Source organism: Lathyrus oleraceus, chromosome 1 (assembly GCF_024323335.1).
Source record: "Lathyrus oleraceus cultivar Zhongwan6 chromosome 1, CAAS_Psat_ZW6_1.0, whole genome shotgun sequence".
Taxonomy (NCBI): Eukaryota; Viridiplantae; Streptophyta; class Magnoliopsida; order Fabales; family Fabaceae; genus Lathyrus; species Lathyrus oleraceus.
In genome coordinates, this window is record NC_066579.1 from 223920351 (window position 1) to 223992439 (window position 72089).

Genomic DNA, 72089 nt, shown 5'->3' on the forward strand with positions numbered 1-72089 from the left:
GGGGACTAAATCTTTTCCCTTACTAGAATTCTTAATCGATAGTTTTACCATTATTTTCACAACAAACTCAATCAAGCAAGTGCATCCTCCCTTTTACAATTATGTCGTTTGTCACCCAATAGCAAGTATATCACTTCCGTCTTGCACAATCTCTAAATCAATAATATTTACTCACCACTTTGTGAATTTTTGTAGGCATCATTTATTACAATTGATTTTACGTTTATTGCATAAATTCATATATTCATATTTATTTCCATTTTAAATATAAGCAATTGTAAAAGCAGACAAACATTATGCAATTGAGTGAATTGCATATAAAGTTGAAATCACCGTCCAAAAATCATAAACTGCAGTAGCAACAAATAAAAACATCTCCTGTAATGCAAAGCCAAACTCATGATATCATGATACTCAATTTCATTTGTATATAATGCTACTTCAAGTATTGAATATAATATGTTGCTTCAATTTTTTTTCTCCAAAACATATTTCTAAGGTGAGGTTACCACATAGAATTTTGAGATGATGTAACTCAACCTTAAAAAAATTTCTTATAAGATGAAGGGTATCATTCATTATAAAAAAATAGATTATATCTTTAATCAATATTGGACTTTGAATGTTCTCAATAGCTTTATCTCTTAGTTAAATATTTGCACAGACATTGTCTCTGTATTATTGGTTGCCTAAGTCAAATATAGCTTATGAAATCTGAATGACAACTGCATTGGCTTAAAGAAACAATGATATTATGGTTCAATTGCAGTTGCAAGACTTTCTTAAAAATCTATAAAATGCATCTTCAGTTCAATGTGATTCTCCAAACTGAAAATGACACCAATATTCCCTTACGACCGTTCTCTCTTCATGAACATCAATGGTTCATCATACTCAACCAATTTTCCTATAAATAAAATCAAACATTTGATTTTATTAAAAGAAAGCAAAAATAAATATTCAGCCACACTTTTTGCCTATATATTTTTTGTCTTAAAAGTGTTAATATTGTTTAAGCCTTAATCCAATTATTCTTTGAAAATTCAATATGAACATACCATCACTTATGGAAAGAATCATATCGCAATCCATGACAGTTGGTATCTTGTGTGCTACTGTTATGACTGTACAACCAACAAACTCTGTCCGAATGGTATTCTGAAGAATCAAATCAGTTGCATTATCAATTGATGCAGTTGCTTCATCCAATACCAATATCCTACTTTTCCTCAAAAGCGCTCGCCCTAAAGAGAATAGTTGCCTTTGTCCAATGCTCCAGTTTCTTCCATTTTCAACAACTTCATAAAAAGTTAATCTATCTTCAAAACATGTTCTTGCACTCAAATTAGTTACAACATTGAAATTGAAATGTTGAGCTAGAAAGAGTACCTGAGGAATCTAAGCCACCTTTATCTTCGACAACCTCTTGCAGTTGGCACTTTCGAATAACCTTTGCACGAAAGACAATATTAATCCATATTTTCCAAGACAAACAATATCAAATAGAACGTAGAAATTTCTATTACCTCCCATATTTCTTGATCTGAATGCTGAGATAAAGGATCCAAGTTATGTTGAATTGTAATTCTTTGTGTTGAAGAAGGTTGTTCGAAAGAGTAAGGAAGTGTCAAACCACCTAGTGTGTTAAGTTGTGTTAGTGTGTCGAAGTGTCGAAGCATGCTGCTTCACACAGAATTTCGACTTAGGCCTATTTTAGTAGTGTTAACTATTTTGGGCTTTTATAATTTTGGTCTTTGCCTTGAGGTCCAAGTTAACCTAAATCTATAAATAGAGAGAGTAACCCTTATTTTTATAATAAAGTGAATAGAGTATTCATAACATTGTAATTCACAGTATTTTGCAATTGCAAAGTAAATAAGAAATTTTCCACAATTTGTAGGTAGAGAGAAACTCTGCAGAATTCTAATTCTTTTTCTCCTTCATCGTTCCTTACACTCTTTCTTTCTCTATTGTTATTTTATTTTATTGTCATTGTGTGAGTGATAACAATTTTGTTCATCAAGATTGATTGAAATACTCCATAGATTTTGGGGGATTTCCAACATCTGGTATCAAGAGCTCCGATTTAATTGATTCGTGGGAAAAAAATCACCATGGTAACGAATCATCCAAACAGTCATTTTTCAGCAAATCTTCCGATTCTCAAGAACAACAATTATGAGAATTGGTGCAAGCAAATAAAAGTTGTGTTCTGTTATCAAGATCTTTGGGATCTTGTGAAGGAGGGAGTAGCAACACTTGCAGAAGCCGCGACGGATCAAGAAAATGCTGCACATAAAGAACTGAAGAAGAAAGATTATAAAACTCTCTTTATAATCCATCAATGTGTTGATGCAGATAACTTTGAAAAGATTAGTGATGCAGAGTCAGCGAAAGAAGCATGGGAAATTCTGGAGAAATCGTTTGGAGGCGCGGAGAAGGTGAAAGAGGTGAGGTTACAAACTCACAAAAGAACGTATGAATTGCTTCAGATGGAAGACAATGAAAGCATAACTGATTTCTTCACAAGGTTACGAAACTGGTGAATCAAATAAAGGTATGTGGAGAAGTGTTGACATCAAGATCTGTTGTTGGAAAGATCTTGAGGTCGTTGGCTCCAAAGCTCGACCACGTGTTAGTAGCCATAGAAGAGTCGAAAGATTTGTCAAAAACTGACAAAGGAAGAGCTTCAAGGGACGCTTGAATCTCATGAACAAAGAATGACTGAAAGAGTTGCAAGAAAGTCAAAGAGTGATATGGCTTTGCAGACTCAATCAACAAAAGAAAGAAAAGACAAAGGAAGCTGGAATGACAACAAAGGAAGATGATGTTACAACAATTCGACTGGTCGAAATCAACAAGAAGGAAACTGGTCGAATCAGAGAAAACCCTGGAACCAAGGCAACCAAAGAGGTGGTGTTACAGGTAGAGAAAGAGGTGGTGGTCAAAAGTCAGACAAGAGTCACATTCAGTGTTACAATTGTCAGAAGTATGATCACTATTCTAGTGATTGTCCAGAAAAGCAGAAGAATCAAGAAACTTATGCAAAGCTGGTGAAATATGAAGAAGAAGAGATGTTGTTGATGGTCACAACAAGAGAAGAAGAGAGATTCAAGGACCAGTGATACTTGGACTCAGGATACTCATCACACATATCTGGAAGAAAAGATTGGTTTGTCAACATAAAGCCATCAATGAAGAACATGGCGAAATTTGCAAATGACAACACTCTAGAAGCTGAAGGTGTTGGTGATGTTCTGATTATGAGGAAAGATTGCAAGAGGTTAGTAATTTCAAATGTGTTGTACATACCAGGCATGAAGAGCAATTTACTCAGTATATGACAGTTAGTCAAAAATAACTACAAGGTGTCGATCGAAGACAAGATGATGAGAGTTCTTGACTAAAACAGAAGGTTGATCTTGAAAGCTCCAATGTCTCTGAATATAACCTTCAAGATTGAGCTTAACGTGATAGAGCATAAGTGCCTTGCAACAACAGCCCCCAGAGATGAATGGATATGGCATTACAGACTTGACCATCTAAATTTCAAAGACATCAGAGATTTGAAGAGAAGAAATATAGTTTCAGGATTACCAAAAATCGACATTCCAAACGAAGTGTGTGAAGAATGCGTGCAAGCGAAGCAGCTTAAGAACAACTTCAGTAAGGATGCAGGAAGCAGATCGAAGACAATTCTTGAAGTCATATACTCTGATGTATGTGGCCCTCTCCAGGTGAATTCGATTGGAGGTAACAAATACTTTGTTACATTCATAGATGATTTCAGTCAAAAACTGTGGTCTTACCTGGTTTAGAAGAAAAATGAAGTGATAGAGGTATTTGTCAAGTTTAAATCTATGGTCGAAAGAAAAAACGGTCGAAAGATCAAGATTTTGAGGACCGATGGTGGTGGAAAATATGTGTCGAAAGACTTAGATGCATTATGTATGAAAGAAGGGATTGTGCATGAGGTGGTGCCACCCTACACTCCACAACAGAATGGAATCGCGGAAAGGAAGAATAGAACCATTATGAATATGGTTGAAAGTATGTTGAAAGGCAAGCATCTTCCCAAAGAATTATGGGGAGAAGCTGTGTCGACTGTGACATATATCCTGAACAGATGTCCGACGAAGAAGTTAGAAGGAATCACGCTAGAAGAATATTGGTCTGATGTTAAGCCTAGCTTGAGTCATCTGAGGGTGTTTGGATCTATAGCACATAGACATGTGTCAGATCAGTTGAGAAGAAAACTTAATGACAAGTTGAGTCAGATGATCCTGATAGGATATCATTCGATTGGAGGATACAAGTTGTTCGACCCAGTGAATAAGCAAGTGGTGATCAGGAGGGACGTGATCATAGATGAGCTTAAGGAGTGGGATTGGACTGATAATGTCAAGAAAGATTCAATGAGAATCTTTTGTGATGAACTAGCTAGTGAAGTCGAAAGAGAAGTTCGACAGGAAGAATTCAGAGGTGAAACAGGCCTAAGAAGACCTCAGAGAACAAGACACATGCCTGCAAGGTTGCAATAATGTGTGATTACATAAGATGACGTGGTCAATGAAGAAGGTGAGCTGGTACATTATGCTTTCTACGCAGATGTCAAACCTGTCAATGCAGCTGAGGCATTGAAATATTCGAAGTGGATGAAAGCAATGGACAACGGGCTGAAGTCAATCGAAGTCAACAACACTTGGTCACTTGTCGAATTTCCCCAAGACAAGAAGGCAATCAATGTGAAATGTGTATACAAGGTGAAGTTGAATCCCAGAGGAGAAGTTACTCGACACAAGGCGAGGCTTGTGGCGAAAGGATTTCTTCAGAAAGAAGGATTTGACTTCGATGAAGTTTTTGCACCTGTTGCTAGGATCGAAACAATCAGGTTGGTTGTTGGTCTAACAAACATGAACAACTGGCAGATGTGTCAAATGGATGTGAAATATGCATTCCTTAATATAAAAATAAAGTCTTAAAATACCCCAACTTAAAAATTAATTACTATAACTTAAAAATATAATAAAAAGTATTTTTGAATATTGACCCTACAAGAAAAAACTTATTTAACCGGTGTTAAATCCTTCATTGGTGCAAAAAAAATCTTTTATAAAACAAATTTTTTTAGTGTATTATATTTTGTAGAAACAATGTTCTCGGATGTTATGATAATCCAAATTGTTCCTTACTATAATAAAAAATATTTCAATTTGTGTTGCTTCTTCGACTCCTCTAGATCCTTCATTTATTTTTAACACTATTTTAAAGAGATGAAACGATTAATCAATTAACACTATCAAATTTATCATTTTTTTTTATCACATCTCAATTAACATGTCTAATATTATATCTTATACTTTTTCTCATGTCTACGTGGACGCACCCGCACCGGTCTTCTACTGGTTACAATATAAAGGATATGAGCACTATGGCCTTCCGAGAGAGATTATGCGGTTTTGCTCTTGCCCTTCATTAGCTTTTTCTTTCTTTATGTTTCATGCGAAATTTGTGTTTATTCATTAATTTGTGAGGAAAGCATGTCCAATATATATATATATTCAGATTATTGAATACATCTTATTTCTTTAGTGGACGGTGGATTTAATTTAATAGACTAGGTGTTCTTTAAATTTTTAATTTAATTACTTTCAAACATTTCTTTTTAATTTTATAATATTTCATTGTGATAAGCGTTTTCATTAGTACAAACCTTGGATGCGTTGATTTTTTTTCTCTCCATCGAAGCTAGACTATATTATTATACTGTCCCACATTTCCAATAAATTTATAAAAATGTATTTCGTCCCAACATGACTCAAGGGTCTGTATACATGTTTGATTTTTCAAGAAATCATCACACCCCTACATAACTCATGTTGGATGATTTGTGTACAGTACGATTCATTTTAGGTCGGGTACTCGATGAACTCATGAGGGTTAAACACCCCAGGAGTGGGTCGGGCTCAAAGACCGACCTTACAAGAGAGGCCGCCTCGAAGAAATTCACCCCGTTTTAGGCAAGGTTTGGAATGATCATGTTGTTTCAAAAAGGGAGAGATTGTTAGAACAAGATTTTGATTCTGCAATGTATCTCTAGGTTTTGATGATAATAAAGAATGAAACAATTTGATACCCTAACAGTTTTCTTAAGTGTGCATGATTCTAAGTTGAAATGACTCTGACAAGTCACCTTCTGATTCTTAAGAAACTAATATTTGACATCTGAAGTAGTCCAGAAACGTTGATCCAGCACAAAGAGAAATCACATATGACTCTGAACATAATGCATCTGAGGAGCAATCACCTGAAGAATTTGACTCTGAAGTTCAAGCTCTGATGATCTGATTCTAAGAACTCTATTTGAAGACTCTGCAAAGAGATATCTGAAGACTCTAACTCTAAAGACTCTGATCATGCTCACCTCACTCTGACACATGCTCAGAAATACGCCATCAGATGTCACCTGGTCAGAAACTTAAGCTGGAAGCATTCAAATTGTAGTACAATCCTTTTAAGAAAATATTTGATTATGCTCCTAGTCTGTTATGGAAAGGACGATGAATTTACTATTTTTGTCTCCCACAACTGACACAAAATCTTTATTGATTTCTCTCCAACGATATTATCTCAAGTGATGTATAAGATCCTATTCACAACTTGCCAAAATATAACTTTGGCACAACAACTTTATCATACAACTTTTTCACCACTCTTACTAAGAACAACTTACGCTATGCATACTCTGATTATTTCTTCACCACTGTTGTTGTAAGAAAAAGTTTTCATACAAGAGCTGCTGCTCAATATTGTGTGATTATCTTTTACTATTCTTAAATTGTGTCTATACTGCTTATCTAGAAGCATCTAGTGAAACACTTTGTAATTCTTGTAATTGTCTTTGATTCCTCAAGTGACTTGTTTATGTCTGTAGACTTGAGAGGGTTAAGGGGTTGTTGAACCTTTAGACGAACTTTATAATTTGTTGAGATTAGTGCATTAAGTCCTTGTTGAAGACGAAATCACCTTTGACGGATGGATTGGAGTTGCTTTGATTTTCAAGCGAACCAGGATAAATTGTTTGTTTTGTTATTATTTCTTCTTTGCGCGTATTGTTGCGAAAATCTTTTAATTCCCGTGAAAACAATTCAAACCCCCATTTCTTGTTTTCTCTACCTGCTCCCATGTCATAGCGACATGTTCAAAGGTTTGACAAGATCCTTCCAACTTACTATTCGCCGTTTACAAAGTCATAAACATATGCAATATTTACAAAATTAACTTTTCGGTGGTAGCAAAAGAGAATTATTGACATGCATACCAAGAGAACATACTCTGACACAATGAAATAATTCGAAGAAAGAAAAAGAGCACCCAAACAACACCCGTAATCGAACCGAAATTGATACGACGAACAAAATTGTGAGATTATGTAGTTCATGTCGCCAACCCGATCACAATCGTACAAACTGTCCCAGTGTTGGACCAAACACAATAAGAAAATTTTAATTGTAACTCTTTTACTTTATATTAAAAACAACATTTATTTCATAAATATTATAAGATCTAGTTACAATAACTTGAAAACAACAATTAAACAATAATTAAACAACAACGCAAACACCTAAAACAATAAAATAACATCACAAACAAATAAAAAAATAAACAACATAACAATGCAATGACAATCATCAAAACAATTTTGTGAGAACTATACATCATCATGTGAACATCTCTGTCAGTTTTAACATTCATCCAGAAACAAACTTCTCCATTTTGGTTGAACGTGATATCAAGCCTTTGAATTCTTCTGATATTTTCATCCTCTGTAATTTCTCCTTCTAACCAACGGTTCAAGGTTCTGTTAAGATGTTCGAACGTATATATATTCGAAAGTTGAATCTTCATCGGAGGTTGCACTGCTGAAAAAATTAAATCGACATTTCTCTTGTGAATATAAAGACACATATATGAAGTCATTTTAATGAAAAACGGAAGGAGATTGAAGAAAAATGGAAGGAGATAATAAGTATATGTGTGAAAAATTATGAAAGGGTGATGCTGTATTTATAGACGTGCAAAGGAATAGTATCCACATATATTGACACATCCACTTAGTGGATTATGCATGCGCAATTTCATGTGACACATTAGACATGCATGTGTAATTCCTAGTGACGAAATTGACAAGCATGCGCCACTCTAAGTGGCGTCTATGTTCAACAAATTTATTGCATGCGTCAATGGCTCATTGGTCTTTTTTTTCTTTCGAAAAGTGATTATATTAGTAAATATTTTAAAATAGAGTTTATTTTGATATTATTTTTAAAAAATATGATTATTTTAAAAATTAATCTATTTATGCTCATTATGTTTTTTATTGAACTTGCCATATTTGTATTAATAGAAACTCACAACGTGGCCCCTTTAATTCTTGTTTTAGAAGTGCTTGTTCCAGACCTATCAAAACAATTACTTGATCTAGTCACGACCCTATATTGTCTTTCCATCCATAAAAACCCTAATCACAAACAAAATCAATGTTCTCGTTCCATAATTTGAGTTTAGAAACTAAACCAAACTACAAAATTTAAAAAAGAGAGGATTAATTAAAGTCTAAGAGATGGAACATGGGAGTCAGCATGGATACTGAAGGCTTGAGTTTTGAGAATTTTGTTATTCTCAAGGTCTAGGGTTCAAATATGGATAATATAAAAAGCTTAGATCATTCCTTAATTGAAACCTTTGTTAGTGAACGGTGGGATTGATCCCACTTCAATTGACTCCACTCTTAGTGGATGCTGGAATTGATCTCCCAATTTAATATAATCAATTCTATGGTCAGACACAAAATTAAAAAATAAAAAATAAAATCTTACATTTTGTTTAGTATTAGGGAATTCTCAAAGAATTACTGCTAAGAGTGTTGATTCACTTGAGCCAACTTCTCCAGAAATGGCTATATTTTTCTCAACACTGAACTTTAAATTTGTGCTTCTTATTATTGGCTTCAAGATATTTTAATCACATGAAAAGTCATCATAATTGATTAAAATTGAGCCCTTCAATTTCTCAAGATATTTTCAGTTTGAGATTTGAACTCTGCAACTTTGATGCTTCAAAGATTTTCACTACATAATGCTATAATTACATCTAATGACATAACCCTCTAATATAGTCCAGATAGTAATAGCATAATGTTTTTGTTCAAATACATATTTGAATCTTGATTCACTTAATTCAATAATAGTATAGTCTAAGTCAACAAGAGAATGTGTAAGAGTATCTAAGTAATATTTCAAAAATGTAATACTACGAATTAGCAATCTCATAGATTTACTTTCAATTTAAAATAAAAGCAATTGTTGAAGCAAACAAACATATAAAGTGATCGGAATAACAACCTCTATCAGAATATCCTAAAATATAGTAACAACACTTCAATGTGATTCTGCAAACTGAAAATGAGACCAATATTCCCTTACAAGGTTTCCAAATAATGATTGTTCTCTCTTCATCAACTTCAATGGTTCATCATACTCCACCAATGTTCCTATAAATATAATCAAACATTTTATTCTATTAAAAGGAAACAAGTAAATAATCATTATTTTTGCCTATATATTGTTTGTATTAAAAGCTTAAATGGGAAATCCATCAACCACTCATTACTTATGCAACATATTATGACAAATAAATCTATGTATTAATTCAATTATTTTTTCGACGTACCATCACTTATGGAAAGAATCATATCGCAATCCATGACAGTTGGTATCTTGTGTGCTACTGTTATGACTGTACAACCAACAAACTCTGTCCGAATGGTATTCTGAAGAATCAAATCAGTTGCATTATCAATTGATGCAGTTGCTTCATCCAATACCAATATCCTACTTTTCCTCAAAAGCGCTCGCCCTAAAGAGAATAGTTGCCTTTGTCCAATGCTCCAGTTTCTTCCATTTTCAACAACTTCATAAAAAGTTAATCTATCTTCAAAACATGTTCTTGCACTCAAATTAGTTACAACATTGAAATTGAAATGTTGAGCTAGAAAGAGTACCTGAGGAATCTAAGCCACCTTTATCTTCGACAACCTCTTGCAGTTGGCACTTTCGAATAACCTTTGCACGAAAGACAATATTAATCCATATTTTCCAAGACAAACAATATTAAATAGAACGTAGAAATTTTTATTACCTCCCATATTTCTTGATCAGAATGTTGAGATAAAGGATCCAAGTTATATCTAACTGTCCCGATGAATAAGGTGGGATCCTGTGGTATAATACCAAAACTCGACCTCAAGTCATGAAGACAAATAGACGATATGTCTATTCCATCAACTATAATGTTTCCTCTTGTTGGTTCCACAAGACGAAACAAAGCACCTATGAGAGTTGATTTTCCGCTGCCTGTTCTACCAACAATACCAATCTTATGCCCTCCTTCAAATTTGCATGTGATACCATGTAGTACGAATGGTCCATTAGGTCTGTATTGTATCTGCAATGGTAAAATTAAAAACTGTACAGTTCATTTCATCTTACATTTTTTTCCTTGAAAATATATTTAACATATTAAAAAAAAGTGTGGATTACCTTCAAGTTTTTTATTTCTACATTTCCTGCATTAGGCCAATTAAGTGGAGGATGATTTCCTTCTATCACTTCTTGCATATCACTCTGTATGTGAGTGTATTGATTTATCCTCTCTACCGATACTATATAATTCGCTAAAATGCATTGATATTGAGTGGAATATACTACAGAAGTGTTTAATAAAAGGCCATAAGAAAGGACCATACCAATAAAACCTGAAACAACGGTTGTTGAAAATAAGAAACTTGCATAATTGATATAATCCACATGACATATGATTTTCATGATTATAAGAAAACTAAAACAATGATGTATGAATGTTAACAATAATTGATGTCTCACCCGATGTAAAAGTCCCTAAAGGAAGCAAAGTGATGCAAAGTGCTGCAGAGGCAAGAACAACTGCATAGATTACTTCTAAGCGTTGAATCAACCACTCATTTGAGGCAAAACTGTGGAAGAAAGCACTAGTATTGACATCAATTAAATCAAAATTCTTTTCGACAAAACGATCCTCCTCCTCAAAAGCCCTTATTGTCATAGCACCAACGAAAGTTTCAGCTACATGATTAGCTACAGAAGATTTTGTTGTCCCATTCATCCGCATAAGTTCTTTTGCACATGCATAGTAGTGTCTCTATTAAAATAAAATAAAAACACATGTTTATTTTGAAACAGTTTTAACTAAAATTATTCATCTATCTTAGCTTAACATATTGAAATATGTTATAGTTAATTTTTGATTTAACATGTGAGATTCTAATAACAAGTGAAGGTTTGTGTTATTCATATTTGAGTTTTGAAATATTAATTCTTGATAACAACTAAGAATATTCTATTTCTTTATTTCCTTTTATCATTCAATATCTTCAAATTTAGCAACATGAAAAACGAGTGCGTAATCTGAAACTATCTCTTTTCTCTAATGAAAGTTGTTAAAAATGAAGTCACCATATCATCACTACAATATAATCAAAATTGAAATATGTTATTTACCTGTAAATGGATAGTAACATAAACCATTGGTATACACAAAAGCAACACTTGCCAAGCGACGGACGATAAAACTATTATATTCGCGTAATGATTCATAGTGGATGCTACATAATATGTGAAGTTAAAAGCGATATCAAGATCCACAATGCTCATATCTAATGAGACCTGCATAAACAAACAAGGTAAACAATAGTCCAAAATAATTTTTCATCAATTAAATTTGTAGTATCAAAGTTTAATAAGCTTACCCTACTAAGTATCCTTCCCAAAGGCGTGGTGTCGTAGAAAGACATTGATGCACTAAAAAGAGAATTTGTTAAATGTCTAAATAAATTTTTTGATGATTGAAAACCCAAAGCAGCTGCAAATAGACTTCTCATTATAACAAAAATCGTAGAAGTAATTCCAATCAACAAGTAAATTGTAATCAATTTCAATGTGCTGACTTGAGGATTGTCAACACTGGCAGCCATCCACGAGTTTTGGAGTATCTGACATATCATAAACATGAAGTGAGAAAGAGAACTGATAAAGAAGTATATATAGCCTTTTTTCTGATTGAGATAATGCAAATAAGGCTTCAAACCGGTGTTTCCCTTTTCTCTCTCTTCTTCCTTAATAAACTCATCCCCGTTTATATCATTAAAGTTCTTCTCTATGAAGTATTGTTTCATCTCTTTATTAGACTTTGAATGTATCCGGGTTGAAGTAACATCTGCAAGCTGGTAAGTACCACCCGTCTTTTTGTATGAATTAACAATGTCCTTAAATTCTTGGCTAAAGGTTAGTAGATCATTATAAGTACCACCTTGTTGGATTTTCCCATCTAACATCAACTGTGGAAAGAAAGAAAAAAAAGAAATGTAACCAAGTAACGACCCAAAAATGTTTGAACAAGAAATATTAGTTTTCATTTAAGCACTAATATCAAATTTAATGATTAAATCTAACATTTTTCTTTGAAAAGCCTTTAAATACTAGTACAAGGAGGTTCGATATTTTATGTTAATCAAAACCTTTCAATTATACTGGTTTAGAAAACAAAGACAAAAAGAAATTACCAAAATAGAATCAAATGCAGGGAGATAGTCCACTTGATGAGTCACAAGAAGTACCGTCTTTTTGGCAAGTCCTTCCAATATGTACTCCTGCAATCTTTCGAAGTCATATTTAAATAAAAAATTATAACTATGATGTAGTTTATGTTTTTCAAGAAAGAGAGAAGTCATTACATGAAACAATTTTTTTGCAGTGTGCGCATCAACAGCACTAAATGGATCATCCAAGAGATATACATCAGCATTCTGATAAAGAGCTCGAGCAAGTTGAATTCGTTGCTTCTGGCCCCCACTTAGATTCACACCTCTCTCTCCTATCTCAGTTAGATCACCAAATGGAAACAACTCAAGGTCTTTCATCAGTGAAGACCTACGAAGCGATTCTTGATACCTTTGAGCATCTAAAGGCGATCCAAACAAAATATTTTCTTGTATTGTTCCTTTTTGTATCCATGCTGTTTGAGAAACATATGCAAACTTCCCATAAACTTCAATCTGTGAATTACAAAGGAAATCTCGTACTAATGAATATTATCTACGTCTAGAATAAAAGACTTGAAAAATACATCAGTTAAAGTATAACAATGTTTATGAATGTGATTGATAAGCATAAAATAAAACGAATAAAAGCTTACTTTCCCTTTGGTATTCGGTACTTCTCCAAGAATTGCTGCTAATAAAGTTGATTTTCCTGAACCAACTTCTCCGCAAATAGCTATCTTTTGCCCAACGCTGACATTTAAGTTTATGTTTGCTATTGTTGGCTTCAATAAATCATCTTCCCAGGAAAAGTCTGAAGAATTGATAAAAATTGAGCCCTTTAACTTCTCATCATAGCACGTCTTTCTGACATTTGTAGTACATAGCTCAGGTGCCTCGAGAAGCTTCACAACCCGAGAAAAAGAAACCTTTGCTTGAATGATCACTCCAATAACATCCGCAATGGTTGAAATAGGGTCTTGCACAAGGCACAAAGTTGCGACAAATGTGAACACATTATTTGCATGTAAAGGAACTTTCATAATGTAACAAGCCGTAAAGGTAGCAGTAGAGACCAAAATAGGTGAAAACCAAAAGAGGATAACACTACACGCATTTTGTAATAGCACTGAAGATAACCATTTTAGTTCAACAATTCTTAGATTTTTAATAGAATTTTTAAAATGGATTTCCCATGCATATAACTTCAACACTTTAATATTCACTAGAGCCTCTGAACAAGCCTTCAACCTTTCATCTTGAGCCAACAGAAGTTTGCTTAGAAACTTATGTTGTAACCTTGCTAGTGGAGTATTTAAAACCACAGTTAAAACTATCACCACCAATGATGCAACTGTCGCGAGCCCAATAGCACGAAAAAGAATTACTGTTGCGATACATAATTGGAGAACTGTTGTCCACGTTTGGTGAAACCAAAATGGAAATTCTCCAATTCTATAGGCATCCACATTCACATAATTCATTATCTCACCACTAGAATGAACCAGTTTAGTAGAATCGGATAATCTCAGTTGTTTCTTGTAAATGGCTGCAATAATTAAGGACCTAACTTTCATACCAATAAGTCTAGAACGAAAATACCACTGTCTTTGAGATAGGGATTCTAAAATCTTTGTAAATAAAAGTGAGATTGCCAATAAGTAACCTTCGTATTTGAAACTCGTATTACCCTCAGCCACCAATATAAAGGCATTCAAAAGTAGAGGACAAGAAGAGAGAGTGAGTACCTTAAGAAATGCAAAGAATCCTGATACTAAAATCTCTCTTCGGTGGCACAAAATTAATATCCATAAAACAGATGATGGTGATGACGGACTCTTCTCCTTTCGCATATTCAATTGATCTATAAATAATGAATAACATGCTTTTGCTCTATCTGGTTCCCGCAACTTTGGGATATCCTCGTCCTCAAGTGTTTTCTCTTGACCTCTTTTCATCAATGGATTCAACCACCAAAATGACATCCTACTAAAGAATCCAGCTTTCTCAAATGGGGTTACACTTATATGATCAATGAGATCATCGTCATCGTTGACCTGGCTATCTAAAGGGGCATATAGACTTCCATTAATTTCACTGTCATTGTCTTCATATTTAGATGCTTTGTATGTGCTAAAGAGCAGCAAAAATGCTCCCAAAAAAGATAAAACATCTAAAGCTATCTTAAGAGACAGTTCTTTGCTGCTAAATGCATAAGATAAGGAAAAAGCACACAAAACACTAGAAACAAAAAATATAAGAATGGAAAACACTCTCAACCATGTTTTTGGAAGTTGTTTCAATGAAAGACTTGTACTTAAACCAACTAACATCCATGTCGATCCTTGAAGCAATTCTAGCAGCCACGAACTTAGAGGGAAAACAGTGAGATTTTTTCTTAACTTCTCACATAAAATCCAAATGCAAAAACACAAATGTGACAAACCGAGACAGCCACTGGTTATTGCAGAAAGTAGCTGCAATTTTGAATACCTTTCCACTCTATTCTGACCCTGATGAATTGGCCTCAAGAAACACTTGTGGATTATAACAAAAGCAAAGACTAATAGCAACAGCATATCAAGGAAAATGATCAATAAATGGTTGATGCATGAAGAAGGATCCTTCAGAAACTCGAAATCGAAACACAAGGGCTTTCCTCCAAATGAAGAACAAGCAGAATCATCACAGAATATGTTCCAAAAATCTTCCATTTAATCTGTATTTGTATTAACAGATTAATCACATGGATTACAATTAAGGCCACTAAATCTATGAAGCAACAAGATTAACAAATGTTAAGTAAATCCAACAAATAACATCAGCATTGTTGTGATTACAAAATATTTAAGGAAAAAACACTTGAATCATTTCATACCACAACAACAATAATGAAAAAAAATAGAAACTTACTTGTTATTGTTGCTTCGTTTCTTGTGATAAAAAAACTAAGGAGGAAAAGACTGTATAAATAGATAAATAAAGTGAAAAACGAGTTTTCCGAATTTTTTAATGACATGTGCAAAACCATATGTCACATAATTTAATAAATGCTTTGACATTGAAAAATAAAGCTGTTTTAAAGTTGTCATCTTTCCTTTTCCATTAGAATGACTCAGATAACTCTTTAGTTTTTGGCTATTGACCCATTACAACACAGCACGATACCACTGTTTTTCACGTTTCAGTTTCAGAACTTCACCCTACCACTGCAACAAACACTCAATCAATTTAATTGACAACTCATCTACCTCATATGCCTAAACATGTAAATACATCATCAATTAGTACAAGTGGTACTACCACATAAGTCTTAATACCCAATCTACCTCACAAATAATTCCTCTCATCATTGTTAGTTTGTCTTCTTTATCTTAGCCTGCACCTGTCATATATATATATATATATATATATATATATATATATATATATATATATATATTATATATATATATATATATATATATATATATATTTTTTTTTTTTTTGAAATCATCAAAGGATTACTTTCTTTAGTGAATTTATCAAATATGTTTTGAACATCATTAATGTTATTTTTTCAAATGTCATATGAATCATTCTTGATAAATTCATTTAATCAAAACAAAAATTTTCTTGTGAAATTTCAAAAATCAAAACAGAAATTTTATGATTGATTTATCTGATTCTCGAGAATTAAAATTCAATTTCCAAAAAGCAAATCCAAACTCAAGTTTCACTCTCGAGAAACCCAAACTCAATTTCTAAAGAGCATCTCACTCTCAAGAATGAAAGCAACATCACGACCAATACAACTTCTTCCTCGTAAGTGATGTTTCACTTAAAAGCACCACAACATCTTAAGTGAAAAGAAAATTATTTCTAAAGAGAGAAAATAGAGATATAAATTCTAATAAAAATGTAAAACTTCAAAAAATAGTGCGAAATGAAAAGGAGGCGACTCTCTATTAATAAGAGAAGGAAAATCCAATAAAGAAAAAGATTCATGGGAAAAATTAAGGTCCGAATAGATTGGCTCATTGTCCCAATCGATTGGATGATTAATTTTAATGATTACCTTTGCCCAATATGGAAAGATTGAATACAAAGTCGTTACAAGTCATTAAGATGTTGTCCTAATCGATTATGCATTCTGCAATCGATTGACTTAATACCCTAATCGATTGAGCAATTAAAAAAGTATTTTTCGATTGGATAAAGGTCCCAATCGACTAGGTAGTTCAAAAAAGTTTTTAAAAGAAAGTAGATAGTTTCCTAATAACTTGGTTTGACCTTGAAAACAATTTTAACTGTTTCAAAATACTGTTAAGTGTCTGTGTGTGCGCGCGCACGCTTGCGTTCGTGTGTGTTACAAAACTTTGGTCACTAAAACACGACCTGACGAACTTCTACACTTCCTCTCTCTCTCTCTCTCTCTCTCTCTCTCTCTCTCTCTCTCTCTCTCTCTCTCTCTCTCTCTCTCTCTCTCTCTCTCTCTCTCTCTCTCTCTCTCTCTCTCTCTCTCTCTCTCTCTCTCTCTCTCTCGTATTTTGTAGCTTCAAAATTTGTCAAATAAGCCAATAATATAAGTACTTTTTTTAATCATCTTGGAGATGAGGCTTTAGATATTTTCATGTTGAAACTTCATCATCATAGACTTGAAATATATTGGTAGCGACTTCAATAATTATTGTGTCGTTATCATAACTTCAGAAGGGATCTTTAGCGGGATTATCCACTTTAAGCCTCTAATCACATAGATTCATATTTTTCCATTTTTTGATGATGACAATGCATCATTCAGTAGAGGTGGTATATGAAACTAGATAGATATATGATTGAAGTAGATAAACTACCCCTCAATTAAGTAGAGGGTATACTTTACCCCCTTATAGTATACTCCTCCTTGGGCCTTAGACTAATATTGGACTCAAGGAGTATTGTATTTTGCACACCTTTACTTCAAAAGGACTTAAAACTCAACCATAGATTAGTAGAAAATAAATTTAATTGACTAAGTAGTTAATAAACCACTAGCTAGAGAATCATTCACAGTTTTTCGATTTTAAATCTTTATTAAGTGTACTACCTTAAAATCTCAAGGTAACTTGAGAAACTTTTTCTTTCAAGGAAATGACAAGTCATTATTGATTTTCCTTCTCTACGAATGTTTGATATGGGAGTTGGTCCAACTATAGGAATGGTAAGTCACCTTAACTTTTCGGGATCATAGTCGTTGATCAATATCATCAGCAACATCAGCTTGGACAATTCCGTTAAAAACATAATAAATGTCTTGATTAAATCCAACGGGATTGACAACCACCTTTAGGTAACCACTTCTTCTTGTACACAAAGAGGTTTCCCATCTTTCAATTTTAATATGCATCATATCAGAAGCATCCTAGAACAATGATTCATTAGTAGAATCGAATTAACAAAGATACGAGGCATCAAAAAAAGATAGACTTGGTGTGAACAAGATTTGTATCATCCTTCCTTCTCCAAAACTTATTATCAAACCAGTCTCTAGAATCCTATTTTAGATTGTAGAGAGTTTTTTTTTCATTTTGAAAACATAGCTAAGAAAAGTTCTAAAAACTGGAGGATTATCATCATACAAATATTTTTGGGTGTAGCCATTCAAATATGCATTCTTTACATTCTATTTGGAAAACAAATAATGCATGATAAGGCGAGAATCATCCTTATGGATTCTAATCGAGTTATATGAGCATAAGCTTCATTGAATATGTTCCGTTTTGGAATCAGAGAGAGAGAGAGAGAGAGGGAGAGAGAGGGAGAGAGAGAAGTTGTGGCTGAGGAAAGCTTCTGATGCGACAAAGTGGAGGCGTACCTGCAAGGTTACCACTCCGAATCTCAAGTCAGTATGTGAAAGATTAAAGAGTACTCAAATTGTATTTGAAACCTATAACCTAAGATAACGCCATTCCCTATATATTAGGGAGAAGATAACAACCTCTCTATCTTTCAATCATGTAATACAGAGGATCGTTCGATGTGCTTGAGGCATAATATCTTGCAGTAGGGTGTAGGATAGGTCTATGGTAAGGAGAAGACTCTAGATACATAACGGTGTAGTCGAACCAAAAATCTATGACTCGGAATTGGATATCTCAAAGTGCTCAGTTCAAGAGGTTTATGGATGGTTCATAACAAAATCTATGACTTCTTGTTAATTGTAACCTTTCGTAACAAGTCTTGTTTTATTTCTCAAAACATTTCCAAAAATATCAAGCTTGTTGAAAAAGATCCACTAAGGTTTCAATCACTCAATTTTCTTTATGAACGAGTTCCCAAATGTTGTTTCTCTAAAATTGATTTAAACTTCCTTGCATAACAATAGACCAGTGTTCTTTGATTATGACTTCATCAATTTCCTTTGACTTAATTTGTGAAACAAAGCCATAAGGTTACCTGCCTCTCTAAGGGAGTGTTAAGATGTAATTCTTTAGAAATATCTTTATTAAAATTATGAATGGGATGGTCCTTAATGGTTTTCCATTTCTTGCTTTTCTAAGTTGACTTCTTCAACTTAAGTCTCTCTATTTGGACTTCAGACTTCCTATTGTCTTTGATATTTTATTTCCCTTGTTCCTCATATTCCAAGGATGTTTGATGGGAAAATAGCAAGTGTACTATTTTTCTCACTGTAGTAATAAAAGGGAAATTCCCCGTTTGTCGATCTCAAGGACTGCTTGACGACACAGAGTTTATAGATTGTTTCAATTAGACAAAAGCCTTTGGTTTTTGTGTTGTGATTAATTATACTACCAATTGCAGATAAATAAAACAAGTAAAAAGGTTGAGCGAGATACAAATGAGAGACGATTGCTAGGGTTCGGTGAATGAAACTTCTTGTAACAGATATAATTTATGAAGGTTTAGACAATATTCCCGTCCAATTAATTCCGGTCCTCAAGGTTATCTATTCCTAATTCCTTAGTGAAAAGACCTTTGATTATGTAACCTAATTACTATGTCCATAAATAATTAAGTTCATACTCAAGCATTCAAATATCAAGAATTACCGGTCAGATAGAAAATCCCTAGTCCTAGGTTATTTTTACTATCCAAAGTTCTTATCCAGATCAATGAATAATCACTGTCCAGTTTAAACTATTCATATTAATCATCATTCGTTGGTCCGACGAATAAAGCATAAAGAACAGTAATAAGAACAAATCAATGGAAAAGAAGAAATAATCAATGCATTCATAAACATCAAATCTGTCACATTCAGAATCAGGGTCACCCCCCTAGCAATGGGGGGTTTAGCTACTCATAATCGAAATAAAAACAAAGATTAACATTGTTGTCATTACAGAATTTCGTGAGGAATCAATCTTCAATCGTCGGAAAACTCTTGAACATATGAATCCTTTGATAATCGTAGAGTCTCCAGCTCTCAAAACGCGTCTTTTTTCTCTCCAAATCGTCCAACCCCCGGAAAATCATGTTCTGCCCTCTTAATAGCTATTCAGTTGGACTTTTCCTGATTTTGTGCTCCATACGCGTACTGAGCTGTCCCATACGCGTACTGCACGTAAGACAGCCTCTGATACGCGTATTGCCCAGGCTGGTACGCGTACTGCCCAGTCCCATACGCGTATCACCAGAGGCTTGCTATTTTGCTTGATTTTCCATCCCTCTGGTCATATGCGTATGCTACGCGTACTGGGCAGGTCCATACGCGTATCATGTAAGGCCATACGCGTATGGACAGCAGGTTCTCCAAAAAATGATTTTTTCTTCCGTTTTCTTGCTCGGGCTCAATTTCGCATCTGACGTTTGATTCCCTGAGCTTCCAAACTAGTTTTTTTTACCTGCTAACATACCAAAAAGTGTAAAATATCCTCAAGAAACTCATAAGTAACAACACACTTAATATTATAGAATTGAGCTTATATCTAACTAAAAATGCTTTAGTTTACACAGTTTACCTGACTTATTTACGGTTAAATAGTGGAATGTCTAGCATAAATGGTGACTGATCACAACCCCAAACTTAGCTTGTTGCTTGTCCTCAAGTAACATTTTATTACCATCAAAGATCATGTCACCCCAAACTTACTGTAAAACAGTTCTTACCACAATACTGCTGAAATCTTTCGCACTGGACCTCTTGATGTTTTTCAGGTTTTCTGATTCTTCCACATAGCCAACGAGCTAGAAACTCTTTCCCTCAGAGATATGACTTTACCTGTCAGCTTATATCACACTCTCACCAAGTCTCTCTGGGTTAAAGTGTTATCACTCTCAAATCACAATATGCAATATCAAATCAGAAGTTTGAATAAATTCTCTCATCCTATCAACATGTACAATCACACACACTATTTGAGGTCTTTTAGGGTTGTAACGGGGCTTTGGTTTAGGTAGGGTATGAAATTGGAACAAGGGTTTTTTTTTTTTTGGGTTGTAACGGGGTTTTGGTTTAGGTAGGCTATGAAATTTGAACAAAGGTTTTTGGTTCAGAGTACATGAAATCATTCTCTCACTACGTTTCTTTTCTATTATTCCTGTAGGGTTATGCAATCCTCTTTTCCTTTTATCTATAGTGAATGTAGCATCTTTCAAAAGCTGTTCTTTTATTGTTTTTCGCTTTTCTCTTTCTTTCTTTTCATGTTGTTGTTGTTGGTTTTTTTTTCTTTTTTCTCTTTTCTTTTTTTTCTCTTTTTTTCTTTTTTTTTCTTTTATACGACATTCACTTACTATTCATGTACTGCAAAGCTACCCCAAACTTAAAGGTTGCTATTCCAACAGCAACCCCAAACTTAGATAGAAACGTAGAGATGAAATCAATTCTCACATACTCTGAACAGGGTAGGATAGGTACAAGGTCATGGCTTTAGAAAAAAAAAAACGGGTATATAAAAAATAAATGATTAACAAGCTCAACAGGGTAAAACAATGGATAATAATAATAATGGGATGGCTAGAAAGGCTCTAGGTGATAAACAAAAAAAAACATGCCTCAGTGTGTGTATTCGTACAGCTAATAATAACAAAAGAACATACGCAAACCAAGATTGATAAAGACATACCTGATATTTCTCATATGATGATAAGTGTTTGGCATTTTAGGATCTCACCAGGACGGGTTAAGCTGACTTGTTCGATCATCCCTCTGAGTTCAAAGCTCATGCTCTTGGTTCTGATGTTAATCTTAACCAGTGCGTCCAATCATAAACAACAGTATCTACAGTCAGGGGACTGAAAGAGAGGACGCCCAAGTAGTTGGTGTAAGTGATCAAGAAAACCAATAGCTAGACATAGTCACGTATCTAACGAAATAAACAGGAAAATGGAGGTAAACCAAATCAAATTCATTAGAATAAGCCAACCCATAATAGGTGATTACATCAAAGCAACAGAAATTAAAAACTGAATAAATAAATAAAAACAAAAATTACACAAAGAAAACCAAAAGTACAAAAAAAAACATAATCAAAGTCAATCACTCCGTCCACCGTCCTGCATATGGGTATCAAAGTTAATCATATCTGTCGGATCCAACATAGTGTGCCCTCGTGCGAAGGCCGAGATAGGCGTCAACGTCTCTGTGTGGCCCGACGGAGTATGCTGCTGCTGAGGTGGTGTCTGGTGCGGTGGCTGCTACGGAATCTCTCCCCCTATCTGAACTGGCTGGTTCCACCAAGGAAAGGTGAATTGGCCAAAGTGAGGTGTTGGAGGCGGTCCGGAGAATCTATCTCTAAAGCGTTGTGCCTCCTCCCAAAGATCTGTCTGATGAGTAAGAACTCTCCCTGACAGTCCATACTGAAAGCAGAAGTCCTGCATAACACAAAACTGTGACATCTGCATCCGGTACTCTCTGGAGTTCTCATCAATCGGAGGAGGCTGAGGTGGCTGTGTCTCTGCTGCAGTCGGCTGAGCCTCCTGGTGCGGAGCACTGGTGCTTCCCTCCCTGTCTCGTGGTCGCCTCAGAGGTCGGGGCGGATCATCTGTGACCGTCCTCTCCTTCATCCAATGGGCGTTCAGCGGTGCAGCCGGTCGCAACATCAGTGAATCAGAGAAATCCGGAACACCAGCTTTCTTGCACAGCAGGTAAATCACAGTCGCATGGCCTAAGGATTTCTTTGGCGACTGAGCGATGTCATCCATATCAGCAGCGATGATCTGTCCAATATTCACTTGTTTCTGATGCAGGATCTGATGAAGAAGTAGGGCACACTCTGATATCAATTCCGACCTGCTCCGATTAGTGCTCAAATTATGATGAATGAAATATGCCAATGCCTTAGGAATCGGAGCTAGATCAACTACCATAATCTTCGCCGGAGAGATTTTTGAAGTGGGTGCCCAATCGTGACCTGGCCTAATCAGTGAGTTTTTCATATCAGTGTATGGCCAGTAGTTCTTGTCAGACCGTTTCATTTCGGTAAACGGGCAAACGGACTCATAGAATTTGCATTTCAGCACACTGTTAATCGTCTTCCCATCATATTTGATCACTTTGCCCCTTACCCATGAAACGAACGCTGCATTCCCTGTGGGGTCTTCTTCATCAGATGTTACCCGTAGTGCATTAGCGTAGAACTCCCAGATCAGATCAAGTGAAACCGATTGGATTTTGTCATTGAAGTAGATTAACTTCTGCTTTTTGAGAATATTAGTGACCTCTGGAAACGTATCATTCTGATAGATCTAGTGTTTTTCTTCGACCATGCTTCGACTCTTGATTTGCTCATATCTATCTTCATGGTATGTGGTACGGAATGGGTTGACCTTGTTTGGTGATTGAGACATGATATGGATCTGTAGACTGAATGAAAGAGAAGAAAACAGAGAAAAAATCAAAGCAATACGCACAAAACACGTAACGAAAACAGTGAGAAAATGAAGTCCGTACGGATAAAAACTATATAAGCATGCCCACAAAATGATACGCGTATGATACGCAGCCAATACGCGTATCTGGCTCCCATACGCGTACCATACGCGTATTGATCTGCCATACGCGTATCATACGTTGCTTAAACCAGTGCAAAACGTGATCTGCGTAACAGATCACGTATCAGAATGTGATACGCGTATGGCCTGGTCCATTACGCGTATCATACGCGTATTCTTCTCTTTTACGCGTATCATACGCGTTTCACCAGAGGAGCGCATTTTTGTTGTCCAATACGCGTATCATGAGATCCATACGCGTATTGGCAGTTTCTCATTTTCATTTTCAATTTTTTTTTTTAATAAATTTTTTTCTTTTCTTAAAAAAAACTGACTCGGCAAAAATAAAATGACAAAACCAATCAAACCTCCCTTGGGTTGCCTCCCAAGCAGCGCTTCGTTTAACGTCGCATGGCTCGACGGGACACCTCATACTCAGATGAGTTTAACAGTTTCAATTGGTCCCCCTTCACCGGGATTGTAGGGTTTCAACCTCTGACCATTAACTTTGAAGGTGTCGCCATTCTTCTCATTTTTAAGCTCTATTGCTCCATAAGGAAGTACTTTGTTAATGACGAACGGTCCAGACCATCTTGACCTCAATTTCCCTTGGAACAGCTTCAACCTGGAATTAAACAACAGTACAAGTTGTCCCTCCCGAAATTCCCTCTTTTGGATCTTTTGATCATGCCACTTTTTTGTTTGTTCTTTGTAAATTTTGGCATTTTCATAAGCTTGATTCCTGAATTCTTCCAACTCATGAAGTTGAAGAATTCGGGATTCACCAGCTTTGAAAAGATCACAGTTAAGGAATTTGGAGGCCCAGAAGGCTCTGTGCTCGAGTTCGAGTGGTAAATGACAAGCCTTACCGTAAACTAATTGATAGGGGGACATACCTATTGGTGTTTTAAATGCAGTCCTGTATGCCCACAATGCATCATCCAGCTTTACTGACCAATCTTTCCGAGAAGCACTTACCGTCTTTTCTAAGATCTGCTTTATTTGACGGTTGGATACTTCCACTTGCCCACTCGTCTGGGGGTGATATGGTGTGGCTATCTTATGTTTTACATTATACTTCTTCAACAGATTCTCCAAGAGTTTATTTATAAAATGCGTACCTTGGTCACTAATTAAAGCCCGTGGTACCCCAAACCTAGAGAAGATGTTATGCCTCAAGAACTTCACCACCACTTTAGCATCATTTGTTGGTAATGCCACAGCCTCTACCCACTTTGACACATAATCGACCGCAACCAATATGTAATTCTTACCAGATGATGGCGGAAACGGTCCCATAAAATCAATACCCCAAACATCAAACAACTCCACTTCTAGCATGGAGTTTTGCGGCATCTGATTCCGCTTTGTAATGTTACCTATTCGTTGGCACCTATCACATTCTCGGACTATAGAATTTGCATCCTTGAAGAGCGACGACCAATACAAACCCGATTGGAGGACTTTTGCTGCAGTTCTATCTCCACTGAAATGTCCACCATACTCCGAATTATGACAAGCTTTCAGAATGTCGGCTTGCTCTCTTTCTTGAACACATCTTCTGATTAAACCATCCACTCCCTTTTTATAGAGAAATGGATCATCCCCTAGGTATAACCTGCAATCATAAAGAAACTTTTTCTTTTGGTGAGAATTAAAGTCATCAGGTATCACCCCACCTACCACATAGTTCGCATAGTCAGCAAACCATGGTATCTCCTGAACAGCAAGTATTTGCTCATCAGCGAATGTGTCCTGAATAGGATGTTCTTCCTCAGTTTCTTTGATTGGGGACATGCGAGATAAGTGGTCCGCAACCGTGTTCTCGCACCCCTTTTTGTCTTTGATTTCCAAATCAAACTCCTGAAGGAGGAGGATCCATCTCAAAAGTCTCGGCTTTGATTCCTGTTTAGCAAACAAATACTTTAAAGCAGCATGATCAGTATACACAATGACTTTTGAACCAAGCAAATATGATCTAAATTTGTCAAAATCATAAACCACGGCCAACAACTCCTTTTCGGTAGTTGCATAATTCATTTGGGCCGGGTTAAGGACATGCCTAGCATAATAAATCACATGCAATAATTTGTCCTTTCTCTGTCCTAGGACAGCCCCCACAGCAAGGTCACTTGCATCACACGTTATTTCGAAAGGCAAGGACCAATCGGGGGCGATTACAACAGGTGCACTGATCAACTTACTCTTTAAAGTTTCGAAAGCTACCATGCAGTTTTTATAAAAATTAAATTGCTTGTCCTTGACTAGCAAATCAGTCAATGGTTTGGCAACTTTTGAGAAGTCTCTGATAAACCTGCGATAAAAACCTGCATGACCCAAAAAACTCCTTATCCCTTTTTCATTCACCGGAGGTGGGAGGTTAGCTATAACCTCCACTTTGGCTTTGTCCACTTCAATTCCTTTGTGGGAAATTTTGTGTCCTAGCACAATTCCTTCCTGCACCATGAAATGACATTTCTCCCAATTGAGAATAAGGTTAGTTTCCTGACATCTTTGCAAAACAAGAGACAAGTTAGCTAAACAATTATCAAAAGAAGAACCAAACACAGAGAAATCATCCATAAACACCTCCATATACTTTTCAAGCATGTCGGAGAATATAGATGTCATACACCTCTGAAAAGTAGCTGGGGCATTGCATAGCCCAAATGGCATCCGTCTGTAAGCGAAAATACCATAAGGACATGTAAATTTTTTCCTGATCTTCCGGGGCTACAACAATTTGATTGTATCCCGAATATCCATCCAGAAAGCAATAATACTCATGACCTGCAAGTCTTTCTAACATTTGATCAATAAAAGGGAGAGGAAAATGATCCTTTCTTGTTGCTGTGTTCAGTCTTCTGTAATCGATGCATACTCGCCACCCTGTCACTGTGCGAGTTGGGATCAGTTCATTCTTTTCATTTAAAATTACTATGGTTCCTCCTTTCTTTGGTACCACGTGCACTGGACTTACCCACGAGCTGTCAGAAATGGGGTAAATCATTCCCGAATCTAACAACTTTACAACCTCTTTCCTTACCACTTCTTTCATTGCTGGGTTTAACCTCCTTTGTGGTTGTACTACTGGTTTCTGATTATCCTCCATCAGTATCTTATGCATGCATACTGTGGGGCTAATACCTTTTAAATCCTCAATAGTCCACCCAATAGCACTTTTATGTTTCTTTAGTACCTGTATCAACTTTTCCTCATCTATTGCATTTAGCTCAGAACTGATAATAGCAGGATAATTTGTTCCAGATCCTAGAAAGACATATTTAAGATTTACAGGTAATTGTTTTAATTCAAAATTTATACCTGGTTTACTTACCTTTTCATTTTCTGATTCTGGTGAAGATCTCAGATCCTCCCACCGGCGTGGTTTGGATTTCATCCAAAGAGGTTGTGTATCCAGCATGGCAAGCACTTCTTTTTCTTTTTCATCATCATTCTCTTCAATCTCTCTGTCCGACAGACTAAGAACTCTTTCCAATGGTAATTCAGGAAACTTCCTTTGCATTTTGCTAGTTACCATCTGATCAATTACTTCCACAGAGTGGTTTGTACACATATCCTCTTTATGTTTCATAGTATCTCGGACATCAATTATGAGCTCTTCATCATATACCTTTAGGGTCAAGGTACCTCCCTTAATGTCTATCATGCATCTACCTGTTTCTAAGAAAGGTCTGCCCAGAATCAGAGGTATCTCTTCATCTTCTGGCATTTCCAAAATTACAAAATCAACAGGAAAAACAAATTTATCAACTTTGACCAGAACATCCTCAACTACCCCAAAAGGTCTCTTCACTGAGTGGTCAGCAAATTGAAGTGTCATTCTGGTATCTTGAACATTTCCAATTCCTAGCTTCCTGTAAATAGACAAAGGCATAAGGCTAACACTAGCCCCCAAATCAATCAGTGCCCTTTTAAAAGACCTGTCTCCAATGGTACACGGGATGGTCACAGAACCTCTATCTGGCTTCTTTACTGGAATCTTCATACCCTGCAAAATAGCACTACAAGTTTCAGTTAGTATAACAGGGTCAGTGTCAGTGGTGCGTTTCTTGGAGATGATGTCTTTCATGAATTTCGCATAGATAGGCATCTGCTCGAGTGCCTCAGAGAATGGAATATTGATTTCTAATTTCCTGAACAACTCCATGAATTTTTGAAAATTTTTCTCATCTTGCTTCTTCTTTTTGTTTCTTTGTGGGAATGGAAGCTTAATGATGGGTTTTGGTTCAGGTAGCTTTTCTTGTACCACCGGCAGTGTCACACTTTCTTCCTCAGGTGGTGTCTTGCTTTCTAAGATTTCCAGGTCCACTTCACACAATTTATCTTCTTCTTCATCCTTCTTCTTAAGATCTTCAACAGATTTTCCGCTTCTTGTTGTTACCGCACTCACATTATTGTGCTCCCTCGGATTTGTCACTGTTGCACTAGGTAATGCGCCTGGTATTTGGGAATTTGTTATCTGTTGTGCTATCTGACCCAATTGAATCTCCAGATTTTTAATTGATGCATTGGTGCTCTTCTGATTATTCCTGGTTTCTTCCTGAAATTGCATACTCTGAGTTTCCATCTTCTCTATAGCAATCTCCCAATCCGCTTTCTTAGGTACTTGTTGCTGATACGGTTGTTGTTGCGGCTGATATTGTGGTTGGTAAGGTGGTTGTTGTTGTGGAGGACCTTGATTCTGAATATTACCTTGCTGATCTTTCCAAGAGAAATTAGGATGATTTTTCCACCCCGGATTGTACGTATTTGAGTAGGGATTATTCTGCCTCAGGTAATTTATAGCTTGCACCTGTTCTACGGTTGCAACACAATGCATGGTAAAGTGTGGTCCACTATAAATCTCACAAATCATAGGCTGAACCGGTTGAACTTGAGCAACAGTCTGGGTATCTAAATTCATCGCTTTCATTCTTCTTTCAACCTCAGCTGCAATCTGGTCTTCCATTTTCACTACCTGATTTGCTAGTTTCAAGTCAATTTTACCCTCTGGCTGACTCACAGTACGGTCATATAATTCCAAATGCTCATTCGCTGTAATAGCTTCGATGATCTTTTTGATACCGGTTGCTGTTGAAAAATTAGATGAGCCACCAGCAGCTGTGTCAATGAGTTGCTTCGTTTTTATCTTCAGCCCGTTTACAAAATTCTGCATTTGTTCAGTTGCATCCAGATTATGTGTAGGGCATGCAACTAAACATCTCTTGAATATTTTGTATGCATCTCCAAGTGTCTCTCCGTCTTTCTGTTTAAAATTCACAATGTCATACGTCTTACGGATGTACACAGAAGCAGGAAAATACTCGTTCAAAAATGCTGTTTCCATTTGTTGCCAAGTAGTAATGCTTCCTGCGGGTAGGGAATAGAACCATTCCTCAGCGTCCTCAGATAATGTGAATGGGAACATGACCAATCTCTTTGCCTCTTCAGAATGCCCATCAATTTTTAATGATGTAGTCATAGTCAGAAACCTCTGCAGATGCTTGTTTGCATCCTCATTGATTTTTCCTGAAAAAGGCTTGCTTTCTAACTGACGGATACTTGAGGGATGTAGCTGGAAGTGAGCAACATTAACAGGTTGGTTAACAATGGTCAACCGCACTGTTGGGTTGTTCTCTCTGCCATAGTCACCTAAAAGTCTTTCCGCTGGAGGTGGGTCTGCAGCCATGTTAACAGTGTCTGGATGTGAATCTGTGTCTGACTCAGATTTTTCGGAGTGACAAGAGACTGGTGTGCTAGGTGTGGCCTGTTCTTCGGTGTCAGAATGTGCCAGTTTCTTTCTTCTAGCTTCTCTGAGCTTTGCGCGTAATGTTCTCTCTGGTTCTGCGTCAAAATGAAAATTAGCTGAGGCCTTACCTCGCATACACAGATTAGACAGAAGTTAGTTATAATGATAATGAAAATAAAATTAACAGTAAATAAAATTTTGGATGCAGAGCAACAAAATTCTAATTGAAAATAAATTAATAAACTCTATTATCTTTGGCAGTCCCCGGCAACGGCGCCAAAAACTTGATGGGAAAATAGCAAGTATACTATTTTTCTCACTGTAGTAATAAAAGGGAAATTCCCCGTTTGTCGATCTCAAGGACTGCTTGACGACACAGAGTTTATAGATTGTTTCAATTAGACAAAAGCCTTTGGTTTTTGTGTTGTGATTAATTATACTACCAATTGCAGATAAATAAAACAAGTAAAAAGGTTGAGCGAGATACAAATGAGAGACGATTGCTAGGGTTCGGTGAATGAAACTTCTTGTAACAGATATAATTTATGAAGGTTTAGACAATATTCCCGTCCAATTAATTCCGGTCCTCAAGGTTATCTATTCCTACTTCCTTAGTGAAAAGACCTTTGATTATGTAACCTAATTACTATGTCCATAAATAATTAAGTTCATACTCAAGCATTCAAATATCAAGAATTACCGGTCAGATAGAAAATCCCTAGTCCTAGGTTATTTTTACTATCCAAAGTTCTTATCCAGATCAATGAATAATCGCTGTCCAGCTTAAACTATTCATATTAATCATCATTCATTGGTCCGACGAATAAAGCATAAAGAACAGTAATAAGAACAAATCAATGGAAAAGAAGAAATAATCAATGCATTCATAAACATCAAATCTGTCACATTCAGAATCAGGGTCACCCCCCTAGCAATGGGGGGTTTAGCTACTCATAGTCGAAATAAAAACAAAGATTAACATTGTTGTCATTACAGAATTTCGTGAGGAATCAATCTTCAATCGTCGGGAAACTCTTGAACATATGAATCCTTTGATAATCGTAGAGTCTCCAGCTCTAAAAACGCATCTTTTTTCTCTCCAAATCGTCCAACCCCCGAAAAATCGTGTTCTGCCCTCTTAATAGCTATTCAGTTGGACTTTTTCTGATTTTGTGCTCCATACGCGTACTGAGCTGTCCCATACGCGTACTGCACGTAAGACAGCCTCTGATACACGTATTGCCCAGGCTGGTACGCGTATTGCCCAGGCTGGTACGCGTACTGCCCAGTCCCATACGCGTATCACCAGAGGCTTGCTATTTTGCTTGATTTTCCATCCCTCTGGTCATATGCGTATGCTACGCGTACTGGGCAGGTCCATACGCGTATCATGTAAGGCCATACGCGTATGGACAGCAGGTTTTCCAAAAAATGATTTTTTCTTCCGTTTTCTTGCTCGGGCTCAATTTCGCATCTGACGTTTGATTCCCTGAGCTTCCAAACTAGTTTTTTTTTTACCTGCTAACATACCAAAAAGTGTAAAATATCCTCAAGAAACTCATAAGTAACAACACACTTAATATTATAGAATTGAGCTTATATCTAACTAAAAATGCTTCAGTTTACACAGTTTACCTGACTTATTTACGGTTAAATAGTGGAATGTCTAGCATAAATGGTGACTGATCAATGTTCTTTCAGGGATACCACCATACTTAAAAACCTCTAGTTCTACCTACTAGGGGTTAGTTCACTAGAGATAATATGTATGAGTTCTTCTATAGTCATTGTCTTTTCGAAAGAAAGTTTAAGAGAAAAAGTTTACATTAAGGTTTTTAAAGACGATGCATATAGAAGAATTGAACATACTCTATTACCCTTGTTACACAACTTATGAAGTAACTTGTGCAATAAAGCTTTGATCAATTTGAACATCTAAGGGTAAGATTAGGAATCTTTCTAAAAATCAAAGTTTCAATGATTTTGTCTTATTTTTATTATGCTAAGAGATTTCTTCCATCGTAGAAGTGGAACAATATAAGATATATCTTTCTTGAGTTGTGTAACTTGATGAGAAACTGTCGGTATCATCATCTGCATCATAATTTAACTTTTCTATCTTTGGTTCCCAAATTGTTTTGGATCCTTTGTTGTTAGTTTCATAAACATTGTTTTATTTTGTCGTAAAGACATATGCATTTACAAGAGCGAATAATTTTTTTACTTTGCATTCACACTGGTTTTTTAAAAATATGAAGGATGATGTCCTTCTTTACTCTCATGACCTTTCTTAACAAAATAAAACATGACAATATGACCTTGTTTATTACAATAGTTTCATTTTAAGGTCTTGCAGTAAAAGGTGTGAAGGTGAGAAAAATACACAAGAAGGGGGATTGAATTGTGTATAGATAATTATTTCAACTACTGAAAACTGACTTCAGAATCTGAACAAGTTCAGAATATGATCTTAGAGATAGCAGCGGAATATAAATATTCAAAAGTAAAGAAGAAATAAGGAATGACACACAGAGTTATCCTGGTTCCTCCCACAAACTAGGAGTAGTCCAGTCCTCTTCTACTACAAGATATTTTCACTATAATCAAACAGATTACAACTTGCTCAAGAAAACTAGCAAGAGACTTCAACTTCTCAATCACACTAGAAAAAGACTTCTGCTCAAGCACACAGGCAAGGGACTTCAACTGCTCAAGCAAACTAGCAAGAGAATATGACTTTTCATTGGTGGAGTTAGCATTAATTCATTTTAATGACTTTTCTTAATAAAATAAAACATGACAATGTGACCTTGTTTATTACAATAATTTAATTTTAAGGTATTCCAATGAGAGGTTTACGTATCTATGTCTAAAAATATAAATCTAGGTTAGATAAAACCAACCAACATCTCTCTATAGCTCACAGGCAAGTCGGTTAAGTATCCCATAGGCATTATAGAGGATGTACCCATAAGGATTGGGCAACTCTATATACCTACTGACTCTGCAATCACAGAAATAGAGGAGGAATCTCATGTCCCCGTCATTCAAGGTAGACCTTTTCTAGCTACGATTTGAAACATTATTTATGTAAAATATGGAAGTTGATCGTTAAAGTATGAGAGGAAAAGATTGACTTTGTTCTAGCCTAAGTAATGAAAAATCCTTATGTCTCAGACTTTTGTTTCAGTCTTAGTATGATTGGTCGAGATGTCAAAGAGGACAAGTCCAAAAAGGAGGAAAGTAAAAATTATAAAGTTGAGGCTTATGAAAAATCTACCCAAAAATATAAAGTTCTAGCACATGGGGCTGCCCCAAAAATTAAAGAAAAACCAATTCCATCGGATCATAAATATTAAACCCCACGAAAAAGAAAAAAAGGAGTAAAGAGTGTGTAAACTAGATGGATAGGTTTAAGTGGAACCTTAGGTTTTTTAGGCATAATGTGAAGGATTGAAGTTTGAAGGAAGCACCCTCCTGAGCGTGAGAGTCAAAAGGTAAAGCTAACAACCATGAATAAGCGTTGCGTGAGAGGTAACCCACGAAATTGTGTTATTTAATTTAATTTTATTTTTCTTGTGTGTTTATTTTTACATGAACAAAAATAAGGTTACACAAAGACCATCACTGTTTCCTAACTTGTGATATGCGTCAATAAAAGCTAACCAGGAATAGGGATAATGTGAGCTTTTTCTCTCCCTTTTCTTTCAATATTAACATTAGGGACAATGTCTTGTTTAAGTATGTGAGAGGTGTTGGTGTAAGCCCTAGAGGCCAATACTTACTTGTATCGAATTATTTATTAATAATAAAAGGCTTTTTCTTTATTATGTTTGTTTAATAAAGTCCCTAGAATAGCTAATCCGTTTAATGTATCAAGTGTGACTTAATCATGAGATCACATTAAACATAAGGACACTATTCTTAAAGTATCCGTAGTCGAGCTTTATTGTGAAGTGGGATAACATTAAAGCATTAAGACTATTATGTATATAGACTGATGATCACATCTCATGGATCATGGATAAGGAGTTATCAAGTCTTAAAGCATAGGTATGAATATTAAGAGTAATATTTATACTGGATTGACCAGCTATGAGAATACTATATAGAATGTTATGCAAAGTGTCATAAGTTATTCTCATGGTGATAATGGTGTATACCACCCTTCGACCTGAAACCACTATGGACCCTAGATGTAGAGTCGAGTGCCTTATTGCTGATCAAATGTTGTTCGTAACTGGATGACCATAAAGACAGTTGATGGGTACTCCACGAAGCATGCTAAGGGACACGAGTGACCTAGATGGAATTTGTCCATCCTGCGTAACAGGATAAATGTCTATGGGTCCAATATTGAACTGGACAAGGATGACACAGTCTATGCCTTGTGTTCAATATAGACATAAGGGAAAAAAGTTAATTTTACACATAAGTATTATCACAAAAGGATTTGTCAGATCATATGACATTTTCGTGTCTTGGGTAGCAGTGATGTGTTGCTAGATACCGCTCACTGTTTATTATGTTAAATACGTGATTTAATATGATTGCCAATGCCGCGAAAACCTACAGGGTCACACACAAAAGGACGGATTGATGAGAGATAGAGTAACTAAGGAACACCGTAAGGTATGGTGCACTTAAGTGAATTGTAGAACATCGTAAGGTACGGTGTACTTAAGTAGAATACGAAATATGGTAAGGTATCACGCGCTTAAGTGATTTGGGCATATTATAAGATATGGGCCACATAAACTTAAGTGGGCTTTTTTTACCCTGCAACCCACACAAGTGGTTCTATAAATAGAACCCTTGTGCATAAGCATTTGTGCAGTTGCAATTTCAATTCTCTCTCTCTCTCTCTCTCTCTCTCTCTCTCTCTCACTCAAAGCCTTCATTCGTAGCAGCTAGCACTGAGATTGAAGGAATCCGTTCGTGTGGACTGAGTAGAGGCGTTGTCATCGTTCAATGTTCGTGATCGCTCCATAGATCTGCATCAAAGGTTTCAATCGTCACAAGAGGTAACGATTCTATCACTGATCATGTCCATTCGTAAGGATCACTAAAGGAGATTTTTTTTTTTAAATTCTGCTGCGTTTTGGATCGCCCTTCTCCTTCAAGAGGTTCTAATTTATTTTTAGTTTAATTATATTATTGTTGTGTGTTTGTCATGTTCTAGTGGAAAATTCATTTGTACCTCTGAATAAAAAGTTGAAGAAAAAACTTAGGGCCCGTTTGAATGAGTTTTAATTTTTAGTTTTTAAAAACTATTTTGGAAATTAAGTTTTAAAAAAAAGTTTTGAGGAAAAAACATGTTTGGTAATCTAACTTTCAAAAATTGTTTTAAAGTTGAACAACTTACAAATTTGCCATTGATGGATACAGTACCATTTTTCCTTGTTTGGTCCTCTTCCTAATTTCCAAAACTAAAAACCAAAAAATCAAAACCTCTAAAACCTATTTTAGATTTTTAGTTTTAAAAACTCACAAATAGAAAATAATTTTGAGAAATAGTTTTATAAAATTAGACTACCAAACAAATTTTATAATTTTTAATTTTTAAAAACTAAAAAACAGTTTTCCAAAACCATATCAAACAGGCCCTTAGATTCTTGATAGTATTTATATTTCAAAGTATATTGTGACTATGGGAAGAAATGCTTAAGGTTAAACACATTTGGAAAGTTTGATAAATAGGTCACCTAAAGCCTCACAATTAGATATTGACTTAACTTGATTTGACTTATAGTCTCTAGTTACCTGTAACTACTTTCTGAGTAATTTGTATAATTCAGTCTGATGTTAATTTTTAGTGTGAATTATTTGTTGTTTGACTAAGGAAAAAATATGAAAAAGAAAAAAGTTGCAATATGGGAAGTAAAAGGAAATTGCACCTACTAATTAGGGTAACCCTCACACGATTATTCAGCCCAACAATGGTTAATCCCAATGCCGCAATTCTTTTTAAAAAATGAATGTGAATATGTTTGCACTAAATCAACCAAGATTGATTGAGGACAAACAATGATTCAAGTATGGGGGAATTTGATCAGTGCAATTTTGACTAGCTTTTTAGTATGCTTTGCTTGTGATTCTTAGGAAGTCAATCTTCGTGTTTGTACACTTTTATGTGGGTTTGTGAGTTTTTGTTTCTTTTTAGGTAATAGGAAACTTATGAGATATAATAGATGTAAAATGATCAAAGAATGCATAAAAACAAGTCGTCCAGTACAAATTTGCATCCATAACAAAAGTAAAATGATCGAAGAATGCATAAGTAACTTTAACCCTTTGAATGTAATTTTTCTATATATTTACTTAGGATTCTCTAGAAAAAACTGACCTTACCTTATGCTTTTGCACTTGTTTACATTACAAACTATTATTTTCTACAAGGTTTATTTCCATTCGAAGTTATTGTATCTTCCATTTGAGTTTTGCTTTTATTTAATTCAAGTCTTGTATATCTTAAATCCCAGTTTTATTTACGCTTTTTTATTTTCATTTTATTTTATTGATTATGTATGCTAAATCCATTAATGCTTCATTTGTTTATCTGATTGTTATGTCCGAGTAGTCGATTGAGAGTTTAAAGTAATAAGGATTTCCTCATCATAACCCTCATGTAGACACCTAAATATTCTGTTACGAAAACTTTAGAAAATTTGTTTCAATGATTTTGATCTTAAATATATTCAATTTCCCTGCAAAAGTACGAATGCCATAGATATCAAATATACAATAAAAGGGTGTAGCGATATCAGAATTAGAAAGACTAAACTGTATGAATGAGGTGATGAAAGTGTCTCAAAATTCCAACAGAGAAAGTAATTTTATTTTTTTATTGCTCAAAAAATAGACTCTTAACAAATACTCTACATTCTCGGAAGTGGGCAGCATTATTTGATTAGAGCAAGACAATACACCGACGAAAGTGGATGTTGTCTACCTTTTTCCATTTTCTATGAAACACACTTTATTCTCGTAACAAAATAGGGGTTGCAAGGGGATTAGATGCATGGATTAGAGTCCTAAAGTCTTCCTATTTTTATTATTTTATATGCAAAAGTAAATATCATTAAAACCCAAATATTCGATCATTTTATCTTTAAATCGATATGATAGGAATCAATATTCAAATAATTGGTGTCTGACATTCAACAACTTGTTATATTACTTCGACATAGTTTTGTGCTTATTCTAACACCCCAAACCCTGAATACAATTTTAACGCATAATTTTAATAGAAATTACGATCACATAGGGTGTCACTCACATCAACTTATCTTGCTCAGTAACACAGGTCACAAAATATCACATAAAACCAGTCATCGCATACTTACCTTGACTTAGTGTATCATCGTAGCAGAATCATTATCAAATCAATTAAACATATTAATTTCAAAATCAGGATGTTAAGTCTCATAACTTCAACTTTCATAATGCAATAACAAGAGTCGTAATATTCAACTTATCACAATGCTTAAATCTCATCAAATATAAATAACAACTTCAACAAAACAAAAGAAGTTAAAGAAAACGTTCCCAGTCCGATGTTACATTGATCAGAGTAAGACCCTACTAAACAAAAATATGAACTATTGGAAGCCACTCTAAGAATTACCTTCCACTTACTTCAGCAAAGCTACTCCTGAGTATCTGCGTGATGCCCATGTAAAGACAACATTCAAACAGAAGGGGTGAGAAATACATTCAAATAATAAGCGACGCGTAACAACTAGAGTAGATTAAATACAACACAGTTCAAACATAACCCAGTATAAAACACACCACACATATTCAAGCTCACCCACTTCACAATAATATACAATCAACATGCAATGTGACTCAAATGCATGCGATGTCGATCTCAACTATGGTTCTTATCATGAACCGGGTCCGAATAAACTACGAATGCATGAGCCCCATACTGAGCTCCAATCCCCACACTGAGCTTCAAGCCCTACACCGAGATTGGGGCAGTCACAAGTCCCCTCACCGAGATCTGTAGCCCGCCTCTTTCACCAACAACAATAACTCGTGATGCATGAATGAATGAATGCATCATCGTGACAATTTAACAACAATTAATTATATCACATCGAACCGTACAATTCCTTTACAACAACCACAAAGTAGTTTCCACACTGAAACTATGTATATACACTCAACATATTATCATTATATGTATAATAATTCATATCATAATCGCATCAACAACATCAATATTATTCTCAAATCTCATAATCGTATAAACAACATCAATATTATTCTCAACAACATAACACAACAACATCGTAACTATCATCAACATCATATACGACAACATCAAAATCATCATAGCATTCATCGCCAACATAACATCAATAATACATATAAGCCTCATCAGTGATTCCTATTAATACAACATATTTAGTCTCTTAATACATTACCACTTGATAGGAAATCATGTAAGCTTTCCAATGCTTTGAACGACGTCTAAATTGGACATATGGATCAAAAGTTATGGCCAAAATCGTCGAACAATGCAAAACAAACATTCTGGCAGTTATGTGTCGACACATGAACCGTATAGGTCGGCTCATGTCCTTTACAGGTCGACTCATGACCTTTTCAGGTCGGTACATGACCTTTTTAGGTCGGCAGACGTACTTCATTTTTAAAGCTTGTAACGTTCTGTTAGATGTGCTGACTACCTGTGTCGACCTATGACCTATACTGATCGGCACATGACCTTCATAGGTCGGCACATACTGCGAAATTTTCCCAAAAGTAGGTTTTAAACCATCCAAATACTCCCTCATGTTCCAAAAATATATGCTACAAAAATCCATCAAATAAATCCAATTTCTCATGGTTATAACTTCCTAACTCATCATCTACTCCATACTTTTCATGTATCCACATCATATTACAACACATTATCATAATCATCATCTCTAAATCACCAATAACACAATCAAGGTCAAAACCTTCAAACAATCAATCAATGACATAATATCATTAACAACATCAAAACAAAACATAAGCATACATAGGCTACACGAATTTCACACCAATTTCATCATACAACAACAACTATAACACAAAAATCAAAATTGAGATTTAGAACACCAAATCCTAAATAGGTTAAGGGTTCCTCCATTCTACCCTTTTATCACACCCCTTATTATTGAAATAATTTCTCACCCTTACTTGATTTCCAGCAAAAACACCTTTGATCCTTAGAGTTCTTCCTCAAACTCAAGCCCTTGCTCTCCCTCCTTGCCTATTTTGCTTCAACTCTCCAAAATACGTATTGTAACCTCTATCCCCTTACAATTCTCTTTTTGTATCCAAAAATATAATTCCCTCATTAGGTTGTTCCCATCTTACCCTCAATATCTTTCCATAATACCTACGTTGTCCTCAGTTACTCAACATAAGTTCAATATTTCCCTTCCCTTATTAATTTTCTATTTTCTATTAGTTATTCTAATTTTATTATTTTCTCTCTAATAGTAAAGTAAAATAAATAAATCCTTTAAAAGCTATTTTACCATATCTACACCATCCTTCCCAATCATCCCTCTACACCCCACACACATGAAACACATAATTCATCACATAATACATAAAATAAATTACAAAAATTGGGGTGTTACAACTCTCCCCCACTTAAAAAAAATTTACCCTAAAATATTTCTTCAAGTGAACAAATTGGGATGTGAATCCCTTATCTGTCTCTTCAAGCTCCCAAGTCACGTTTCCACCAGCTCCCCCCCCCCCCCCCCCCCCCCTCACTACCATCACCAAGGAAATCTCCTTACCACACAACTGCTTCACTTCCCGATCCTCTATCTGCACGGGTGACGCCTCAATAGTCAGGTTATCTTTCACCTGCACTTCATCCACTTGGATCACATGAGACAGATTCAAAATGCATCTCCTCAATTGAGACATATGAAATACATCATGAAGATTAAAAAGCGGCGATGGTAAGGTAATTTGATAGGCCACCTCGCATATCTTATGAAATATCTAGTATGGACCAACAAAACGTGGCATGAGTTTTCGATACTTCAAGGCTCGACCAACACCGGTTATTGGGGTAACCCTAAAAAACACATGGTCCCCCTCTTGGAACTCAAGTGCCTTTCTCTTCTTATCATGGTAACTCTTCTGGCGACTCTATGAAGCTTTCATCTTCTCTTGAATCATCTTGATCTTTTCATTCGTCTGCTGAACAATCTCAAGTTTGAGCACAACACTCTCACTTGACTCATACCAACACAAAGAAGTCCTACGCCTCCTATGATACAACTCTTCATACAATTCTATCTCAAGCACCTCCTTGTTCTAGCACACAATCCCTCAGCAAATCCTCTAAAGACTGGATAGTCCTCTCAGTTTAACCGTTCGCCTGTAGAAGATAAGCGAAACTCAACTTCAACTTAGTTCCAAATGCAGCTTGCAAACTCTTCAGAATCGCGATGTAAACCTCATATCTCCATCCGACACAATATTCGAAGGTATACCATGCAGCGTCACAACCTCTTTGATATATAACTCAGCTAATTTCTACCAGGAATGATTGATCTTCATCGGTAAGAAATAAGTCGATTTAGTCAATCTATCCACTATCACCCAAATCAAATTGTTTCCTTTAGTATTTGGAAAATCCGTCACAAAGTCTATAGAAATGTTATCCCATTTCCACTCTGGAATATTGATCAGTGCATTTTGGATGCACGTTCTTCCATGTTTGCACTTAAGCATTTCTTCGGTTTGCTTTGATTATTTTTATGTTTTAATGTGTTTTCATAATTTATGTTATTTTTGCACTTATTTAATTTTCGTATTTAATTTTCAGCATTAGCAGCTTTCGCGAGAAAAATTATATCTTGAGCTAGGAGTATCGGATTGAGACGTGCTACCAGTCGATGGAAAGCTAAGAAAAAGATCTAAAACTTTTATTCAGAAGTCGAGAGCTGAATCAGACTATAGTAGGGCCAGAAATTTCGTTGAAGCTGCTACATTATTTTTATATTTTGTTTGGGTTAGTTGTATTGGGCCCGGATCGTACATTTGACCCGGTTGAGTTGTGAAACGGGTTTGGGTGTTTTTACCTAAGTTAGGCAGGCAAAAACAGGGTTACGTTTTTGTGTTCATGTATGATTTTTTTTAGAGCTAGCAAGATGACTATGGAGAACTAATCCCTTTTGAATCAACCTGCTGTAATTCAGAATCCGCTTTGAGGTTTTTATTAATTCCAATTTGTTTCCTTTGAATTCTTCTTATAATTCCAATTATTTGCTTAATCTAATTGTTGCTATAGGATAGAATCCTTAAATTCGATTGATGAATGATGATCCCGAATCAATTTCGTGTTAACATAGCTTTTATTTTATCACGAACGATCAAGTTGCGTCTGCTTAATTCGCAATAGTTTTTAATCCGTTTGCTTAAATCGGAATATAGGAATATAAATCTGTCATATATCTATTGCGCTTGTCAATCGAATTTGAATCGAATAGAGATCGAAGCCGTAAACCAATGATTAGCTGGAAACCGAAAATAGTAGATTGACTTATTTTATAATCGCTTTTAAAAATCACTTTTTCGAATCTAAACCAACCACCCCCCCTTTTGTTCTATTGGTAGATTAATTAAACAAGAATCGTTGAGAACGATATTTGAGTCAATTTGTCGTTAAACTACAAATTTGAAAAACTACTCGTTTTGATCCGCGTGCAACAGCGGATCAAATTGGCGCCGTTGTCGGGGACTCTTGTAGATCTTAACCATTATTATAATTTTAGGTATTGTGTTTTAGCATTTTTTTTCTCTAAACTTCTTGTGTCTTGGTCTTTTTGCGGTTTAGGATAAAAAAAAATGTTTTTAAACAAATTGTCTCGGATTATTCCGATTTTTTTCAATTCATTAGGAAAAAATCAGTAAGCAAAAGCCTCTATTTATAGAATAAATAGTGGACGACACCCTAAAAAATCGAAATTCCTTATTTTTCTATTTTTTATGATTTATTTTCTGTTTTGGTAGTTTTAAAAAAATCTGAAAAAAATCTCAAAATTCTTAATTGGCGTTATTAGTTTAGTTTTCGTGTTTTTGTATTTTTTTATTTTATTTTAATCGTTTTTTTCATATTTCAATTGTTTTTACTTAATAGGGACATTGTCGGTATTTTCCTATTTGTTGCTGCATTGCTGAGTTAGTTGTGTTTTCTCATTATTTGTTGATTTTGTTTTCTTTTCTATTAAGTTTAACATGGCTGACCAAAGAACTCTGAGAGAACTTGTTGTCCCTGATGTTGATTATAATGCTTTGTGTATTGAATATCCTATTGCTGTCAAATCCTTTATTGGGAACATGTCACTTAACTCCCAACAGTTCATAACAAGGGATAATTTTGTGGTCCAAGCAAAAGGTGTGAATGAGATTCAAGTTTCTTCTTCCAACAAGGCTCTAGAAACTAGAATTGATGAACTTACCTCTTTAGTGAAACAATTTATGCTACCCATTCCACCATCACCACCATATAACCCTCCACAAGTAACCACCTCTTCACCTTCTGAACCTTCACTAGAGGAACTTGTCAAACAAATGGCCGCCAACAATCTCCAATTCCAATAAAGGACCGATTCTAGCATTCATACCTTGAACACGCAAATGGGACAACTTGCTACTCAAATAAATAACATGCAAGCCCAAGGGTCGAACCAGCTTCCAGCCCAAACAGTTGCCAATCCAAAGGATTCTAATGCTAATGTAAGTGAAATTTCCTTGAGATCCGAAAAAGTTGCAGAACCAGCCCCAGAAAAAAATAAAAACATTGTTAGTGTAACACTTGAAAATAAACCTGAACCTTCTATTGTTGTTGAGGTTGAAAAAAAGTATGTATCACCAATCCCTTTCCCACAAGGAGTACAAAAAAATAAGAAGATTGACGAGGAAGAGCATTCTGTTTTTCAAATAGAGTTGGTTTCTGAAGTTGTTAATGACGCTAGTTCTGAACTATTTGCGCTTGATTTTCCATCTCTCTCTGGTTTTGATGATATTTATTCATGTTCTGATTGTACTGACACTAACCTTTATGTTGTTTGTGCTGAGATTGATGCTGCCTTGCAGGGTGACAGTGTAAATGAAGTTGTTTATGTAGCTGAAGCTCTTGACATTCCGGCTGCCCCAAACATACCATTCATTGAGCAACCACATTGTTTATAGCCTAAACCATTTCCTGAGGATTTATATTATTCATCAAAGCTTCAACTTAAGCAAAAACATAAGAAGGGAATTAGATGGACCTTGGCTGACACTCGTGATATTAGCCCATCCATATGTATGTATAAGATCTCACTTAAAGATGAAACAAAAGTAGTGAGGCAACCCCGTAATCCTTTAATTCTTGATGTTATGAAAAAGGAGATCACTTTCACACGCTCATTCAACACTTTTACTTATCAAAGATTCTTCTTTGATCCTGGAATACAAGCCAAATGCATTAATCAAAATTTCAAGGTCAATGGACACTCCCCAAAGCGACTCCATGAGAACCCGACTTTGGAAGAAGAGATTGTAGAAGAGATCTCTTTGGGAAAGGCTGCTTATGCAATCACTTATCCGCCTTGACTCCTCGGGTGTGTTCTTTCCTTTCTCTCACTCTTATTTTATATTTATGCTCTTTCATTGAGGACAATGTATGTTTTAAGTGTGGGGGAGGGAACCATTTATTTGTTTGTTTTCTTTGTTTTATTTTTCTCTGTTTTTGGTTCAAATTTAAAATTTAAAAAAATGCATTTTCTTGAAAGTTTTAGGCTATAGGTTACTTTGAGTCGAGTTTGCGGAGACTTGGGAAAAATTCACAAGATCGGTATTGTTTTAACACCGTAAGTCTCCTGCATATGGAAATTGAGTTGAATTTTTATTATGTTTTAGCCTTACATTCTCATCCTCTGACAGCTCTTGAGTAGTTTATTTCAGCAGTCAGCACCATCTCACACACACTCTACATAGGGAAGCCGATGAATATAAGTGAGTGTTCCGAAAAAAAAAGAGAAAAAAAAAGGAATGCACCTTCTAAGTTTGGTGACCCTCACTCGGTCACTTAACCCAACGGTTGTGGAACCTTCAAAAAAAGTTGGAAATAAGACTCTTTTGATAGTTGGTTCAGCGGTTTCTGGTGTTGAACTTGGTAGGGCGGATTACGGTCCGATCCCCCGCAACTACAATTGAGTAAGCAAAGGGTTATGCCACTTAAGTACCAGAACCCCGTGCAGAAAAGGATCAGAGTCACTAATCGGTCGCCTTGCTATGAGTGTGTGGAGATAATGGGCTTAATGTGATTGCGCCTGAATGAAAAAGAGCCAAAGAAGGATGAGTAAGTTAGGCTTTAATATAATAACATGATTCGAGTTGATTTGTGTATTCAGGAGGTTTATGTCTGCATAACTGTGGATTAGTGTTCTTACAATGTCCTTAGTGTGCAAGATTAGTACCTATCGAAGCAAACTTAACCGAAGATGACTTGTAGCCTAGAATGAGTAATCGTTGATGTGTCTGTGTTTTGTTTTGTTTTTCATTTTGCTCGGAGTGCAAAAGTTTAAGTGTGGGGGAATTTGATCAGTGCATTTTGGATGCACGTTCTTCCATGTTTGCACTTAAGCATTTCTTCGGTTTGCTTTGATTATTTTTATGTTTTAATGTGTTTTCATAATTTATGTTATTTTTGCACTTATTTAATTTTCGTATTTAATTTTCAGCATTAGCAGCTTTCGCGAGAAAAATCATATCTTGAGCTAGGAGTATCGAATTGAGACGTGCTACCATTCGATGAAAAGCTAAGAAAAAGATCCACAACTTTTGTTCAGAAGTCGAGAGCTGAATCAGACTGTAGCAGGGACAGAAATTTCGTTGAAGCTGCTGCAATATTTTTATATTTTGTTTGGGTTAGTTGTATTGGGCCCGGATCGTACATTTGACCCGGTTGAGTTGTGAAACGGGTTTGGGTGTTTTTACCTAGGTTAGGCAGCCAAAAACAGGGTTACGTTTTTCTGTTCATGTACGAGATTTTTTGAGAGCTAGCAAGATGACTATGGAGAACTAATCCCTTTTGAATCAACCTGCTGTAATTCAGAATCCACTTTGAGGTTTTTATTAATTCCAATTTGTTTCCTTTGAATTCTTATTATAATTCCAATTATTTGCTTAATCTAATTGTTGCTATAGGATAGAATCCTTAAATTCGATTGATGAATGATGATCCTGAATCAATTTCGTGTTAACATAGCTTTTATTTTATCACGAACGATCAAGTTGCGTCTGCTTAATTCACAATAGTTTTTAATCCGTTTGCTTAATTCGGAATTTGGGAATATTACTCGTATAATTTCCTTTACGCTTGTTAATGGTAATTGTAATCGAATAGGAGCAGACCCGTTAGGGATTTGGAATTTTATAAGAATCAATGATAAGTCGGAACATGATGCAGTAGGTTGGTTCGTGTCAGCTTATTCTATAATCACTTTTTTTAATCACTTCTCATAATCACTTATTCTAAATCGAATTGAAACCCCCATATTTTGTTTTCATACTTGGTTAATTTGTCAAGAGTCCTTGCGATACGATACTCGAGGTGTCGCTTTCCGTTTACTATATATTATTACTCGTTTTGACCCGCGTGCGACAGCGGATCAAATATTCACAGGTTGCATCAGACCTGATGGTTTCTGATGTTCAATCTTCGACTCCTGGCAAGTTAAACACGAATACATAAACTCAACAACATCTATCTTCATTCCTGGCCACCAAAACAACCTCTTTAACTATTGATACATCTTCGTAGCACTAGGATGAATACTTAGACTACTCTTATGTCCTTCCTCAAGAATACTCTTCTTAAGTACAGGTACATCAGGAACACAAACTCTATCTCTGAACCTCATCACACCATTCTCATCAACCCACATATCACTTATGTTACCTTGGTTGATTAGCGTGAGACTATCTGTCAAACTCAATTCGGATCTCTGACCTCTTCTGATCTTTTCAAGGATACCACTCATCAGCTTCAACATGCCCAACTTCACATTATTAGGAGTTTCTTCTCATACTAAACTCATGTCTCTAAATTTCTCGATCAAGTCTAGCTCTCAAACCATCAATATTGACATATGCAAAGATTTCCTACTCAAAATTCCAGCTACAATGTTAGACTTATCCGGATGGTGAGTCAAGCGAAAATCATAATCATTCAGAAACTCGAGTCACCTCTTCTGCCTCACATTCAATTCCCTATGATCAAATAAATATTTCAACTCTTGTGATCACCGAACACTTTAAATATGGGAGCCAAACAAGTAGTGCCTCCAAATCTTCAACACGAATATCACCGCTGCCAACTCAAGATCATGTGTAGGATAACTCCTTTCATGAACTCTCAACTTCCTCGAAGCATAAGCCACCACCTGACCATTCTGCATCAATACACCTCCCAAACCCATCTTCGAATAAGCATAATATACAACAAAGGACTCACTTGGATTCGGAAAAATAAAAAATGGAGAAGACATCCACTTCCTCTTGAGTCCTTGGAAACTCTCTTCACAATGCCCACCTCAAACATAAGATTGACCTTTTTGAGTCAACTGAGTCAACGCTAAAGCCAACTTCGAGAAACCTTCTATGAATCTGCGGTATTAACCAACTAACCCAAGGAAACTTCTAATCTCCATAACAGACTTCAGAGTCTTCCACTACGACACATCATCAACCTTCGAAGGATCGACCACAATACCACCACTAAAAATTATGTGGCGAAGAATACTCACTTCTCTTAACCAAAACTCATACTTAGATATCTTTTCATATAATTGCTTCTCTTTCAACAACTCCGACATAATTCTCCTATGCTCAACATGCTTTTCACTAGTCTTTGAATAAATTAGACTTTCATTAATGAATACCACCACAAACTTATTCAAATACTGATGAAAAGTCCTATTCATATATTTCATAAACGACACCACATTGGTCACAGCAAACGACACCATATAATACTCATAGTGACCATATCTCGTTCTCAACGCAGTCTTCGAAATATCTTATGGTTTTACTCAATTCTGATGGTAACCCGACCACAAATCAATTTTTTTTCTTCTAAAATCCATCAAATCATTGATTCTTGGAAGAGGATATTTATTCTTAATTGTCATCTTGCTCAGCTATTGATAGTTAACACACAACCTCATGCTACCATTCTACATGGACTCTCTCACTTTCTTAGCAGATATAAACATCAACTTTTCACCTTGTCGCATCTCGAAAAATACGATTCCTCGCGATGGTCGCGGAAAAATTATGTTCTAACAGAGTCGTCACCGAACTTTATTTATTCCGATGAAGGAATAGGAGAATATCGATAAAACCTTTAGAAAATGGAATAATGGTCGTCGCAACCATATTCGGGTTCGGGAGTGGATTACGTAAGGGGAAGGTATTAGCACCCCTTACGTCTGTTGTACTCAACGGGAACCTTTTAGTTCTAATGTGTGTTTCAAGTGTTAATTTGTGTTTGTTTGTTATCTTTTGGTTATAAAATTATTAAAAATAGAAATGGATGAGAACCTTAGAAAGGGAAAGGGGAGGTTTTTTATTAGTGTGCTCGCGAAGATACAACAATCTCCTGCCTACGTATCCTTATGGCATAATAAGGAAATCAGAGAATTCGTAGTTCGGGGAACTACGATTGGTTGGTGTCTTTTACCGAACAACTGTTTAGATCGCATCCTAAAGGCTAAACGTTGGCTTGTCCACTCTCGGCGGAGGCTTAAGCATTGGTTTGTTATGCGCATTAGAAAGGATTAAATGGTGTTCTTTTTGAAAAGAGTTTAGGTCACACGGAGGTGACAAGTTGGATTAATATGTTGGATGTTTTGATTGGTTGAGATATTTTTGGTTGGATGACGATCACTCGGATAGTCGAGTAAGACAACTCGTATCCTAACAGTCGGGAAAGGGAGTAGAAGACTCTAGACCACTTTCTTTTTCATCCTTAATTATAGAAAGGATTTGATAATAGTTAAGGTGTTTTGAACAGATGACGAATACTCAGATAATCGAGTAAGACAACTTGTATCCTAATAATCGGGAAAAGGAATAGAAGACTCTAGACCGCTTTCTGTTTCATCTGAATATTTATGAAAATAAGGTTGTATATGGTTGACGTATTTTAGAATAAACGACAAGTACTTGAATGACTGAGTAAGACAACTCATATCCAAGCATTTGAGAAGAGGAATTGAAAACTCAAGACCATCTCCCTTTTCGTACAGTTTATTATGAAATGATTTGACTTACGGTATAAGTTGGTGGAAAAATGACAATTGTTCGACTGACCGAGTAAGAGAACTCGTATTCAAACAATTGGGGAGAGAAGTTGAAGACTCAAAGTCATCTCCTTTTTTATTTCGTTATTATGAAATAGTTTGATTTAAACGAGTTAGGAAAGTCTTTAAGAGAGATGACAATTATTTGACTAACCGAGTAAGAGAACTCGTATTCAAACAGTTGAGGAGAGAAGTTGAAAACTCAAAGCCATCTCCCTTTTCATTTCTTATTACAAAAATGATTCAGTTTGATTGTGCTTAGATGGATAGAAGTGATGACTATTTTACTAACCGAGTAAGAGAACTCGTGTTCAAATAATCGAGGAGAGGAATTGAAAACTCAAAACCATCCCCCTTTTCATTTCCAAATGAAATGGTATTCAATTGTGATTTAGGCATTTTGAATTAATTTGAATGAAAATACTTGATGTTGGATCAAGGTTTTAAATTTGTATTTTGTGAATGAATTGAACTACTTTAGTGTATTGTTCTTCTACTCGATTAAATAAAATCGAATAGGTCTCATTGTAAGAAAGCCCAAAAGTAAGCTATGTGAGGTCGATGGCGATGCTTAAAAGCAATCGGCTTACAAGGGTGTGGAAAACGGACCCAATGTTGAATCGAGAAATATGTGATTTTAATGGTTTAAAGTGGTTTAAAATTGATGATGAAATTGAATGAAATCAAGTTGGTAATTTGAGAATGATTGTGACATTTTGATGGTGGAAGAAATCGATCAACGTTTTAATTATTCAAATTAATTGATTTAAAATTCGGTTAAATTGATTAATTAAGTTAATTAAGATTAATTACCAAAATTATTTAAATAAATCAAATAATCAAGTTAATTAAAATTAATTAATCAAAATTAAATTAATTAAACAAAATTTTAATTAATTAATCAATTTAATTAAAAGAGGAAGAAATATGTGATAATGTACATTTAATTAATATGAATTGACGATGATGTGCTCAAAAATCGGTTAGTACGCAATGACAACATACTTGATGTCATTCGCAAAATCCTAATGTGACAAAATATTCCACTAATTTATTGAAACTTTGATGGTATAACGTTGAATCCGTAGATTAAAAAAATGATTTATTATACTGAAATAAAATAGCCGGCAACCTAGGATATATTTTCAGTATCCTAAATGAAAACAAATCCAGCGTACATGGTGCTAGCCACAACCAAAATTAATTTGCGAAATGAGCGAGAGGCCATGCAATCCTAATAATGAGCACATTGACAAAAGTAAGATACTAAAGGAGATAGAAATCACAATGTTGCCATATGAACGTTGCAATTCCCTTAAGGATACGTTTTATTGTTTAAAGGCTGCAACAATTTATTTTTCATGATAGATATCAAAATCTTTTTTTGGTACTTAGAACAATGATAATATGATAATATATTTCCCCTTTATAAAGTACCCAAATCATAAACAACTAAAACTTTTGCTTAACAAACCTCAAACTCTCACTCATAGCAAACCGAGTGGATCATTGGAAATGTTATTTAGCAGAGCGTATCAGTCCAAAGAATACCGATGTCGTCGTAAAATCGAATCACAAAACTTAATGCAAAGCCGAAATTTAAACCAAACTCCAAGATGCAAGGTTATCAAAAATCCAAATACAAATGCAGCAGACATTAATATCAAAATAACTCGATACTAAATAATATTAAAACTGCTGCTGCCCTTACCGCCGTTACCGCCTGAATTTCCTATTGTTGAGAAGCAGAACCGTATTCGAAATGTTACCGTGGCGGCGGAGATGGTGGTCACCGGCAGTGGCGTAAGCTTTGGATTGGGCGGTTGCGGTGGCGGAAGAGGAAACGAGACGCTATTTTTGGTGAAGGACGAACTGCGTCGGAGTTTGAGAAGTGGATTTGCGGCGGTGTTGGCGCTTTAATGTGTTGGAATCGGAGGCACAGTGAAGCGTGCGTATGCGTGGCGGTGGAGAGTGGTGGCTCTTCGGGTTCACGACAGTGGAAATTATGGTGACAGCCACACGCAGCGCATTTTAAGGATGTTGGGTCGGCGGATGTTGTGGTGGCAGAGATTGATGGAGGGTTATGGTAGGTGCAAATAGGGTGGTGGTTGTCGTTGGAGTACGGCCGTAGCGACGGATTCACGGCGTGGTGGTGTTCCTCCGGTGATGGCACTGTGATGGTGTTTGTCGGAAGATGGACAAAAGGGTAGTTCGGTGTCGCGGCGGCTGAAGGATGATGGAGGCGGAGGGGTTTTCGCGAGAGGGTGAAGGATGATGAAGGTCAGCATGATGAAGGGAGTGGTATTGGGTTTTAGAGTGGCGGTGTAACGTCCTAGAAGAAGAGGAACAAAGTTTCCTTTTAAAAAATTTCGTTTTTCTCTTGGACCAGTAGTGTATCCGAGTGAACTCCCCTTTTTCACTTTTTATTTATATTTTTCTTTTTTTAACCGTTGGATGAGAGAGAGACCTCCTTTCTCTTTTGTTCTTTTTTGTTTTTTTATTGACAGTATGTGAGTGATTAAGGAGTGTAGATTACCGTGTATGAGCTGTCCACCACTCAATAATTATTATTTTTATTTATTTATTAATTACTTTCTATTAAATCCTAAATTTTGATTGGATAAACTAGGATAAGTGTGGATTGCTAATAATGGCCACTGATTAATTCGAATCGACGGTTTGGATTGAATCATAGAAGCACACCAAGAAACACACACTATTTAAATAAATCAAAATGCATATAATGCCTTTTTTTAGATGACTTAATCGATTTAAAACAATTTTAATCAATTGAATCAAATAAAATTCACAATTTTTTTAAATAATCATGATAAAATTAAACTAATAACATGGAAAATTCTATTTATTTAATCTGACTATTTTGACGAAAGAACAAAATTAAAATGACTAAAAATGAATAAAAGTCGGGAGAAAATTTGCTCGAAAAATTAAATCGGATGCATGAAAATGATCAGTGCGAAATATACTTATTGAAAAAATACAGCATTTCTTTAAATTTTGAAATAATTTTTCACCGGTTAAAAGGCTCAGGCGGGTCAAAATGCAACCGAAACAGCCGCTAAAATAAACAACGAGCACACCAGGTTAAACTACGTGAACTGTAGATTAATAAAACTGGTGTCTGTAATTTTAATTTTGAAAATCTTTTTACCTGCTGATTTGTGCACGTTCTTGAGAAATGATTCAACCGATTTGTTTGTATTTTCAATAAATTTATTCTGACTGATGCAAATTAAAAATGAAATCGATTTTACAAAAATTCACATATGCCCGGACAAAATTGTGGTATGACGGCTGCCCCTATTTCATTATCTTGAACTAGAAGGTAAGAATGACAACAGTCTTCGTACATTCGTAGTGGAACATAATTAAATACAAAAGACCCAAATTAAGTCTTTTTGAAATGCAAGGAAGAAATGCAGAAAGAAAATGCAGTGAGAAATACAGTAAGAAAAGTTATCAAAAGGTAAAATGAGACAGCCAAGACTTTCTAGGAGTCGTCAGAATAGTATCTTGGACGTCATACTCGAGATATGTTAGTAATGGAATGACATCCCTAGCTAAATCTCAAGATTTTTCAGGATGCTAGAGCAGTATAAAGAAAATCTGGCATGAGACTCTTCATATTGATAGAGCAGGATCTCAACAGTAAAAATGAGATTCTCTTGTATCGAGTCGAAGCAGCATCTTATATGATAGAATTAAGATGTTCCAGCAAGGGAAAGATACCTTAATTGAAACTAAGACTCTCCGAGGATATTAGAGCAATATCTCTATAAAAAATCTGAAATGAGACTCTTCATATTGATGAAGTAATATCTCAAACAGTAAAAATGAGATTCTCTGTATCGAGTCGAAGCAGCATCTTATCTGATAGAATTAAGATATTCCTGCAAGGGAAAGATATCTTAATTGAATCTAAGACTCTCCGAGGATATTAGAGCAGTATCTCTAAAAAATCTGAAATGAGACTCTTCATATTGATGAAGCAGTATCTCAAACAGTAAAAATGAGATTCTCTGTATCGAGTCGAAGCAGCATCTTATCTGATAGAATTAAGATATTCCAGCAAGGGAAAGATACCTTAATTGAATCTAAGACTCTCCGAGGATATTAGAGCAGTATCTCTAAAAAAATATGAAATGAGACTCTTCATATTGATGAAGCAATATCTCAAACAGTAAAAGTGAGATTCTCTGTATCGAGTCGAAACATCATCTTATATGATAGAATTAAGATATTCCAGCAAAGGAAAGATACCTTAATTGAATATAAGACTCACCGAGGATATTAGAGCAGTATCTCTAAAAAAACCTGAAATGAGACTCTTCATATTGATGAAGCAACATCTCAAACAGTAAAAGTGAGATTCTCTGTATCGAGTCGAAGCAGCATCTTATATGATAGAATTAAGATATTCCAGCAAGGGAAAGATACCTTAATTGAATCTAAGACTCTCCGAGGATATTAGAGCAGTATCTCTCAAAAAATCTGAAATGAGACTCTTCATTTTGATGAAGCAGCATCTCAAACAGTAAAAATGAGATTCTCTGTATCAAGTCGAAAAAACATCTTATCTGGTAGAATTAAGATATTCCAACAAGGGAAAAATACCTTAATCGAATCTAAGACTCTTCGAGGATATTAGAGAAATATCTCTAAAAAATATGAAATGAGACTCTTCATATTGATGAAGCAGCATCTCAAATAGTAAAAATGAGATTCTCTGTATCGAGTCAACATAGCATCTTATATGATAGAATTAATATATTCCAGCAAGGGAAAGATACCTTAATTGAATCTAAGACTCTCCGAGGATATTAGAGCAGTATCTCTAAAAAAAATCTGAAATGAGACTCTTCATTTTGATGAAGCAGCATCTCAAACAGTAAAAATGAGATTCTCTGTATCAAGTCGAAACAACATCTTATCTGATAGAATTAAAATATTCCAGCAAGGGAAAGATACCTTAATTGAATCTAAGACCCTCCGAGGATATTAGAGTAGTATCTCTAAAAAAATCTGAAATGAGACTCTTCATTTTGATGAAGCAGCATCTCAAACAGTAAAAATGAGATTATCTGTATCAAGTAGAAACAACATCTTATCTGATAGAATTAAGATATTCCAGCAAGGGAAAGATACCTTAATTGAATCTAAGACTCTCCGAGGATATTAGAGTAGTATCTCTAAAAATAATTCGAAATGAGACTCTTGATATTGATGAAGCAGCATCTCAAACAATAAAAGTGAGATTCTCTGTATTGAGTCGAAACAACATCTTATATGATAGAATTAAGATAGTCCAGCAAGGGAAAGATACCTTAATTGAAACTAAGACTTTCTGAGGATATTAGAGCAGTATCTCTAAACAAATCCGAAATGAGACTCTTCATTTTGATGAAGCAGCATCTCAAACAGTAAAAATGAGATTCTCTGTATCAAGTCGAAACAACATCTTATCTGATAGAATTAAGATATTCCAACAAGGGAAAGATACCTTAATTGAATCTAAGACTCTCCGAGGATATTAGAGCAGTATCTCTAAAAAAACCTGAAATGAGACTCTTCATATTGATGAAGCAGCATGTCAAACAGTAAAAGTGAGATTCTCTGTATCGAGTCGAAGCAGCATCTTATATGATAGAATTAAGATGTTCCAACAAGGGAGAGATACCTTAATTGAATCTAAGACTCTTCGAGGATACTTGAGCAGTATCTCTAGAAAACAAATGAGATTCTTCAAATTGATGAAGCAGTATCTCAAACAGATAAATGAAGCAATATCTCGAATATTTGTCTGTTGGGGGGATTTTAAGAAAAGACTCCTTTTGAGGGAGACATACTGGAAGTGCTCTGCAGGGGAAAAGCTCATAAGAGACTTTTTAGGGTAACCTCTGTTTGGGGAGCAATGATAGCAGAGAAAATGTCGGGAATGCCATTATTAATCATATAGTTGAAAAGAATGGCTTACTGGAGAAATGGTTCCATGAGAACATGCAGGGTAATAAATCTTTGAACTAAATGAGGAAAATCGTAGATACATGTGCATGACCCTAGATCCTTATATTAGGTGTGATTTTTGTGTGATGCTCCATTTTGGATGGAAGCATCATGCATGGGAGGATACATGAGATGTATGCAGTATGCAATTGCTGGGGGTATTTAGGATGTGCATGTAGGAATGCGAATGATTTTTATTTTGTTGAAATTCCCATTTTGTGGGAGTGTTATGCATGAGTATGTTGATGATTAATATGACTGTGTTTGATGAATCTTCCTGTTTGGCAGGAAATTATGCATGAAATGATGCATGTGATGCATGTGGGAATGCAACTGGGTAATTGGATGTTTTTGTAGGGTTTTATTCTTGACTGCCAATGAGATTGGGCTTTATATGGGAACTGCCAAATGAGGACAGAACTTGAAGGATATGTTACCAGACGAGAACTGGGGAAAATAATTAAAATGTCAGACGAGATTGAATTTGTTTTTGTTTGTCAGACGGGAACTGACTTTGACAACAGGCTACCAGACGGGAACTGGTTACGAAAAATAAACTACTAGGCGGGAACTGGTATCGAAATAGGTGACATACCAGGCGAGAACTGGTGTTAAGAGATAGTTTACCAGACGAGAACTAGTATTTGGTAAATGATTTTTCCTACAAGAACTGATTTTTGAAATAGTTTGCCAAACGGGGACTGGACTTTGGAATAAGTTGCCAGACGAGAGCTGGACTTTGACTTAAATTGCCAGACGGGAACTGGGCTTTGAAATGAATTTCCAGACGGGAACTGGGTTTTGAAATGAATTTCCAGACGGGAGCTAGGCTTTGAAATGAATTGCCAGACGAGAACTGGACTTTGACATAAATTGCCAAACGGGAACTGGGCTTTGAAATGAATTGCCAGACGAGAACTGGACTTTGACATAAATTGCCAGACGGTAACTGGGCTTTGAAATGAATTGCCAGACGAGAACTGGACTTTGACATAAATTGCTAGACGAGAACTGGGCTTTGAAATGAATTGCCCTACGAGGATTGGACTTTGACATAAATTGCCAGACGAGAACTGGGCTTTGAAATGAATTTCCAGTCGGGAACTGGGCTTCGGTGTCGGATTTTGTGTTTCAAGGCTTTTCGATATCAGGTTCGATGTTATGGGATTAGGCCCGATAAATGTTATGATATGCATGGTTTTATCTTAGAGCAAAGTGACATGACTAATGCATGATGATGATTTATGTAATGATTTGCAGGTTTTCAAAATGCCCCTGCGTGGTGTCGCATCCGCGAAAAACAACCGGCGGGCTAAAACAAAACAAACAGAGCCGCCACCGTGCGTTATTTATCCCACAAGAGGGAAAGGAAACGCTCGAAGTAAACCTGGAAAGAACATGGTCTCCCGACCAGAGAGAGATGGGATCGGGAGTCGGTTATGCGAAGGGAAGGTATTAGCACCCCTACGCATCTGTCGTACTCGACAGGATCCATGCACAAAAGGAAGGATAAGGTTGCTAAAACTGCTCACAAACTGCACACACAAGGCTGGAAGAGATACAGAAACGACAAAAGAAACTAACTCGGCAGGATATCACATCCTGGGCCTACGTAGTCTGTCAGGCACAGACATCAGAGTCGACGTAGTTCGGGACATGGGAACGTGCTCGCTAGGATGTCGCATCCTATGCATACGTATCTTCTTTGACTGAAGAAGAATCAGAGCACTCGTAGCTCGGCTCACGCACGCCGAAACAAAACACACACACAAGAAACCAACTGCCAATCGCTGGGCTTACGTCAGACTCCACACAAACAGGCAAACATGGAAACCGAATGCCAATCGCTGGACTTACATCAGACTCCGAACCAACAAACACACTCAGGAAACCAACTGCCAATCGCTGGACTTACGTCAGACTCCAAGAAAACAAGAGGTTAACCGGACGCTGAGTCGTCAAAAGCAACAAAAAGTTGAACAAACAAGCTAACAGGGAGTCTGGTACTCGAGCCTGCTAGCTGTCAAGCAAACACACACAAAAAAGGAAAAGGGTGCCCGGAGAGATCTCGTACGATCTCCTGCCTACGTACCTCATCTGGTATGAGGATCAGGGCAACGTAGTTCCCCTTAACAGGGGAGAAACTTCCTCCTAACCAGAGACTGGGAAATGACAAACTAAAAGGGAGACTGACTCGAGCCTAATAGTTATCATGCAATCCACAATGGTCCTAGGTTGAGGTTTCTATCTAACTTGCACAGGCAGCAAGCTATCCTAAACAGCACAGGCAAAGTCATACAAGCACAAAAAGCAAGCACACACACTATATGCACACAATTGGGCTCATACAAGGTTAGGCTGTGAAGCACAAGCCAACTGGAATCGGGTGTAGTTAGCTCTTAACCCTAACATTGAGAGTTAGGGTGAAGCTGATGAAATGGGAAGTGAGGGTAAGACCTCACAGCTCTTATCCCTGGCCTGGGAGAGCTTCAGACAAATGAAAGTGTGGGAGTTCAGAAAGTAGGAACTCTTCTCCACATATGACTGACACAACAAAGATCTTGGGTTGATATCCACAATGCATCAACACATGGTGTGTGAGCAAAGTGGATGACACACTGAATAGCAGGAGATGGATTACACATCTCTTTTATCTGCCAATTGCCTCATAAGAGGACTTTTCCTGCTTGGCACAAAAATAAACATTCACAAGCATTGCCTCTTAAGGAGGGCTTCAGACAGGTGCCTGCCCACATAACAGGACAGGTCTTCCAGACTACATGAAGTCAAGAGAGTTATACCTCACTGGTTAAGCAACCAAGCAAAAGCAAGTTCAAATTGAACTTAAGCAATTTATGTACCTGTTGAAACATCAAACAAATCAGTTCAACTGTACAAACAGACAGACAATCATGAATATCAAACAGTCAAAACCAATGAGCAAAGGCATAAGCCAACAAGTCAAACTCAAATGAGTTAACAACCCTACAAAACACACAATGTTAGTAGTCAAAAGTAAACATCAAAGGCTCAAGTGATAGAGCACCAACAACTATGGAACTTGAATGCTCCACCTGAAATCAAAGCTCAAACATAAGCAACCAACCACTAGGCCAAGGCCTAGGGTCAAAGATAGAGAAAAAATCCAAAACAGAACATGAAATTTGACATGAATCATCCTCATCCAATCAAGAACACAATCCAAAAGGTATCACATCAATATCAATTACCAAATTCATTTCATGAACCCAACATGGCAAGGTATGCAAATTGTGACCACATTGTGACATCAGAATGAACAAATGCACATTAAATCAAAAATGATTCAAATAATCTTGACAAAATTCATGAGTAAACAGGACATACAACATGATCATCACACAAAAAATTAGAGCATTTGGACAAAATTAGGCATGGTAATCCACAAGTACAACAAACACATGTGTGACACCAATTGTCACACCAACTTAGCATAGGCCTAAAACAGAGATGAATTATGATAAAAACCTCAAACCAAAGCCAAAACAACACTAAACATGTCTAGAAACAGTGTGCAAAGTTTCACATTCATTGGATAATCCACAAGTATTTCACAATCACATGAAGTTCAAGGCAATTTAAAAGCTCAAATGTGACCAACCAGAATGAAAAATCTCAATTAAATCAGAAATGATTCCAAAAATTCCAACAAAAATCATGCTTATTCACAACATTCATATCAAGCCTCATACAGAAAATCAGGACATTTGGAATTCATTTGGCATGGAAAATTAATCAATTAAGTTGAACATCACAAGGTGTGACACAAATTGTCACACCTACCTTAACATGATCATAAAACAGAAATGACACATGGTAAAAATACCAAATCAACACCAAAATGTCAAGCAATGAGTCTAGTTATAGCATGCAAAATTTCATGAGCATTGGATAAAATCTCAGCATTTCACAAAGGATATGGCAAGGCAAGGTACAAAATGGACATGTGTTCAAACTCCTTAGGAAAAATAATTTCCAGGCCAGGCACAATTTTGGCATTAATCATCAAAAAAAACTAGACAGGAAATGTGACACAATGCAAAAAACCACATATTTTTTGGATGATTATTTAATTTGTTGTGAATTTTTTAAGATGAAGAAAAATTAAAAAAAACATAAGAGAAGCATGGTATGAAATCATGGAGGGAAATAAGAAAAATAATATGACATTTGAAAAATCGGCATGGCTGAGGATCGAACTAGGTAGGCATTCAAAAATGCATTTGGCGCGCTGGCTGCTAAACGCAGCGTTTTAAACGCTGGCCAATAGAAACGCACGCATGGCCATGTACATGAGCCAATCACGTGCGTGCCCTAAGACAAACCTATTGGAACGGAAAAGCGTGGCAGTTGTGAATCAAAAACCGTGGCCTTAAAACTGGAAATCATCTTCTTCAAAAACACGCGCATGAACAGTAGCATCATCATCATTCATCAAGAACAATTTTCTCAGAAATCAAAATTAAACACACTAATGCGTAGATCTTTCATCTTACATCACGAATCCATAATCAAATCAACAAGAAACACTAAAATATGCACGGAACGAAGTGAAGAAGATTCAACATCAAAACTTCAAATAACCATATCTCACTCAATTTTGCATGGATTTCAATGATTCAAAGCTCAACATCATCAGTGTTCTTAGATCTACAAGTATAGCATAAGCATTTTAAGAATTAGAGAGATCAAAATTGTGACCTCTTGATGAGCAACTTTGGAATTCAATGGATTCAAGCCTTGCAATGCTCCAATGCTTCTCTATGATGCTTGTACAGTTGATTGGAAGAGAAATTGAGTATTAATTGTGCACGATTTCAACAAATTTTAGATTCACCATTAATGCTTCATGCTTTGAATGTGCTTCAATTCAGCTCTGTTTCAACCAGTTCCACGTGCAAATCTCCTTGATAATGCTCCAGGATGATGAATCAAGCAAGAGAAATGCAAGTTGTTTGAAGAATTTCAAAGAAAATTTGAGAGAAAAAGTTTGATGAATTTTCTAGATCTGAAAATTGTGATGGTTGTTAGTGAAAAACAGTTATGGTTATACTTATATATGCTCCACTAATCATGTTTAATTAAGCCTTAAACCAAATGCTAATGAAATGGATGAGTTAGGGAGTGTTTTGGAAAATTGAGTTTTTCACCCTTATGCATGAAAATGCATGGTGAACAGTACGAATTTTGATCCAATTTCACTCCAAATGCTGTTTTGAAATCATTTGTAATGGCCAAAAGTTCAAATAATTCACCAATTTTAAATATTGAAATTTCCCTCCAAAAATCCAAAAATTTGCAAATGAACATGTGATAATAATTGGCGTAATGCAATGTATGTTTTGGAAACTAGAGGTTAAAAGGAGAAGAATGCAAAAAGAGCCACTTGAATTGGAGTTTTGGTTGAGAAGTTATGCCCATTTGAAGTTCCATGTACACTTGGTCAAGTTTTAATCATATCTCCTTAACCACACATGAGAAATTGATGATCTTGGACTTTTTGGAAATGGGAGAGAAATATCTACAACTTTCATGTTCAACAAAATTTCATTTGAAGCTTTCTTTATGATGTAATCTTGAGTTGAAAACCTTTCCATTTTTGGCAATTTCAAATTATAGGTCACTTTCTATTTTTGGCAAGTTTTGACTGGACCTCAAATTCTTCAAAGTTGATGTTTGAAATGTCAAATGAGACTTGTTTGAACATGAATGAAGTATTTCTAATCACTTCCCACCTCCAAATCCAACAGTTGACTTGGCAGTTGACTTTTGTAGTTGACAGATGACCTGGCCATGCACAGATGATTTTGAGCCTCAACCACTTGATGAAATGGCTCCAAAAGGAAACCCTAGCTTATACAAGCTCAATAAAATCATATGATGATCTCCACCTCAATAAAAAACCTCATCTCCTTGAAAAACCCTGATTGGTATAATACAACTGATTAGGGTTGACCAGAGGTCAAAACCTAATCCCAAGGCACATGATCAGGCACAATGAACCTCTTGGTGATGATAAGACCATGATGATGGTGATGTACCATTTCAACCAAGATAATACCCAATCTCCTTGAGGAACCAAGAAACCCTAATTGAAGCACAAACCTCAGATGATTAGTGATCAATTCATGAAACCCTTAGCCTTGCATCTCTTAACCTCTCTATCTTATGAGAAAGACCTAGGAGGATGACTTGCTTACTTCGCATGATATGCAATATGCAAATGCCTAATGTCCTACAAAATGAAATGCAATATGCTAAGCTAGTCCCAAGAGAGGAGGGCAAATTTTGAGGTGTTACAGCTGCCTCTATTCAATTCACTGTGAACCTGTCGATATGAACAGCCTCGGCTTTCAGATGATCAGGGTGAAGAGTGATTGAATATCAAGAACAGACAAACAATTTGCACTCTGACGGGAAATAATTAACAATACCTGTCAGAATCGGCAAAGAAGCAATTCTCAAAAGAAGAATCCGTCTGGTACGGAGAAAGTCGGCCTGAATACCAAAAAGGAATTGGTCTGGATACCAAAATAAATGGTAACACAGGGATAACCATGGCCTGAACGCCGCTCATCAGTCTGAATACTGAGCATCGGAACACGAGAGTATTAATATCGGTCTGATCACCGAGAGATTGACCTGAATGCCCAACAACTGGCTTGAACGCCACTTCGGTCTGAATACCAGAAAGCCGGCCTGAGTGCCGCAAGCTGCATCGATCTGAACTTCGGAAGCTTCTTCGATCTGAATATCGGAAATTGGCCTGAGTGCCACAAGTTCTTCGACACGAACGTCGGAAACTTCTTCGATCTGAAAATCAGAAACTAGTCTGAATACCACAAGTTCTTCGACCTGATCGTCGGAAATTTCTTCGATCTGAAAATCGGAAACTGGTCTGAATACCACAAGTTCTTCGACCTGATCGTCAGAAACTTCTTCGATCTAAAAATCGGAAAATTTGGTCTGAATACCCACCTCGGTCTGGATACCGGGAGATTGGCCTGAATGCCATTTCGGTCTGGATACCGGGAGATTGGCCTGAATGCCACTTCGGTCTGAATACCGGAAAGCTTTCATGCCTGTTAGCATCGGCAGGAATAATGAATAGTGATAAACGAAGCGGCACGTGTGCCAACGACCCATGCTGGGGATAACAAGCCATGAACCGACTATTCTCTATTCAACCCTAGCCAACGAACACTTTGCGCTTAGCTGGGGATTATCTCCTTCTCTTTTCTTTCCTTCTTTTTTTTGGACCCCGAAACTTCTCTGGTTATCATTTCCGTCTCCGCCCGACAGAAATCCTTCCTCCAATATCGCACTACTGGGGAATACTGTTGATTAAAATCATGATGCCAAACTCTTCGGAGCAACATCTTCACCTTCTGGCGAAACCACCCCTCAAACAATAACCACGGCTTGAGACTAGCTTATGCTTGCAATGCTGACGCATGATATTTTTTAGCGTAATGCTCCATAACCATGGAAATGCTACGCAATTAGCTATGCAATATGATATGCTTATCTATATTATGAATGCATAAAAAGTATCCCCCTCAAGGGACTCTCCTGGGGAGCCCGAGGCACTCTGCTGAGGAACTCGATAGCACTCCAATCTCCACCCTGCTGGGGAATAGCACTGCTGCTGGGAAATAGGCCACCCTTACCAGGGAGGACCTCCACGGAACCCGATCCACTTGGGGACTTCGCTGGGGAAAAAACCACCAACACACTCTGTGGGGAAACCACGATCTTTGACTTGCTGGGGAATTTACAAGCTCCACCATGCCAGGGGAAATAGCTACCCACAGACACTTATGCTGGGAAATAGCAACCTTCAGGCATGGTTGCTGGGGAAACACCGATCTCAAACCTGCTGAGGAGATAACCATCCCGACCCTGCTAGGGAAAACTCAGACCTTGAATCTGCTGGGGAGATAACAACTCCAACCCTGCCTGGGGAAACAAGGAAAATCTGGCGCAGAACACCCGTCGACTCGTCGAACCTTGGTATGCAACATCTAAATCCAGTGTCAGCTTTCCACTTTTGAGAGCTCCCAGACTCGTCTGGACTTTTCTGATTCATCACCTTGTATTCCCGACTTCTCCGTACTCCACGGCGATCGAACTCCTGGGATTCATACAGACTTTCCAATCTCAGACTTTGAAGAGTCTTCTTGATTAATATCCAGGATCATCGTACGTCTTTCGTCGTCTTTTCACCATTCCTCCATTCATTCGTCCCTGATTGGACTCCACGGGGATCCTTTGTCAAAAGCTTCACCTCACCCATGCAAGTGAGTGAAAATATCTAACAGCACCTGCAAAAGAGATCGTTAGATAAAAACGTGCCCCAGGCGTGCCAAGATTTCAACACCTGGTCACTCAACCTTCCGAATAAGATTTCAAGCTTTCAATCTTATAAACATGCATTGGAAGGGACCTGTATGTCTTAAAATGCAAAGATTCTTTATCAAAATAAACGGATGTTTTTGCAATCAAAGCGGTTATGAAAACAAAAACAAAATTATTTGACTGAATATGCACTTTATTGATTGAAAAAAGTGTGGCTCAAACTGAGCAATACAAAGGAAGCAATTCCTGAAAAGAGGTAATTGCGCACAAAAGGAAAAATCTATCCTAATGGCAATGAGAAACCGTGATCTCATCGAGTTCCAACTCAGTTACACCCCATATGTCCTCAGACTCTCCGCACTTTCTGCCTTCTGAACAAGATGTTTCCGACTGCTCCCTACCGGGAATTATCCATGTCATATCCAAAGTAAACGATCATGCCGGACGCAGTTGTTCGTTTCAATCCCTCTTTTGCTTGGACCGCCCTTTCGGGTTTTCAGTCCACCGGGATACCCTTTTTTGCCCAAGCCGCCTTTTTAGGTTTTCGACTTGCCGGGTGTACATTTTTTTCTTTTTATCCCTAATTTTTGCCCGAACCTTTTCATCATTTTTTTTTGGTTTGCCGGGATGCCCATTTTTGCCTGGACTATTTTATTCTTTTCGTCCAGCGGGTCTTTTTATACGAAGTATTTTTTAACTGCGTCCGCATTCACAGGGGATGGAAAATCCTCGCCATCCATGGTCGTTAACAACAAGGCTCCGCCAGAGAAAACCTTGACCACAAATGGACCTTCATAATTGGGTGTCCACTTGCCCCTACGATCGTTTTGAGGAGGAAGGATCCTTTTCAGCACCATATCACCCACGTGATACACACGAGGTCGTACCTTTCGGTCAAAAGCACGCTTCATCCTCTGCTGGTACAACTGCCCATGACAAATGGCCACCAACCTCTTTTCCTCGATCAGGCTCAACTCTTCATACCGGGTTCTTACCCATTCAGCCTCTTGCAACTTCACGTCCATCAGGACTCTCAAAGAAGGAATCTGAACCTCAACCGGTAGCACCGCTTCCATCCCATACACGAGCGAGAAAGGCGTTGCCCCAGTAGACGTGCGCACCAAAGTTCGGTACCCATGCAATGCAAATGGCAACATCTCATGCCAATCCTTATAGGTCACGACCATCTTCTGCACAATCTTCTTTATATTCTTATTGGCTGCCTCAACCGCCCCATTCATCTTCGGACGATAAGGGGAAGAATTGTGATGCTCGATCTTGAACTCCCGGCACAGTTCTGCCATCATCTTATTGTTCAAATTAGAACCATTATCAGTAATGATTCTCTCGGGAACCCCATATCGGCAAATGATGTCTCTCTTAAAGAATCTGGCAACGACCTGTTTCGTCACATTTGCATAAGAGGCTGCTTCCACCCACTTGGTGAAGTAATCAATAACCACCAATATGAACCGGTGCCCATTCGAAGCCGTAGGCTCAATCTTTCCGATCATATCGATGCCCCACATAGCAAACGGCCATGGGGACGACATCAAACTCAACGGATTTGGAGGCACGTGCACCTTGTCGGCATAAATCTGGCATTTATGACACTTCCGCACGAAATTGAAACATTGGGCCTCCATTGTCATCCAATAATAACCTGCCTCAGCAGCTTCTTCACCATTGCATTCCCACTGGCATGGGTATCGAACGACCCCTCGTGGACCTCTTTCATCAACTGGCTTGCTTCTTTATCATCAACACATCTGAGCAAGACCCAATCAAAATTTCTCTTGTACAAAACCCCATCCTTATTCAAATAAAACACCATAGCCAACCTCCGCAGAGTCTTTCGGTCCTTCTTGGATGCTCCCTCAGGATACTCTTGGGGGTCCAGATATCGCTTGATATCGTAATACCACGGCTTCTCATCGTCAGGCGCTGTGTCAACAGCAAACACATAAGCCGGTCTATCCAAACGTCCCACCTCAACACTGGGGAACTGATTCCACCACTGCACCTTAATCAAGGCAGCCAGAGTAGCCAAAGCATCTGCCAAAGGATTCTCTTCTCTAGGCACATGATGCAAAACCACCTTGGTGAAAAACGTCAACAATCTCCTCGTATAATCCCGATATGGAATTAAATGAGATTGATGCGTATACCATTTTCTGTTAACCTGTCTCACCACCAAAGCTGAATCTCCATATATAACAAGGTTTTTGATCCGCAAATCAATCGCCTCTTCAATCCCCAAGATACAAGCTTCGTATTCAGCCACGTTGTTGGTGCACTCAAATGTTAGCCGAGCAGCAAAAGGAATGTGGGATCCTTTCGGCGTAACCAAAACAGCACCAACTCCGCTACCATTCACGTTAACGGCCCCATCAAACATCAGAATCCATTCGGATTCAGGGTCAGGCCCCTCCTTCGGGATTGGTTCCTCACAATCTTTCGATTTGAGAAACATGATGTCCTCATCAGGGAATTCAAACTTCATCGGTTGATAATCCTCAATAGGTTGCTGGGCGAGGTAATCAGACAATACACTCCCCTTAATTGCTTTCTGAGAAGTATACTGTATATCATATTCAGTCAAAATCATTTGCCACCTCGCAACCCGTCCGGTCAATGCTGGCTTCTAAAAAATGTACTTGATTGGATCCATCTTGGAAATCAATAAAGTGGTATGAACCAGCATATACTGCCTTAGTCGGCGAGCAGCCCAGGCCAAAGCACAACAAGTTTTCTCGAGCAGTGAATATCTTGTTTCACAGTCGGTAAACTTTTTGCTAAGGTAGTATATGGCATGCTCTTTTCGACCAGACTCGTCATGCTGCCCCAGTACACACCCCATAGACCCCTCGAGGACCGTCAAGTACAGAATTAACGGTCGTCCCTCCACAGGAGGCATCAGAATCGGAGGCTCCTGCAAATACTCTATTATTTTTTCAAATGCCGCTTGGAAATCATTATTCCACCTGACCGTTTGATCTTTTCTCAACAATTTGAATATAGGTTCACACGTGGCTGTTAGGTGAGATATGAACCGTGAAATGTAGTTCAATCTACCTAAGAAACCACGAACCTCTTTCTCTGTTCTCGGTTCAGGGATTTCTCTTATTGCTTTTACTTTAGCATGATCAACCTCGATTCCTCTTTCACTTATAATGAACCCCAGCAATTTACCGGACCGCACTCCGAAAGTGCACTTATTCGGATTCAACCTCAGTCTGAACTGTCTCAGCCGGTCAAATAACTTGGCCAGATCTACCAAGTGCCCCTCTTCTGTCTGGGACTTTGCTATCATGTCATCAACATAGCATTCAATTTCATGATGAATCATATCATGAAACAAAGTCACCATAGCCCTCTGATAAGTAGCACCGACATTCTTGAGACCAAATGGCATCACCTTATAACAAAAAGTGCTCCACGGTGTGATGAACGTTGTTTTCTCCATATCATCTGGCGACATTTTGATTTGATTATAGCCAGAAAAGCCATCCATGAAGGAAAACACCGAGAACTGAGTTGTATTATCTACCAACACATCAATGTGAGGTAATGGGAAATCATCCTTCGGGCTAGCTCTATTCAGATCCCGGTAGTCCACACACATTCTCACCTTTCCATCTTTCTTCGGGACCGGCACACTGTTTACGACCCAAGGCGGATAATTAGTGACAGCGAGGAAACCAGCATCCAACTGCTTCTGAACCTCCTCTTTAATTTTCATTGCCATCTCGGGTCGAGTTCTGCGCAACTTCTGCTTCACTGGAGGATAATCTGCTCTCAACGGTAGCTTGTGCACAACGATATCGGTATCCAACCCTGGCATATCTTGATAAGACCAGGCGAAGATATCAACATACTCTTTCAACAATGCTACCATTCTGCTCTTGACACTTCCCTCCAAAGCAGCCCCGATTTTCACTTCTTTTCTGACCTCGATGGTACCTAGATTCACTATCTCAACTTGCTCCTCGTGCGGCTGAATCACCTTCTCCTCTTGTTTCAACAACCTGGCTAATTCCTCCGGCAGTTCACAATCTTCTTCGCCTTCTTCTTCGGCATGATAGATCGGATTGTCGAAGTCATATGAGGGTGTAACAGGATTGTTATCAATGAGATCAGGCGAGAAATCGCATCTGCATGAATGTTGATTCATGCATTGCTTTAGAACCGGAGCGAGACAAATTGAAAAAGAGAATGAAAACATTGCCATTTTTATTTTTGTTTTTTTTTAAACTGCAAAAATAAATGAAAAATAGGGAACACCGCTTTTAATTGAAAAACATCCGTTTATTTATGATGCAAATATTGCAAAATGAAACATGAGGTGACCCTTACAATGAACCATTATGTTTCGGGCAAAACGTATGGCTTTCATGCAAATAAAATTGAAAACAGAAAAATATTACTCTTCAAGTAGAGTGACGGTGATGATCTGTTCGGCCTTCCAGTTTTGGACTTCCATCCCTGGTACGCACGGCTTTATCCACTGATCAATCTCACAGTCATTGTCAATCTCTTCACCCATCATACAGATGTGATCTGGATCCAGCATTCCAGCACTGGTGAATGTGAACGACGGACGATGTCCTCTGCCTTGTCCAGACGAACCTCGGCCCGGCTGATAACCCACTCCAAATCTATCCTTCTTGGCGGCGATGTCCATCATCTTCCCCCAACCAGGAGCTTCCCCACTCTTCACCACCTCAGCAGCCTGCTTATACGAAGAAATGGACGGCTTCTCCTCTTCTTTGGCAAAAAGAGCATTCTCCACCTTGACGGTTTCGAATGCTTGGCTTGGCGTTTCCCATATCTCACCGTCCATTTCAACATATTTGAACAACGATAAATGGCTGACGAAGATGTCTTCCTCTCCGCAAACGGTGACGACCTGCCCGTCCCAGATGTACTTCAATTTTTGGTGCAAAGTCGAAGTCACTGCCCCAGCAGCATGAATCCATGGTCTACCCAACAGGCAACTGTATGTCGGCTGAATATCCATGACATAGAAAACCGACTTGAACACCTCGGGCCCGATCTTCACCGGGAGCTCCACTTCCCCAAACATTGCCCGCTTCGAACCGTCGAAAGCTCTCACTATCAGGTCAGTGGGCGTCAAGATCAACCCTTCACAGTTCAGCTTTGCCAAGGCTTTCTTTGGCAACACATTCAAAGATGAGCCGGTATCAACCAACACGTGCGAGAGCACGGCTCCTTTACATTCCATAGCAATGTGTAATGCCCGATTATGATTCCTCCCATCCACAGTTAGATCTAAATCGGTGAAACCCATCCCATGACTGGCATTGACATTTGACACCACCGTCTCTAACTAATTGATTGTGATCTCTTGGGGAACATATTCTCTCTTCAAAATTTTCAATAAAGCCTCTCTATGCCCCTCGGAGCTCAGCAACAAGGACAAAATTGAGATCTTGGATGGGGTCTGCTGCAAGTGGTCAACAAGTTTGTACTCTGACTTCTTGATGATCCTCAGGAATTCTTCAGCTTCATCATCAAGTTCTTTCTCCGACCCACCAGGCGCCGGTGTCACCACAGGAGTACCTTCATTTACCACTTGTTTCCCTCTTGCCCTGGCTAAAGCCTCAGCCTTTTCTTTCTTTTCTTTCTCTCCATCCCCACTCCTCAAAGCGTCTGGTGCAAACAACCTTCCACTGTGAGTGAAACCACTGGGTCCGGCATTATCCACCTTTGAAACGGCGACCTCACTTGCAGTTTGATCCTCCAACTTCTCCCCATTACAGTACAACTCCCCACCATAATGCCACGACACGGCATCATCTTTGTCATAAGGAATTGGCCTAGGTACCGTGATGGTAACTGGAGCCGCATCTGCCAGCGTTGACAAATCAACCGGGTCGAAGTAAATGGTTATGGTGGAGACATCTTCCTTCCCCGAATCCACTCTCTCAAACCTGAGGCTCCCCTCATCCATCAGCCTCTGGATGGCCTCCCTCAACAGTATACACCCATCGGGAACAACGGTGCACGCAGCACAACAGTCATCACAACCCGGAAAGACCCCATTCTGCAACAACTGTCTTTTGATCTCAGCCAATGGAGTCTTCAACTGATTTACACTCATCAACCCGATTCTGTCCTCCTCAGAAATTGCATTCATCCCCATTTGACCATGCGCGGGCATGGGATTAGCATTAACATTTGGAGATGGTGCAAAGTTGATTGCCTTAGAATCCACTAGGTCTTGGACCACATGCTTAAAAGCTTTGCAATTTTCTATGTTGTGTCCAGGAGCACCTGAGTGAAACTCACATTTGGCGTTCTCATCAAAACTGGGAGGCCTCTGATCAGGTCTCAACGGAGCCAACGTCCTCAACTGGACCAACCCCAAGTCCTTCAACTTTTTCAACAAGAATGAATAGGTCACAGGTGGTCTATCGAATTGACGATCATTCATTCGTCCTCGCACCTGATACCCTGCCCTCTGCGGTCTCTGTTAAAACGGCTGCCGTTGCTGTTGCGGTTGTTGCTGTTGTTGTTGTGCAGGCTGATTATTAGCAGGAATGGTTACCGCAGCAGTGTGCTGGTAGTAACGATCCCTACTATGTCCTCTTTGGGTATATACGGCACTAGTATCACCCTCCTTTTTCCTCTGACCATTTCCAAAGGGCTTCTTCGATCCAGACGACGAAGCATTACCCTGGATTTTCCCCAGCTTCAACCAACTTTCAATTCTTTCTCCAGCCACCACTATATCGGCAAAGTTGGTAACCGGGCATCCAACCATTCTTTCAGCAAAGGTCCCCTGCAGGGTACCCATAAACAGATCTGACATTTCTCGGTCTACCAACGGAGGTTAGACTCGGGAAGCCAGCTCCTTCCACCTATGCGCATACTCTTTAAACCCCTCATTAGGCTTCTGGGACATACCCTGCAACTAGGTACGACTCGGAGCCATGTCAGCGTTGAATTGGTACTGTTTAAAGAATGCATCACCAAGATCTTGCCAACTCTTGATGTCAGAAGATTTCAGCTTGGTGTACCATTCCAAGGATCCTCCAGACAGACTGTCCTGGAAGAAGTACATCCACAACTTCTGGTCCATTGTATAAGCAGAAATCTTGCGGACAAAAGCCTGGAGGTGAGTTTCCGGGCAAGAACTCCCATTGTACTTGTCAAATGCAGGCGCTTTGAACTTTTGTGGGATCACAATCCCCTCGACCAGCCCCATATTCGACATATTGACAAACCCCGGAGTAGCATGGCTTTCCAAGGCCCTTATCTTCTCTGCTAGCAACTGAATCTCTTTGTTTGGCGGTTGAACACCATATTAGCCAAATTGTTCATTAAGCATGGAGAACTGATCAGCTTCCCTGTCCTCCTCTCTATCCTCTTCAGCCCCAAAGAAAGGAGGAAACAAACTGTCCTTCAAATTATTGCCCATCAGACCTGGTCTACCGCTCGTGGCAGTACCAAAACCACCAGCATTATTGATCACCACGCCAGCAGTTGTCTTCTTCCCAAGATCTCCTCCATCCCTGGAACCACCAAGGCCATGGTTAGAGACACCCTCCAAATTGACACCACCGTTAGCAGCTGAAGCACGCTCGAGCTTCTCCACTTTATCAGCAAGTGCTTTCTGCCCTACGGCAAACCCTTGCATAACATTGATCAGTTCATTCATCTTCTCCTTCAGCTCGAGAATATCTGTATTGGGTAGATCCGTCAGCCTTGGTGTGTTGCGTCTGGTAAAATATCGGTGCAGACGGGTTGTGTGCAAGGGAATGACTCTACGCGCACGAGCAATGATTCCTGAAACAACCAAGCACGTTAGAAACTGACACCTGCAAAATAGAAAACAAGTTATTATGATTATGCATGAATGCAATGTCCATCCACATGAGGAACACTCTGTCTTTCGATCCTGGCTTCATCGAGACAGATAATAATCCGGCAGCAATATTTTGACATTCACCATTTGATTTCATCATACAGATCCGAGATATATGATTTAGCAAAGATACCGCCCAACCACGTGTGTGCGATGTGAGCATACAGGAAAGCAAATAAAGCTTGAAGATGGATCACTGAATGAAAACAACCATTGTATACCAAAAGCACAATAAGAGCGAGAGTCATACATCGAGTCTGATACAAATCAAATACAATTCTCCAGAATCAGAAAGAAAATGCAAACAAGTGAATTCCGTCAATAGGCCTGACGGTAATCCAACACAAATGATAACAAAAGGCTACGCTGAAGAAGGCCCCACAGAAGGCTCCGCATCATCTACCATCTTGGTAAACTTCACAGCAAACCTGAGTTCGGTGTTCTCCTGCTGCAGTCTTCCTATCTCCTTCTGGTGAATCTTCATCTGTCGGAAATAATGATCCCTCTCAACAAGATAATGCTCTCTTTCAGCAATATAATGATATCTCTCAGCAATGATCTTCACGTTCTCTGCTTCCTTAATCTTCAGCTTTGCTTCCCACTCGACGATAAGGATTCTGACCCTGTCTTCCCTCTGATCCCTCACAAGGATTTGTCTCCTCTTCTCATCTTCGATGACTTTCGAAGCTCTAGCCAACCTCTCCTTGGTGATGTCGTGCTCCCTCGTGGATGACTCTAAAGCTTGGCTAACCTTGCCATAATAAGCGGTGTCTATCTCAAATCGCTTCACCACAAGAGCATGCCTCTTATCTTGGTCTTCTATTCTCCCTTTGATTTCCTGATTAGCCATCTAAATTCTAGCAACACTCATCTCCAACTCAGTCTTCTCTACTTGCAGTTGATCTCTGGCTTTCTTCATCTCAAGGAACTCTTCCATGCTGACAGAAGAACGTGTCCCCTCAATCAATGGACACCAAGGATCACCTCCAGGAAATGGTAGATGTGTGAGCTCAATCCTCTTCCTAAGCCAATCATCAAATGGAGGAAAAGACCTGCTGTTAACCTTGCCAAAAGGAACCTTGCCCTTTCTCTGAATGTCGCGCCATTCATCAGACACTTGCCTCAACTTTGGTTGATTACCCTCAATTGGGAAGTAGAAAGACTCCTGAATCTCTCGCCCGAGAGGAGGACCCTCCACAGCAAACCCCATTTGTCTCCTAAGAAGCACCGGGTTGTAATTAATGCAACCTTGAACTCCTATAAGAGGCACATTGGGAAGACTCCCACAACTGTAAATGAAATCTCGTCCAGCCATACCATTATGAGTCCAAGCTATGTCCTTGGCCCGCAAACCCATCAACCTGAATGACCACTTGACAGTAGGATCAAGAAAGACAAAGGCACCCCTGGAAGGCAAATACCCCATGAACCATTTGTACAACAGCTGAGCACAACATCGGATCAATCCCCCACGCCGCTTCTCGTTCCGATTATGGACCGAGTAATAAACATCCCCAACCAAGGTAGGAATAGGATTCTTCTGAGCAAACAAACGGATGGCATTAATATCCACAAAGTTCTTCTGGTTAGGAAACAGGATGATACCATAGATGCCCACAGCAATCAAAGCACAGACAACTTTCCAGTCACCCAAAACAGCATGCTCCTTGGCTTTGGCCTCCAAGAAACTTAGATGAAAACCAGGCAACTTCCCCTTCTCTTTCAGACCTCCTTTAGTCACCTCTGGACTCACATAAAGAGCACGGGAGATCCTACTAATATTAGGTTCTTCCTTAGTAGCATAGAAAGAAACCTGATTTCTGATCTGAATGCCCAAGATACCAGCATAGTCCTCCATCAAAGGCCCCAACAGGTAATCTGGGAAGACGAAACACCTCAAACCAGGGTCATAAAACTGGAGAAGAGTATGGATGACGCTCCTATCCCTGTCAGTAAGCCTGAAAACCATCTTCAGAATACCCCCATACGTCTCACGGAACATCCCCATATGGTCAGGTGTAATCAATGCTATCATCTCCTTCAGCACACTGATCTCTGGATCAAAGAAACTGTACACAACATCATCCTTCAAAC

The 72089-nt window shown here is 37.6% G+C and overlaps 2 protein-coding genes across 3 annotated transcripts; both read right to left on the reverse strand.

Moving 5' to 3' along the window:
* Positions 1–851: 851 nt before the first annotated feature.
* Positions 852–1681, reverse strand: LOC127100860 (ABC transporter C family member 10). The gene is made up of 4 exons (XM_051038175.1): positions 1527–1681; positions 1390–1450; positions 1059–1298; positions 852–907 (listed from the first exon to the last, which is right to left on the reverse strand). The coding sequence occupies exons 1-4, from the start codon at positions 1677–1679 to the stop codon at positions 852–854; spliced, it is 510 nt and encodes a 169-aa protein (XP_050894132.1). The 5' UTR covers positions 1680–1681.
* A 7629-nt stretch (positions 1682–9310) lies between these two features.
* LOC127128505 (ABC transporter C family member 10) lies at positions 9311–15452 on the reverse strand. 2 transcript variants are annotated; one of them, XM_051057865.1, is made up of 11 exons: positions 13291–15451; positions 12830–13150; positions 12659–12745; positions 11846–12433; positions 11598–11762; positions 10944–11238; positions 10602–10816; positions 10201–10506; positions 10064–10124; positions 9733–9972; positions 9311–9553 (listed from the first exon to the last, which is right to left on the reverse strand). In XM_051057865.1, the coding sequence occupies exons 1-11, from the start codon at positions 15346–15348 to the stop codon at positions 9441–9443; spliced, it is 4449 nt and encodes a 1482-aa protein (XP_050913822.1). In that variant the 5' UTR covers positions 15349–15451; the 3' UTR covers positions 9311–9440. The 2 variants fall into 2 exon arrangements, with proteins under 2 accessions (XP_050913822.1, XP_050913816.1); XM_051057859.1 differs by having other exon boundaries at positions 12659–13150; positions 13291–15452.
* Positions 15453–72089: the final 56637 nt, after the last annotated feature.

What these genes read in the sequence shown, in the direction of transcription:
- LOC127100860 (XM_051038175.1), bottom strand. Translation starts at nt 1,679, where the DNA reads ATGCTTCGACACTTCGACACACTAACACAACTTAACACACTAGGTGGT. An exon ending in CAGATCAAGAAATATGGGAG is followed by an intron (nt 1,451 to 1,526) that starts GTAATAGAAATT and finishes TTTCGTGCAAAG; the next exon opens with GTTATTCGAAAGTGCCAACT. An exon ending in GATTCTTTCCATAAGTGATG is followed by an intron (nt 908 to 1,058) that starts GTATGTTCATAT and finishes TTTTATTTATAG; the next exon opens with GAAAATTGGTTGAGTATGAT.
- LOC127128505 (XM_051057859.1), bottom strand. Translation starts at nt 15,348, where the DNA reads ATGGAAGATTTTTGGAACATATTCTGTGATGATTCTGCTTGTTCTTCA. An exon ending in CTGCATTTGATTCTATTTTG is followed by an intron (nt 12,434 to 12,658) that starts GTAATTTCTTTT and finishes TTCTTTCCACAG; the next exon opens with TTGATGTTAGATGGGAAAAT. An exon ending in ATGTTACTATCCATTTACAG is followed by an intron (nt 11,239 to 11,597) that starts GTAAATAACATA and finishes TTATTTTAATAG; the next exon opens with AGACACTACTATGCATGTGC.